The sequence below is a fragment of the Macaca mulatta genome, chromosome 10 (assembly GCF_049350105.2).
Source record: "Macaca mulatta isolate MMU2019108-1 chromosome 10, T2T-MMU8v2.0, whole genome shotgun sequence".
Taxonomy (NCBI): Eukaryota; Metazoa; Chordata; class Mammalia; order Primates; family Cercopithecidae; genus Macaca; species Macaca mulatta.
The window spans coordinates 57,870,755-57,942,843 of NC_133415.1; the positions used below are offsets into that span (position 1 = coordinate 57,870,755).

The 72,089-nt window shown below is 36.6% G+C and overlaps 1 protein-coding gene, 1 non-coding gene and 1 pseudogene across 3 annotated transcripts; 1 reads left to right on the plus strand and 2 right to left on the minus strand.

The window, feature by feature from the left end:
- Positions 1–3,728: 3,728 nt before the first annotated feature.
- LOC114670311 (POTE ankyrin domain family member G-like) lies at positions 3,729–34,232 on the minus strand. Of its 2 annotated transcripts, none has more exons than XM_077949099.1 (12): positions 33,989–34,232; positions 33,364–33,529; positions 28,849–28,963; positions 28,516–28,689; positions 25,567–25,673; positions 24,095–24,232; positions 21,537–21,607; positions 15,655–15,725; positions 14,228–14,272; positions 13,015–13,181; positions 5,632–5,755; positions 3,729–3,950 (listed from the first exon to the last, which is right to left on the minus strand). In XM_077949099.1, exons 1-12 carry the CDS (start codon positions 34,230–34,232, stop codon positions 3,729–3,731), a joined length of 1,644 nt encoding a protein of 547 aa, XP_077805225.1. The 2 variants fall into 2 exon arrangements, with proteins under 2 accessions (XP_077805225.1, XP_028683323.2); XM_028827490.2 differs by having other exon boundaries at positions 33,364–33,489; positions 33,838–34,232.
- Positions 22,727–22,834, minus strand: LOC114670633 (U6 spliceosomal RNA). Its single transcript, XR_003720335.1, has one exon. It is a non-coding gene; the product is annotated as a U6 spliceosomal RNA (small nuclear RNA).
- Positions 34,233–37,816: 3,584 nt separating the features above from the next.
- LOC144332240 (cyclin-dependent kinase 2-associated protein 2 pseudogene) lies at positions 37,817–38,612 on the plus strand (annotated as a pseudogene).
- The last annotated feature ends 33,477 nt before the right edge of the window (positions 38,613–72,089 follow it).

The following is a 72,089-nucleotide window of genomic DNA, read 5'->3' on the forward strand; positions in this document are numbered from 1 at the left end:
TCATGAATGATATTCTTAAGTATGTTTTCCAAGTTGGTTCCATTCTCCTCAGCTCTTTCAGGTACATTAATTCCTCACAGATTTGGTCATTTATATCATCCCATATTTCTCACAAGTTTTGTTCATTGATTTTCATTCTTTTTTTCCCCATTCTTGTCTGCCTGCTTTATTTCAGAAAGCCAGTTTTCAAACTCTGGGATTCTTTCCTCTGCTTCGTCTATTCTGCTGGGTGGTCTTGCACATGAAATGGAGTTGGTCTGACTTCAGCCCTCCTGAGTCTGTTTGCCTCTCCCAGGACCCCAGCTTGGCCACACCTGCTTACAGAGCAGTCTCGGGTGCCCACACACACTACAATAATTTTCATAATGCCATCACGCACAATCACCATATGACTGCATTATGAAAATTATTGTAGTATTGTTTACAGCTCTATCAGGTCTATTATGTTTTTCTTTATACTGGCTATTTTGTCTGTCATCTCCTACAGTGTTGTACAATGATTTTTAGCTTCCCTGTATTGGACAACGTACTTCTTTCACTCAGTGAACTTTGTTCCTACCCATATCCTGAACCCTGCTTGTATCATTTCAGACATCTCAGCCTCAGCCCAGTTCTGAACACTTGCTGGAGAGCTGATGCAGTCATTTGGAGGAAAGGAGGCATGCTGACTTTCTGAGTTCTCAGTGTCCTTGCACAGATCCTTTCTCATCTTTATGGGCTTATCCTTTTTCAATCATTGAGGTTGCTGACCTTTGGACAGGGTATTTTTCTTTTATTATATCTGATGACCTTGAGGATTTGACTGTGGTGTAAGGCGGACTCAGCCAACTAACTTTGTTTTTAGAGGATTTTAGGGGCCAACATGCAGCTCCCAATTCCTGGACTGTGTGCTTTAACTCTGGGGAACTCGTATTGGGCCCCAACTTTGTTCTCTGGCTCCTTGAGGTTTGAAGTCCACTGCACTGAGGGGATCCAAGTGCAGCAGCTGCAGCAAAATGCTAGCAGATGCAGAAGTCCCTGCTCACTGTGGGCGTTCAGCAGGTGGTGGAGGCACGACAGCTGGGGTGTGGGCCAGGGGGCCCCTGCTGACTATGTGTGCACTGGAGGCAGTGCTGGTTTGGGGTGGACTGCTGGCCAGTGCACGCCTGGGCGCCTTCTCTGAGCCCCCCGCCCCAAAGCAACAGTGGTCACTCAGGGTATAAGAAGGTCCCTTTTTCTCTGCACAGCATTACCTCAAGGGTGAGATGTTGGCGGGGTGGGGTTTTTGGTTCTGTGCCCACCACGGCTTCATCTTTAGTGGCAGTTGGTGTGGGTTGGGGTGTGTGCTGCACTCCCATGTGCTGTCAGGGCTAGTACAGAAAAACCCACCGTGTAAACACACACAGCAAAGGGATGTGAGAAGTTTCCATATAAAGAGCTGCAGTATGGAGAGGTGATGTGCAGGCTGGTTCATGGCTGTAGGGGCCACCTTGCTGCAGCTCTCCACTAATCAGGCACGGTCCACTGGTACAGAAGCTATAGTGTGTGCACCCAAGAGTGTCCTGTAAGCAGGTATGGCCTGGCTGGGGTCCTGGGAGAGGCAAGCTGACTAAGGGGTGTGAGGTCAGACCAGCCCCACCTGATGTGCAAAACTGCCCAGCAGAGATCAGGTCTCGGAGAACTCTCTCAAAAGTGAACCCCAGCACAGCACAACTGCTCTACACAAACATGGCCAGACTTCTTTTTTAAGCAACTCCCCTTTTTAAAGAAAGTAACTCTTAGATCTGATCTGTGCTGGGCAATCTTGCACATGAGACAGGGCTGGTCTGATCACAGCACTCCTTAAGTGCTGGGATAAAGTGTCTCATAAGAGCAAGTGGAGCCTAGAGAGATAGCTGTCCCTGCCCTGTGGGCTGCATGTCAGCTGACTTGTTGCTCTACAACTTTCCTTGTCTCCTGGAGGCTCCACCCCAGAGAGATGTAAGTTAGCAGTTACTTAATGTAATCACCCCAGGATGGAGGGTGTGTGCTGTGAGCCCAAGCCAGGGTTCCCTGTCTGGTGATGAGCAGTGGAGGGTGTGTTGTACCCATGGGAGATGGACTAGTGTATTCCTTGGGTCAACTGCAGCTTGTTGGAGGTGTCAATATGGCACTTAGGGTCTTTGCTGCCTTGATATTCTGAGGGAAGCAAGGGCAGTTCCACTGCAGAGGCAGTGGCACAGAGGATTTCAGTTGCTCCTGGAAGCTCAGTCCAGGGAATTGCCAAGTCGCTACAGGCTTGATAGTTCCAGTGGGGGGCTGGCTGGAGACCCAGGTCAGGAGGGCCTGCCCATCGAGGAGATAAGATATGGAAATGGACACCCACTTAACAGTCTGGCCACTTTTCTGTGGGGCTGCTGTAGTATGCTGGGGGTCCACTCCAGTCCCCAATTGCCTCCTATTTTCCAGTGCCTGAAAGTATCAGCAGTGAAGTCTGCAAAAAGGCAAAGATGATAGCCTGCCCCTTCCTCTGGGACCTCTGCACCCTCGGAGGTATGAACCGGTTGCCAATCTGTACACACCTGTAGGATGTGGCTGGAGGCAAGTTGAGAAGTCTTGCCTAGTCAGGAGGAACAGGAACAGGGACTTACTTATGAAAGAAGCCTGGTCACATTTTTGTAGAGTGCCTATGCTGTGCTGGGGGTTCACTTCAGCCCCTGGTCACCTCAGACACTCTGAAACGTGAAGGGTCAAATGGCTAAGTCGTCCAAACAGCAAAGATGACAGTCTGGTCCTTCCCCTGGGAGCTCTGACTCAGGGAGGCCTGAAACCTCTGTCAGCCAGAGAACAGCAGTGAAGGTGGCTGGAGACCCTGGTTGAAAGGCTCCACCCAGTGATTAGAAATGTGTTCGGGGACTGACTTAAACAAGAGTCTGGCCATGCTTTTGCAGGGTGGCTGTGCTGCACTGAGACACCACTTCAGCCCCTGGTCAGCGTGGGCTATCCAAAGCCCATGGGCCAGAACAGCTAGGTGCCCAAACATCAAAGGTGGTGGCCCTCCCCTCTCTCTGGGAACTCTGTCCCAGGAAGGTTTCAAATCTCTGTTGGCCAGGTAACACTAGTGGGGGTAGCTGGAGGCCTTAGGTGGGAGGTCTTGTCCAGTGAGGGGGAACAGGATCAGGGCCTGCTTACAGAAGCAGTCTGGCCATGATTTGGTAAAGCAGCTGTGCCGTGCCGCAGGATCTCTTCTGCACCTGGTGGGTTTGTAGTCTCCAAAGCCCACACACTAGAATGACTAAGTTGCCTGAACAGGAAAGATGGGGGCTTGCCCCATCTTGTCTCTCAGAATTTATCCTCTGTGATACAGCTTAATGTTTAGGCTGTTAATTTTACTGTCAGCATTAGAGTTGTTCAGAAAGAATCTCACTGTTATCTTTTAGGTTAGATATATGAGAATTCATTTTCTCCTGTAAATAAACTTGTTCATGTTTGTTCTCTGGAAAGAAGTCTCTTTCATCTATCTGACTTTGATCACAGTCAGGTAGAGCAGCAGTCAGTCTAAAACGACATGATAGGATTTCCATTTCCAGTGTTTCCTAGCTGTGTCTTACATCCTGCAGTTCAGAACTGAGCATTCTCAGTGGTCAAAATGCTAAGCTGTCCACTCTACTGAAATACTGATTTTTGCTAATGCTTTCTCATTCAATTTTACAGCCTTTAGAAGTTTATCATTTTTCTCAGTTGTCAAAATGCTAAGCTGTCCACTGTACTTAAATATTGATTTTTGTTATTGTTTCCTCCCTCAATTTTACAGCCTTTAGAAGTTTATCATTCTTTGCTTTCACACTTTCAATTTCCTCCAAAAGTTTCCTTTCCCTTAGCTGGCTCTGCTGTTTTATTTTGTCTACTTCCAGTTTCAGCATGGCAATTTCTTCCTGCAACATGCAATTTTCATGCAAGAGATCTTTTTCTTGCTTATGGCTAAGAGACACCTAAGTAAAGAAAGGGAACTTTTAGTTAGCACTCAAGAGAATGACATATCATGATTTCTTCTGAAATTAAAGAATGACATTTATATTTGTATAATGAAAGAATTTCCATAGTGGATATCTAACTGGAAAAATGTTGGACAAAACTTCAAATCTAAAACAGTGTAAATTCCAAAAAGTTGAAATATTTATTTAAAGACCATGAAAAATAAATCCCTAGAGGATTTTTAAGAATTTCAGAATTGGAAAAGCCTTTCTCTGAATTATAAAAACAACCAGATGCATAAAATATAAGATTAATATGCTTGAGTATATTTTTTAAATTGGGTTTATACTCTGATATCTAACCTATCAACCACACCCTTGTAAGAGCCTTAGCTATGCATATATTTGGACAGAAGCCATTTCTTAAAGTTCTTTAAGTTCCTTTTTCTGAAGAATGTTTTATCAATATACTGCTTTTCTAATATTTTTACAGTCAGTTATAAGAATTGCATTTATTCATAACTGTTTAAGCATTGTGTCCTTCCACAATGTACACATCGGCATCTAAACATTGCACTTCTACAAACAACACTGAACTCATTTAAGATCACGATTCTTAAAAGGAGAGGTCAAAAAATATATGCAGCCAGGAGCAGTGGCTCACACCTGTAATCCCAGCACTTTGGGAGGCTGAGGTGGGCGGAGATCATGAGGTCAGGAGTTTGAGACCAGTCTGGCCAACATAGTGAAACCCTGTCTCTAGTAAAAATACAAAAAATTAGCTGGGTGTGGTGGTGTGCACCTGTAAACCCAGCTACTCAGGAGGCTGAGGCAGGAGAATCGTGTGAACTTGGGAGGCAGAGGTTGCATTGAGCTGAGATCGTGCCATTGCACTCCAGCATGGGCAACTTCATAAAATCACTGTTACTTTTGTGGTGTAAATGTGTTAATACAACAGAAGCCTTATATTTCAAAATACAAATGGTAAATAAGATACAACTTACAATGTTTTTCTAGAAATTGTGAGATTATTTGCCATTGCAATAACTTTTCTTTCCTCTTTATAATGTTTGAAATAGTAATAAGTGTGAAATAAGGAAAATACACTGAAATATTTCTCTGGGAACAAAATGCTTATCAATAAATTATCACTCAATGTATATCATGGCACGCCATTGTATTCAAAACTCTTTGCATTGAAATGAGAAACTTCTTGGAGCAAACTGTTACTCTCCTCAAAAGTAAGGATAATGACATCCACAATGTGGCCTCTGACCCAGCTATATATTTCCTACTTTCCTATTAGTGAAAATAACAAACTGATTTCTCTATCAATATTTTTAAAAGATGAACTAATGTCCAAAAACTAGAAAATCTGTTGTCAGTAGCAAAACTTATTTTTGATATTGGAAAAATCATCAATTCTTATGAAAAATATGAAATGCTTCTCCTTTGGATTGAGGCCATTGTGAGGATCACTACTTGACTGTTGCAGTCAAATGTAGCTGAATTAAGAACATGGTTTTATCCTGTATGTACAGGATATGATAAAGGATATATGGAGTGTCTGTGTATATATATACACACATATGTGTGTATATATATGTTTTAAAAATCCTTTATCCTTTCCAAAATACATAAAGTTATTTTTTAAACAAATACATATATTAAAACATTTGAAAATGACTAAAGAAAATACCTCAGAATTCATTTCCTTTTCAGCCACTTCCATCTGCTCTTGTTTATTAGTCAGAATCTCTTCTTGTGACATTCCAGCGATCTGTTCTTCCAAAACTTGCTTCTGGGTATCATTTTGTTCATCACTAGAAGAAATTTTGATTTTCATGAAATACTGGAGGTATCCCTAAAATGATCTACAGGGCAAGATGGTGCCATCACATGTCATTCACACAATGTATATCTGCACATTAATCCAAGACAAGGCAAAAGGATCTCACATCCGTTAACCCAGCTCTCCCCAACCATGTTGGCACCAGGGACTGGTTTTGTGGAAGGTGATTTTTCTGTGGACCTGAGTTGAGGGATGGTTGCAGGATGATTCAAGCACATAACATTCATTGTGCACATTATTTCTATTATTACTTATATATAATGAAATAATTATATAACTCACCATAATGTAGAATCACTGGGAGCCTTAGCTTGTTTTCCTGCAACTAGATGGTCCCATCTGGGGGTGACAGGAGATGGTGACAGATCATAAAGGATTAGATTCTCATAAGGAGTGAACAACCTAGATCCCCTGTGTAAGCAGCTTACAAGAGGGTTTGAGTCACACTCCTATGACAATCTAATGCCACCACCGATTTGACAGGAAGAGGAGCTCAGGCAGTAATGTGAGTGACAGAGAGTGGCTTTAAACAGATGAAGCTTTGCTTGCTCACCTGCCACTAGCCTCCTGCTGTGTGGCCCAGGTCCCAACAGGCCAGGGTGCATGGTACTGGGTGCATGGCCTGGGGATTGGGAAGCCAGCCCTGTGTTAACCCATACTTTTTATCTTTATTTTTTGGAAACACTTTCCACTTATATTCTTGATTCCTCTGTATTTTATAGACAACTTAGAAATTCCTTTTGGAACAAGACAGGGTCTAATATTGTGTTTTTAACATACAACTTTGAATTAATTTTATCTGTGTATGCAACAGAGATGTGAAATAAACTAATCCTTAATCACTTTCAATTTTACTTTTATTTCATGCATATTAAGAATAAAACTGGGAAGTCCTAGGCAGAGCAACTGGGCAAGAGAAATAAAGGACATCCAAATTGGAAAAAAGAAAATCACACTATCTCTTCATCAATTATATGATCTTATCCCTAGAAAACCCTAAAGACTCCTACAAAACACTCTTAGACTTGATAAATAAATTCAGTAAAGTCTCAGAGACTACAAAATGTACAAATACCAATGAGTAGTACCACTATACACCACCTACAGCCAAGCTGTGCATCACAACAAGAACCCAGTCCCTTTGACAATGGCTGCAAAAGAGTAAAATACCTAGGAAAATACTTAACGAAGCAGGTGAGTCAGCTATAAAAGGATAACTGGAAAACACCACTGAAGAAAATCAGAGATGACACAAATAAATGAACATACATCCTATGCTCCTGGACTGAAAGCATTAATATTGTGAAAATGACCATAGTGCCCAAAGCAGTCTACAGATCCAATACAGTTTCTATCCAAGTACCAATGTCATTCTTCACAGAGTTATTTTAAAAAGCTGCCATTCATGTAGAACCACAAAAGAGCCCGAATAGCAATGCACACACAGAACAAAAGGAACAAACATGTTGGCATCACATGACCTGAAAACTGCAATTATTTTTAATGAGGTAAAAATGTATAAGAATATCACTGTTACTGTACAGAGAAGACAGTGAACAAGAAAAGAAAAGGAATTTAAAAAGAGAATATCACTACCATATACATATATTAACTGACAGACTAAAATCTCCTACTGGAGATTATGTTAAGACTTGAGCAAAAGCTTCTAGAAATACTAAAAACAGAAACAAGACAAACAATTTTAAGGAATAAATTTTACAGAGAAATATGTATTTTAAAAAAAGAAAACAGATCTTCCTGAGAGCTATTATTAACCAATTCATCTTGACCAAAATTTTAAAATGAGGTGTAAAATTCTGCAATATAAAATAGATTCATTTTGATCATAGTTAATTGAAGGCAACTTTTAAACCAAAAATGTTCAGTTAAAGTTGAGTCTAACTTAGGAAAGAAATGACCTGTACCAATGGTAACAAGAAGCCACCCAGAGCCAGTTTGAAAACTAGTTAACCAATCAATGACCACTGGTCTTGCTCACCAACCACTACAGATGTATAGGAAGCAAAAAAATTCCAACTCTGTCTTTTTATTTCAAATACCAAAGGTTCATAATCCCTTGAAAAGAATTTGTAAGTCCATTAAATGTGCCACCCCAATTTTTAAAAAAATAAAAAGTGAGTGGCTGGGTGCAGTGGCTCACGCCTGTAATCCTAGCACTTTGAAGGGCCGAAGTGGGTGGATCACCTGAGTAAAGAGTGTGAGGCCAGCCTGTCCAACATGGTGAAACCCTGTCTCTACTAAAAATACAGAAATTAGCCAGGCGTGGTGTCATGCCCCTGTAATCCCAGCTCCTCATGAGGCTAAGGCAGGAGAAATACATGAACCCAGGAGGCGGAGGGTGCAGTGAACTGAGACCCCACCACTGCACTCCAGCCTGGGCGACAGAGTGAGACTCCATCTCAAAAATCAAATCAAATCAAATACTAGTAAAGTTTGCAAGTCCTCTGACTCAGTTTACCATAATTACAATTATGATTACTAGTAAAAGAATAAATAATGAATAACCACAATATTGGGCTTTTCACCCTAAATAAAAAAAATAGTATAAAGAATGTAGCTTATTATAAAGAGCCAAAACAATTTTTTAAATGCATATAATTAGCAGGCAAAACTATTAGAGTGAACCACGTCAAACTTTTTAAAAGTGAGAATCAATCAAACAATATACCCAGGATAAACTCCATTCACTCATTTAATAAGGATTTATTAGGTAGCTACATCCAGTATGCTAGGCCTTTTTCTAGGCAGTGTGGATTATGGTAGTGAAAAATAAAATCCCAATGCATGAGAGTGAGGTAAACACACAATAATAATGGACACAGAAGACAAAATATACAGTACATTAGAGGAGAAAAACTAAAGCAGGAAAATGAAATGTTTACGTGTTTGATGGGGAGGGTGGTGGGAAAGTTGAGATGGTCAGAAAAGTCTCTGCTGACAAAGGGGATTTTTTTTTTCTAATACAAAAAAACCTTTTATTTGTATATCAAAGACTCTAAGAAATGATGACATAAGGTTAACAGTGTTGATGTCAAGATACAAATGGGTTTGAAGTTAGAGATGATAAGTCACTTTGTTTCATTGAACCTTCCCTTGGTTGCATTAGAGAGCCTCCCTGGTACACTCCGAATCTTAAGCATGATGCGTCCAGGTAGTACATGGTTCTTCCTCAGAAAGTGGTTGTTCCATAATGTGTTTCTTTTCACCCTTTTTCTACTTCTTAGTAGAAAGGAGGTTTTATTTTTTTTAAATTATTATTATTATACTTTAAGTTCTAGGGCACATGTGCATAACGTGCAGGTTTGTTACATATGTATACTTGTGCCATGTTGCTGTGCTGCACCCATCAACTCATCAGCACCCATCAACTCGTCATTTACATCAGGTATAACTCCCAATGCAATCCCTCCCCCCTCCCCCCTCCCCATGATAGGCCCCGGTGTGTGATGTTCCCCTTCCGAGTTTGTGTCCTTTGTAGGGACATGGATGCAGCTGGAAACCATCATTCTTAGCAAACTATCACAAGAACAGAAAACCAAACACCGCATGTTCTCACTCATAGGTGGGAACTGAACAATGAGATCACTTGGACTCGGGAAAGGAGGTTTTAAATAAAGAACTGAAGGAATGGAAAGAGTAAGCTAGGAGGATATCTGGGGAAAAAGCATTCCAGACACAGGGAACTGCCAAGTACAGAGGTGTGCTTGGAGTCTTTAAGCACTAGGGGTAGATAAGGGATGGCAAGAATTTCAGTGAGGCTGAAGCAGAGCAAGGGAGATAATTAGGAGGAACTTTGACACATACTCAGAGTGAAATGGGAGGCAATCAGAAGGGCTGGGGCACAGGACTGACACAATTTGACTTATATTTTAAGTACATCCACTGAGTTAAGAATTGATGAAAAGGGAAGTTTTTAAAAGCCAGAACTATCAATTGTCAGTCTATGACACTCATGTAGACTGCAGATGAGGGTGGCTCAGATGTAGAAGATATGACTGGCTTCTGGACATATTCTTCAGGTAGACCTGACAAGATTTACTGAGAGATTAGATGTGAGGTGTCAGAGAGAGAGAGAGATGAGTCAAGAATGACACTGAGATTTTTGGCAGAGCAACTGGAAGAGTTGCCCTTACACAAAGTAGGAACGACTACATGAGGTGTAGATTTCAGGAAGGCCATCAGTAGCCCAATTTTGGGTCTGACAAGTGTGTGATACCCAATAGCTAACCAAATAGAGATGTCAAGTAGGCAGGCTGATATGGAAATCTGGAATTAGGGAGAGAGATCTGAGCGAGAGACATACATTTTGAAATCGCTAGCATATACATAGTAGAAAAAGTCACGAGGGGCTGGGTGCAGTGGCTCATGCCTGTAATCTCAACACTTTGTGAGGCCAAGGCAGACAGATCACCTGAAGTCAGGAGTTTGAGACCAGGCTGGACAACATGGGGAAATGCTGTCTCTACTAAAAATACAAAAATTAGCTGAGCATGGTGGCACGAACCTGTAATGCCAGCTACTCAGGAGGCTGAAGCAGGAGAATCGCTTGAACCCAGGAGGCAGAGGTTGCAGTGAGCCGAGATCACACCACTGAACTCTAGCCTGGGTGACAGAGTGAAACTCTGTCTCAAAAAAAGAAAAAGTAATGAGAGAGAAGATTGAGGACTGAGCCCTGGGAAAAAAATAATGTCAAAATGGAGAAAGATGACGAGGAGCAAGCAAAACAGATCATGATGAATGGACTAGAAAGGCAGGAGGAAAAGCCTAAGGGAGTGAGGTCCTGAAAGCCAAGTTGAAGACGCTGTTAGAGAGGAGATGTCCTCCATTGGCTCAAATACTGTTGACAGACTAAATAAAATGAAGTGTTAGAGAAATGCCTAGATTTATTACAGAAAAAAATTAGTGATAATCTTGAGGAAAAACAATGTTGGAGGAGTGCTGAAACTGAAGACTTACTGGTGTGAGATTAAGAGTGAATGAAAAGAAAATTGAGTTCATGAGTGTAGACAGTTCTTTTAAGGACACCATACTTAGAAGTCATGACTGAGAATGTTGTCATTTTCTTCCACAGTCATGGAAAAGTAATAGACAATTAGTTTTAAATTTTATATAACAGGTGTAGTCTTCAAATTTTACATAACAATTATATATTTTAAAGATTATAAAATTATACACATGTGGCATTAAAAATGCCAGACTGAGGTGTTAAATTCTTAAAACTATAGAACTAAAAGTTGCCTTGAACATTTCTAGATTCCATAAACTGAATATCACTTTGTTCATGCTTACACGTAAAGACCAAGAAACACTAAACGTTTCAAGGAGAGTATTTCTTGCTTGATAAAAATCAGCCAGTTCTAGAACAGTTGATACTCATCAAATATACAAAGTAATTGATCACAGTAAACTACTGAGTTCTATCAACAGGAATAAAGTGGTAGAAATGCTGAAAATAATCTTATTTTATAAATGAAATTTTAAAAATTATATGAAGTCACTGTGGAAAACTATGGTGTGGTGAATACTGAAATATATCCTTTTCTCAAAGGAAGGATAATGTCACACATGCAGGACACTTTTATGAGTAAGAGTTACTGCATTCGCAGCACCTTCCTTTTAGCACAAGGTCAGCACATTAGCACCTGTGGGCCAAATCCAGCCCACTGCCTGTTTTTGTAAGTCAAGTATCTTGGAATGCAGCCATGCTTATTCACTCTACAGTCCACAGAGTCAATTAGCTGGGTGTGATGCTGCACATCTGTGGTCCCAGCTAGTAGAGAGGCTGAGGTGAGAGGATCACTAGAACCTAGAAAGTTGAGGCTGCAGTGAGCCATGATCATACAACTGCACTCCAGCCTGGGCAACAGAGACCTTGTCTCAAATACTCAAATATATATATATATATATATACACACACACACACATATATATATATATAGAGAGAGAGAGAGAGAGAGTTTGCAAACCCTAAAATATTTACTAACTGGTTCTTTGCAGAAAAATCTGGCCAACTCCTGGTTTAGTAGATGAAAGATCCTTTGATATATTTTAATAAAAGTTTTACCCAATATACTGAAACATTTACATTAAATATAGATCCCTATGTACAATCCCTTGGCAATATTCAGATTGAAGATCCAATATTTCAGCACTCAGGCACTGACAACAAAAATTTAATAACTAGCAATCAAGGTAGAGTGTAAATGTAGCATGTAGCTTCCATTTGCAACACAGCAGATATTACAAGAATTCTAACAAAATTATCTTAAGATGTGTTATCTAAAACTAAAGGCTTTAAATACATTTTAATTGTGAAATAATCAGTTTACTCTATATCTAACCTCATTTGTAAAAAAAATGGTTGCATGCTACATTATTTTCTGGGAATGAAAATTGAGTTATTTCCTATTGGTAAGGATTTACTTTTGATAATGATAATTTCCTACTGAAAAGGATTCACCTTTTTGATATAATGATGCTGTAATAAATGTCCTTATACATAAGTATATATGTAACAAATCTATATAAATATCCTTAACATACATATATATCCTTACTATGTTATATATGTGTGTGTGAATATGCTACTAAATTAATGTTTGAAATGTGTTCACCAACAGTGTGCGAAATGTCTTTTTCAATGAGACCATTTCCTTTGCAGCAACACAGATCAAGCTGGAGACCATTATCCTGAACAAACCAATGCAGGAACAGAAAATCAAATGCCACATATTCTTGCTCATTAGTGGGAACTAAACAATGAGAACTCATGGACACAAAGAGGAGAGTAACAGACACCAGGGTCTACTTGAGAGTGGAGCGTGGCAGGAGGGAGATGACCAAAAAACTGCCTTTTGGGTCTTTTGCTTATTATGTGGCTGATGAAATAATCTGTAGCCCAAACCTCCATGATACAGTTTACCTATGTAACAAACCTGCACATGTACCCCTGAAGCTAAAATAAAAGTTAACTAAAAAGAAAAGAAAATGCCTTTCCCCTCAAATTTGCCAATACTGGTTATTTCTCAAATAAATTTATGACTAGAAAAAATGGTAACTCGTTTTTTGCTGATTATCATTTTTCTGATTACCAGGTGAGGCTGAATATCCTAGCAAAAGTACAAAATTTGTTAATCATGAATATTAGCCAAATTAGGATTAGTTTGACAGCACATGGTTTTCTCCTGTTAAATGTTGCCATAGGCTTACCTGTGATACTCTTCATTCTCAGTGTCAGGAAATTGCTGACTTTCCGGTGTTCTGCTCTTGCTTTGTGGATTTAATCCATCATCACCATTGCCAGCAGTGGCATCATTAGTCAGGTTTTCTGGTAATCTCACATGATTACTTCCGTGCTTCTTCATTACTTCTTCAACCTTGAGTGGAAGTTTGATATTAAGGATGGTTATCACTTTATTGAATAAAAAGAACCTTTTTAATTGATTTTATCAATTGACTTAGTGTATCATTATTTTAGTCATTAAAAATATTTCATGCTTAAGTTTGATCATATATACATAACTATTACCATATAATTTTAAGATGCAATTATCATATCATTAGTGTATCATTGAAATATTTGTAAAGTTTGCTTTATTTCTGTTTGACTGAATAAAATAGAATTTTCCAAAATTCAAAAAGGGCCCTCCTTCATTTTGTGCTTTTATTCCCAACCACTCTTCAGAATCTTATATATGTATTTACCCCATTTGACTCATGGGAACACACAAATAAAAAGACAAAGACGCAAAATGTGTCCTCTTCTGTCTTTACCACCTAGATCTTACATTAAGCAGTTAGATTTAGAGGATGAGACACTGTGGGGCTTCAGGAATAGAAAGGAAGATTGCCCTTTTCTGCACTGAGATTTTCTTCTCCCCCACTGCCTTTGACCATTCTTTTTTCATTTGGTTCCTGGGTTATCAAAAACATGATGGTTCTCACTGAAACATGGGAACCAAAGTTTGCCACAACACAAGGAGCAGAGTGAAACTGCTGAGGTAGGAGCATGGAATCCCAGAAAATGAGATGCTCCCCAAATTTCACATTCAATAGTCATACAATTTTCTAGCTGGAAGATACACAGAATAAGAAATTATCTTCTTTAGCCACATTATCTATTGATAATCAGACTAAAACCAAAAAAGATAAAATGATTGATCCAAAGCTCCTAAAGTGGCATGACCTAGCATTTTACAGCACCATTCAGGATTATTTGAGAATAATGAAAGAGTATCTCTAGGGTTTGTATCTCTTTAAACCTCAATGTACAGAATTCGTTCTGAGTTAAATATTAAATTTTTCACTGATGATTTATGCTACTTACATGATAGGATCATGTATGCCTACACTTAGTACACTTTGTTAAACAACATAATGTAAAAATTGAATTCAACAGAAACATTTGAATATAAAGGTATACCTCTCTATCACAATCCTTGTTTATTTCTTGTTCTTGAGATATTTCCTGTAAATGCAAAAATAGAAGGTTAATTTGCTTGTTGTATTTCTGTGATGTCTCCTCTCTTGGAATGCATGTTTTTAAAATAATTTTATTTTAAGCAATCAAGTATGGACAAAGAAAAATTAGAAAATAACTAAAATTAAAATTTAACTGTCAAAATAGTTAAATAAATAAATAATTAATTAAAATTAAAAATTAAATTTTTAATCTACATTCAGCTACTGCCACATCACTGGCTTCTGACTAACATGTGAAAAATATTTCACCTTAATCAAAGGGAGAAGAAAAACATGAACCAGCAAACTTAACTTTGTCACCATTTGTTTGGACTAAACTTAATTTGTTCTGTGTTAAATCTACCAAAAATGCATCAGCAGATGATTTGTAGTGTTGCAAAATCTTCCTCACTTGAAAAGAGTTTACCTCACCAAACCCTAACCAGTGAGCCTCTACAGATTACTAACTGGATTGTAGGCACGCTTTCAATTATTAGGAGCTGAAATCAACACCAAACAGAAAGAAATGTAAATTCTTAAATGTTAATTGAAATTACATGTTGTAATATGATAGTGTTATGTATCTAGATGATCTCCTTAAGTCCAGTTCTAATATATTCTAATGTGTACTAATTACAGTGGATAAAAATTTTAATAATCTGTACTGATTTTCTGCGACTGAAGTAAGTTCGAATGTTATTGTGTTTCTGTACTAATACCAAAGGTCCCACTCTGCAAGATATGATTCTTGTAATAGGCATTTGGGTTGCTTTTATGACCTGGTTCCCTCCCTGAAGAGAAATGCTGAGGTCAGTGAAAGACCACAAGGCAGAATATATCTTTAACCTTGCTATCAGTGACTGCAATATAAAACTGCAGATTTTCAAGCGCTGGCCATGATTACTCTTTAACCATGAATCCAGGTCAGGGACCATCAGTGTTGCATTGTTCATAATTCCATTGCTTAATAATATAATCCAATAATTGATGTTACTTTCTTTATCATGTTAGGGTGTTGTAAGAATAAAAGAACAAAGTTCTGGAATTTCTTTTGCCTCTATTCCAAAAGGAAAGATTACCTATAAGCTAATCAAAAAGGTAGATAAGAATATTTCAAATAAGAATATTGTAAAATAAGAGTACTTTAAATTTTATAGCGGTTATGTTTTTAAGTTAAATTTCAAATGCTAAATTAGAATCTATTGATTCTTCTGTTAATGAGATTGCGAATTTATTAAATTTTAAGATTCTATTAAAAAGTTCTTAGAAAAAAGAATCTATTGATTCTCAAAACCTAGTCTGAAAGGTAATTTCCTTTGAACTATCTAATATTACTAAAGCAAAGAAAATAACATTAAATCAAAAATTTAAATTTAAAATTCTCCATGCCTCTGGCTGGCTATTTTCACTGCCTTTAAGCCTTTGTGACTCTTCCTCTGATGTCAGCTTTAAGTCTTGTTCTGTTGAGAAATCCATATATTCAGTTAAAATGAACCACTTAGAACAGTTAAAAACTATTGCCTTTATAAAAATAGATTTAAGACAACATTTTATTTTATCTTATAAATTGAGTGTTTAGTGTTTCATGAAATAGTTACTTAGGAAATCGTTCTCTAAGACTTCAGCAAACCACTTGGGGAGACACCTGATAAGATTCACTCACAAATTCATCCACCCAACATAAATGAACAAAACCACCAGAAACACAACTTTAAAATACAGTAGAAACATATAAGGTAACACAGTGTGTTGTTCTCCACTTCTTAATCATGAAGCAGAAAATGTAATGAGAAGGAAATTTAGTTTTAAAGAGAAACAAGTTTTCCTGCACTTAGCTACTCTGACTCTAAGGATAGTAACAGGCAGGGCCCAGGTAAGGTCATGTTGACCCTGTCTGAGAAGCCAGAGCCCACAGGTATGGGTCCAGACATCCCAGAGCAAAGTTAAGAAAACAAACTCCTTTACCATCCTCCCTTCCCCGCAGCATTTACTCATAGCTATTTTTACAAATGCATATATTTTGCAAGTTTCTGTTTTCCTTCAATGTAGTTGCAAAGTCACAAGCTATGCTGAGGTTGCAAAACTGTCACTATATGATTAACCACCTTTGTTCTGCTTCTGTAAGCTTGCCTTTATAAGCCAAGCTCTGCCTTTGTTCAGGACTCAGTTGTTGGAAGCAAATCTGCTGAGCTGCTGTGCACCTAAATAAAATCCTCCTGTTTCACCCACTGGGTCTCTCCTACCTCCTGTTTTCTGCAACAATAGTACCTTATAAATGATTTGCAAAATTACTACTAATGCCTTTATTAGTGTACAATGTCTTCCTAATATCTAAAATGTTTCCCTCCACTATTCTGACAAATTTATTTTCTTTTCTTTTTTTTCTTCTTTTTTTTTTGTTTTGAGCCAGGGTCTTTCTCTGTCACCAGGCTGGAGTGCAGTGGCACAATCTCAGCTCACTGCAACCTCTGACTCCCTGGTTCAAGTGATTCTCCTGTCTCAGTCTCCCAAGAAGCTGGGATTACAGGCATTCACCATCATGCCCAGCTAGTTTTCATTTTTTTAGTAGAGATGGTGTTTCACGATTGGCCAGGATGATCCTGATCTTTTGACCTTATGATCCACCTCTTTAGGCCCCCAAAAATGCTGGGATTCCAGGTGTCAGCCACCACAACAAGCCTTATTTTCATCTTTTAAGAGCAATGCTGTGTGAAGTCTTCCTTGATTCTGCATGTCTTTCCCTAGATAAAAAGGTACCTCCTTCCTTGAGGCTGCCTTCGTACTTCACTGATTTTTCTACTGCATCTTTACCACCTGAACTGTACATTATTCCCCCACATGTCTGTCCCCTCTGCTCCAAGACTGCAGGGGACAGTCTTGCACATCATATTTGTAAAAACAGTCTTTATTTTACTCAGAAATTTCTTATTGAGTCCTGCTACATACATGCTAGGCATTAGGGTTTAAAAACAATGAAAATAAAGCATATCACAGATGGCTTTTCTAGAACACATGCCCAAGCAGAGACTGAAATATTGAGGCTAGCCAGATTAAAAGCGGTAGAGGGCAGGAAAGGGTAACAGCATTCCACACAGCAGCAAGAGCAGGAGTGAGGCCTGAAAGAGTGAACGAGTGAGTAGGACATTACCAGCAGCTCAGTAATGCCAGAGAAAGGACGCACAGGGAAAAGGGCTAAAGATGAAGAGTGGGGCAGAAGTCAGATTATGAAAGCCTTATGTGTAATTTTAAGATGATTGGACATTAATGTTCAAGAGTGATCCCTGGTCCTATCTGCATTTAGATAAAGATCATTTTAATGCCAAAACCAATATTCCTAGTGAGCTGTTATTCCTTAAGACAAGGTGACAGATAGTTCATGTGGACACAGCTGAGATGTTACTATGTAGCAAATTCTCAATAATTCTCATGAACACTTGGAAAGTCAATTCTGTAATAAGTCAAAGAAATTACAATAAATCACTTAATATTTGGTTTGGGAAGGTGCTTTCTAAAGTTATAGTGCATATGAATATAACTCATAGTTGTGGATTCAGAGCTGTGACAATAAAGCAATGAAACCATGATGTGTTTGAGTCAGTGATCTTTAGATTTCTACCTAGTCTTCCTACCCAGTCTGTAAATCCTAAGTATAATCCTGGTACTCACTCTCAAGTTTACATTAATTACTAGCCTATACAAAAAACACTCTTTCTCTTGCTTCTTTTTGTTATTTATATGTTGCTTTGCTTAAAGAAAGAACACAAAAATGCCCTGCTAAAGGGATTCTGTTTGGTTGCAGGCATCAAGAGGGGAAAAACAGAAAGCATATTTTGCAGAAAATGGTATTTTAGAAGTCAGAACTATGACATGAAGTCAAGCAGGGCACTCTAGGACTGAATTTGCTGTGCTTCTTTGATACACTCCTTGCTCTCTTTCTTTTCTGGCAGCCATGACTCACACAGGTCATGGAGACTATCATTCCCTAAGAGGAACATAACTCTGATATTCATCTTTATCTACTAGGATCATGTGTCCCAATTCTGTGTTCTGTGGATGCTGACTTTCGGTCACTGATGGTGATACACATGGACATTTTCATCAACTTTCAGATTCTTGGGTCTTTGACAAGTCTTGTTACTGAGAGTCAAACTAGTAGGATGTGAGTTATAAATGCTGGTTATCCAATTACCTACTCAAAATATCCTACATGAATATTCCATTAAACATGCATAGGAAAAAAATGGTCATTCCTGCTGACCTGCAGCTCTTTGCTCTTCTGTATTCACCAGAAAATTTCCTACTCCTTCCTCATGTCCAGGTTAAATACTAGTGTACGACCTGGAAACCTGTAAATCATCTGACATTTCTCTCGGTCCCCCAAGCCTTTCTCATTCAATTATCACTAAATCATATTAATTATACCTCTCTTCTGCCTCTGCTTTATATTCCCACTGCCACTGGGAACATAAACTTTACAAAATGGCTCTTATTTAAAAGAAAACCGCCAGCTATTAATGTTAGCTCTTACATGAAATAAAAAGTAAGCAAAACAAATAAAAAAGGCATAACACCATAAAAACAAAGGCCAACATATTAAAATGAGTAACTGAGATTCCTAACTTTATTTCACCACGGATAGGTGAAAACCTTATAATACATTGATACTAGTCCAAGGATGTGTGACAAGCAAACTATAGCTGACTACTGCAAAAGTTTCCTTTGTCTCCTGGTTTCTTTACAAGGTTATATTCCATCAATCCCAGCAAACTATAGGCCACAGTCCAAATCCAATCTGCCTCATGGCTTTGTAAATAAAGTTTTATAGGAGCTCAGTCAGGCCTGTTTGCTTACAAAGAATCATGGTGGCTTTCACACTACAACAGCAGACAACAGCAGGGGTAAGTAGATATGACGGAGACCACATAGTCTCAAATATTTCTCACCTGGTCCTTTACAGAAAAAGCTTGCTAACCCATTTTACACCATAACCAGAATGCCTTAATACTCAAATTTAATCTTGTGACTCCCCTGCTCCCATGTCTCCAATGAGCCCCTGCAGCAAACATTGTCGGCTCCCTACCAATAACCATTCCTTATTCTTTCTTGCAGAAGAAACACAAGTCTATTGGGATATTTATTATCCCAATCTCCCTCCTCAGCCTCAGAAAGAGAAACATTAATTCTAAGCTAATCACATATTTGCATTCCCAGTACCTGGTTTGGGAATGAGCAGGTAGTGTAACACAGCCAATGAAATATTACAGGAAGCCCCTTGTGTGCTTCTAAGTTTTCTGCCTGTTTAGAAGAAACAGGTGAAGAAAAGAAGCCCTTGAGATGTTGTGTTGTGAGAACAAGATGTTTGGAGCTGTTGCAGATTAGCCAACTGTGAAAGGAGACATGAATAAAACACTGTCAACAGCACAGAAAGAGGGACAAGAGGGATCCCTAGGATATCACTTAACAAACAAAACAACTCTGGTTCCTACTGTTTTCGCCACTGCTCATCAGTATTTGCAGTCCAAAGCATTCTACCTGGTAAACTTCTCATGGCCCACAGGATAAGACCTGCTCATTTCTGTAGTATTAAAAAGTCTGTCATAAACTTGCCTTAGCTAAGTATTCACCTCATTCCCAACCTCTGGTATCTCACACTTTTGGTGCTAGCAAAAGTGAACTGCTCAGAAACCCTGCAAAGTTCACTCAAGCATCTTGTCTTTTGCACTTGCTGCTCTTCCTGCCAAACAGGCAATCTCCTTAGATGTTCCTTCTGGCCAACACACAATCTTGTTGCATGTTCCTTCTGCCAAACATTATTCTTCTGCTTCTTTACCTAGAAAAATTCTTTTCACTCTGCATGCTTCCCTTGAATCATACCTACTTTTTTTTTTCAAAACTTTCATTCCTCATCACATATGTCTGGCACATAATCAATATATAATAAATTATAATTATAAGATTCCAGTGGGCATCTAGCACACAGTAAGCACTGAATGAAGTAGTAAAATTTTAAAAAATGACAATGATAATAACAAGCTCCTGTCTGTATTTTTAATTGTTTGTGTTTCATAGCGTTAGACAAGTGGTTAGTATCTAAAAGACATTTGATAGTTATTTGTTAAGTGGACAAGTGAAAACATAAATAGAAATGTTTTCTTTGTAAATTCTGTTGAAAAAGCACAGAAATGAAATGGAGACAGCTCTATTATGAACACCTTAAGGATCAAAACTACATCTATTTCATCTTTGTCTCCTGAAACTAATAAAACCTAACTTACAAAAGCTCTTTGATAAATAGGTGGCTAAATTAAAGTTGTTCTCACACTGTTTCGGTTATACAATGTATTAGGTGTCCACAACCAGGTAGCATACTAGCATTTTTGTTATTGTGAAACATTTTTCTACTTTTATTATAATATCCTGAGCCTAGAGTTGGGCAATTTGTATATTTATTTTGACAATCTTTTGGCAAATGGTAGCACAGCATCTTGTTCTAACAAAATTACTGTTATCATGACAATTAACCAATTAACCTTGTTCCAACAAAGTAAATGTGTCTCTTTCCAACTTCAAATGAGGAGGAATGAAGTCAGTAATAGTGAGACCTTGTGGGGACAAGCATATGTAACATGACTTGTGCTTCAGCGTTCTTTTGTGATCAAAAATTCCTTACTGTTACTTTTTTATCTATGGTAGGACCACCCAGAGCAGGGGTCCACAACTCCCAGTCTACAGACTTGTACCAGTCCATGGATTATTAGGAACCGCACCACACAGGAGGAGGGGAGCAGCAGGCAAGCCAGGGAGGCTTCACCTGTACTTACAGCCAGCCCCATGGCTTGTACTACCACCTGAATTCTGCCTCCAGTCAGATCAGTGATAGCATTAGATACTCATTGGAGCATGAACCCTGTTGTGAACTGCCCATCTGAGGAATGTAGGTTGTGTGTTTCATATGAGAATCTAATGCCTGATGATCTGTCACTGTCTCACATTGCTCTGCCCCCAGATGAGACCATCTGGTTGCAGAAAAATAAGCTCAGAGCTTCCACGGATTCTACATGATGGTAAGTTGTATAATTATTTCATTATATATTACAATGTAATCATAATATAAATAAAGTAGCACAATAAATGTAACATGATTGAATCATCCTGAAACCATCCCCACCTTCCCCCAGCCCATGGAAAGATTGTCTTCCACAAAACCGGTCTCTGGTGCCAGAGAGGTTGGGGACAACTGATCTAATGGAATTCACTATCACAAGTCTTACCTGGATTGCTGTTTTCAGAAGAGATTGTTAGCATCTGTTTTTCTTTGTAGTCAGAAAGTAATTGGCAAATTCTATATATAAAAATGTAATAAACCAAATTACTATTTCAATACTGATATAAAAAACTTAGCAAATGTAAAATTATTAGAGTATTTCAAACAATATCATAATATCAGAACTTAACAGTATTATCCCATCCACTTATGAGTACATTCTATAAACTTCTCTTGAAGCTTCTAATTAAAGAAGGAAAAAATGTAAGGTGAAATGCTCACAAATCGAGAGCAGTATGATCCAGCAAATTAGCTTGCATTAGCATGACATAATAGAAAGCGTTCCAACTCTGCTTAAGTCCTGGCTCCATAATGAACAGCTATTTGTTCTTGGACAACTTGCTTCTCTTAGGCTCAATGTCTTCTTCTACAAAGTGAGGGCTTTGCTGCCTTATTTCACTAGGCTGTTATAATGATTTAACAAGATAACATTTTTTAAATGCTCAGAGAAATAGTAAAGCAATGGAATAATCTGTTCCTAAACTTCATGACTGAAATTATCTCGGAATCCCAAATAAAACCCAGTGTGTATTTTGTTCATAGATTCTAATATGCAAATGTTGTAGTTTTCAGAAAATGTTATTAAGTCCTAATTCTACTTCTTAGTTGTTCTGCTCCTTATGGCTTATAATTCAGGACATCCCAACTATGTCATAGTTTGTAACTAAATTTACTCATAAATATCTCATTAAAGTAGCTAATGTGATTGTCCACTATTACAGAGTTGACCAATCACACCAAGGGCAGAAGAACCAATAGATGTTAAGACCTGGCTTGAACCAATGATCCTTCTCTACTGACTCCAACTCTGAGCCAGCAGATGTTTGTTAAGATAATGCTTTATATTGATGTTCAATTGCAGCTGACATGGAGACCAAAACTCTACCTTTATTTTTTTTTTAGTTTCCATGAAGAAGTTGCAAGTTGACATTCTCTAATTTTTGACATACATACTAACAACATATTTTGCACTGAACATGTTATTCAGCTCCAAGTCATCTCATAGACCATCTTACATGACTATTTTTTTAGTGCAAATCACAATTTCATTATTTTGGTGGCACCCATGTTGCTTTGATTCACACTGTTTCCTTAGAGCTAGTCAGCAAATAATCAAATAACCTTCCAGTGACTGCCCAAAATATAGAACACTTCAAAAATTTGTGCTGCTTCCTTACTGCAGAAGCCATGCTAATTTTCTCTGTATTGTTCCCATTTTAGGATATGTGCTGCTGAAGCAAGCACAAAGCCCTACTTTTACACATGATTGGTGATGAGTCATGGACAGGGCTTGGCTCTGTTAAGTCCAACTAACCTACTTGAGACTCAGAATTCTCTTCAATGGCTTCCTGTGAGGTAGAATTTAAAAATATTTTAAAATCTTGAGCTACAGATGAAAGTAGCTTGGACGATTTTCATTATCGTGTAAAACAAATCACTCAAGGGGCCCACCACAACTGGGAGCCACTGCTCAGGGAAGATTCATATGGAACTTTCTACTGCCTAAGGTTCTCTACAGGATATACAGGTGCCTCACAGTACAGATCTGGTAGCAAAGAAGAAACAAACACTGATCTCTTTCTGCCATATTATTTGAACCCCTCTGACCCTTTAGAACAAGCCCAATTAATATCTGCCAGAGAAAAGACCAACAACGGCCTCAAAGGATCTCGTACCATGAAGATCTCAGCTAACTCTTGGCTAAGACGCGGGTTCCACATTAGGTTCTGAATATGGGGGGAAGGGTCAATTTGCTCACTTTGTCTGCGGATAAAGGCAGGATGCTCAGCGGCCAGAGCAGGGTGCTGGTGCTTTGGGAACAATGGCTGAGCAAATAAGCATGGGTATGGGAACATACAAACGTTGTAACTTCAAAGTCACTGTATGACTTGCCATGAAGACTTGAGGACTCTGAATCAGTAAGGGCATCTTTGTGTCAAAGATCAACCATTACCAGGCAGCAGGACCATTTGAGTGGCAACAATGCAGCAACAGGAGCAAGTGAAACATCAGAATGACTGGAATGTCCTTTTTTTCCCTCCTCCTTCTGACTTGATAAAAGGGACTGTCTTCCTTGGATTTAGTGAATCCCTTCAGTTATTGAAAAACTCAAGGAGTATGTAGGAGATAATACCCAGAAGACAGTCCAAGGCTTTCTGTTAAACTGGACATTTCAAGACCCAAATAACTAATCAGAAAAATCAAAGATATGACACTATTCTTTAATCCCATGCATAGGTGTTATACTTGGATGAAATGAACGGTGTTGGGATCTCTAAGTATCAAGGTCTAAAAGTCCTGAGATAAAGAATCCTGCACCCATTGGTACCTCTAACTTGTCTTGCTTTTTGTCTGATTTCTGGCTGATGAAGGGGACTAACTGACTGCCACTCTAAAACTACCTGAACCACACTATGACATGTCACCTCATATGTAAGATGCGATTGTTATAATTACTTTAATCCTCAATTTAGCATTAACTAGCCTTTTAATGTAAACACTTACACATTATGATGACTAGAAACAGCATAGTCTCTGGCCGTCTGTCCAGATAGATCTTTAGAAGAGACATCAATATTTTGCTCAAGTAGAAGGCTGACTATACTTGCTGATCCACAACGTACAGCAAGTATGAGAGCATTTCTAAAATGACAGAGAAAATTTCTCCATTAGGAACTGTAATAAACTTATTTTAAAAGCTAATTTGATATACTTTATCAACTTAACATCTTGCCTGTCCATGCAGAATTAAAGATTTACATGCACTAAAACACATAAGCGTCTTGGGTGCTTAAGTGTTCATCTTTGTAAAATACCAACAAGGTTTAAAGGAAGGGACAACAAGGAAACCTCTTATCTCAGTGGGGTATTGCGTAGTAGAAGACATTAATTTAAAGTCCTTTAATGGGCAAGAAACAATGCTAGTGTCACTTATCTGAAGTGGACAAAGGTTTAAGTGAAGATTTCCTTACAGCTTCCCTAGACTGATATGCTGTAATAGAAAATCAGCTAGGGGGTAAGATAAATAAGGGCTCTCTGCTTGCTGAAAGCAGTAATATTAATAATAATGGTAAGAATAGTAGTCATAGGAGTTTCAGTTAATGATGCCAATAAGCATGTGCTAGGCACTGAATTAAAAGCCATATATATCTTCCTTACTTATGCACAGCCAACTTTGAAGGATGTATTCTCCTACTTTTCATATATGACAACATGTGTGGTGGTAAATAAGATTCCCAAGGTCACACACCTAGCAAGTAAGAAAGCTAGGGATTAAACCCAGTCTTGTGTGAATCCAAAGCCTAGCTCTTTTCTCTTTATCACCCACCTACGGCTTGCCTTCATTAAAGGAAAAGTGTATCCACTTAAAACTATCTTCACTCCCTCTCTCCATACCAATTAAAAATAAAAACATCAAAATACACTGGAAATAAAAAAGGAAAAAAGCTGTGAACCCATAGTGTGTGGGAATAGCAATTAATTGTCATGTAGGGATAAGCTAACATTAATATTCTTCAAACAAGGCAACTTAAAGTAGAGTCATTGAAAAGACAAAAGGATTCTCAACTCCTATTTATGTTCCATACAGCATATTTATCAGAAAAGCATAGAAGACACAGAGGTTAAAAACTACTAGAAAGGGTTAAGAAGTTCAATACTGAGTCATAAAGTAAACTAAAAGTTAAAGTTTACATTTCATAAAATTAATATGAAATCCCTTTAGCTAACATAATATCAGGTAACCAAAATGTCATACAACAAATAACATCAGTCAATACAATAAGAGAAGATGAATCCTACTAAAACTGTTCTTCATGTTGCCAGTCCAAATAATTGTTTTTCTGCTTAACTGATTTGTGTTGATACTGATCACTATGTCCCAATAAGTATAATTTAATCTTATTAATTTATTATTTATGACTTGAGTGACTGCTATCAATCTAGAACAACACAGAGATTAAAAGAAATAACTATACCTTCCACATCTGTCACGTGCATTTAAATTAGCTTTTTTCTTGATTAAAAATTTCACCACTAGCTGTTTTTGTCCACGTACGCCAAGCAAAAGTGGTGTGAGGCCATGCTATAAAACAATATAAAATAAAAACAATATGTAATTCAAACAATTATGTATTTCTCAGCTGAACTGGAAACTTTATATAAGATCCCATGGACTTACACTCATAGAAAGTAAATCAAATGTAGCTGCTTCCATCTCACTCTTCTGTGCTTTCCCACATGCTGCTGCTTCCCTTGGAAACACCCCTTCGCTGCCTGACCACATCAACTCTGATCATCTCAAAAACTCACGTTCAACATTTACTGCTTCCAAGACTCTTTGCTTCTAACCCAGCATTTGGCATGGCACTTTTGGATGATGATTTTTTTTCCATTTAAACAAAGAGCTTCTTGAGGGCAGGGGATGTATCTTTTATCTCTATATTATCCAACCCTAAGACAAAATTCTTGTGTATAAAGCAAGAATTTGAATGTAAAATATTTCTTTAGTTTCACATGTTTTACCAAAAGTTCAAGCTCCAATGTGCAATAAAAATTGCTATTAATACTCCTACTGCCCATTTGAAGAATTTTTCCATTCATTCATTTAAAATCTATTTGTATTTACTTTTTCCAGATTGTTAACTAAATCATCAGTTCATAGGATTACTGAAACTAACAGAATTCCCGTCTGTATTCTTAATAACTCCATGGTTTTTAGTGTTTAAACCTGCCATCTTGATTATGTCAAAGCTCTGCAAACATAAGAGACATAATGGATAGTCCACAATACAGCTTCAATTGATTAAAAAAAAGGTTTAGAATTTGCTACAATTCTAATTGAGAAAACTCTGCTCTTAACAATGACTTACTGACCTAAGCACTTGAATAACTGAACAAAGAGACACAAAATCCTGAGAGGGCCGTTCTCTACTTAATGAAAGACTACTCACTGCAAATTTCTAAAGACCTTCTGAATGGCAGGGAATAACTTAAGGTATAAAGGAAAAGGTATTATTCCGTAAGCTGATAGTGCCAATAATATTCATTTTAATGTCTCATCCACATATAAAAGTCAGACTTGGCCAGGAATGGTGGCTCACACCTGTAATCCTAGCATTTTGGGAGGCTGAGGTGGGTGATTCACTTGAGCCCAGGAGTTCAAGGTCAGCCTGAAAAACATGGCATTAACCTCATCTCTACTAAAAAACAAAAAAAAACAAAAAACAAAAACAAAAAAAAACACTGAGATTGGAGAACCACCTGAGCTTGGGGAGGTCAAGGCTGTGGTAAGCTGTGATCACACCACTGCACTACAGCCTGGGGAACAGATTGAGACCCCATCTCAAGAACAAACCAAAAAAAAAGTTAGATTAATGTTATTGGAAAGGAAAGATTGAAAGGAATTAGCACATGTGCAACTCCAACTCTTCTGGAAATATCTTAAGTTTCTGAGACGTAAGAATTTACATATTACACTTATGTATTCATGGTTCTTAAGCAGAAGTGTATCCAGATTTTGAGAAATTTGTTGTTGTTGTTGTTGTTGTTGTTGTTAGAGACAGGGTCTCATTATGTTGACCAGGCTAGACTCGAACTCCTGAGCTCAAGCAATCCTCCCACCTCAGACTCCCCAGCAGCTGGGACTACAGCCCTGCAACACCACGCCTGGCTTCAAGGAAACATTTTTAAATGTACATATTAGACTTACTCTATCAAAACCTTCAGGGGAAAGCCTAGACTTGTGGATTATTTAAAAATTTTCCTGAGGTAACTGGAATGCACAACTCTAGCTGGAATCTAGTACAATAGATGATTACTTCAGTCTCAGCGCTCATCCACATAACCAATTCCCTTTATCATTTGAGGATTTGGCCAAAAAGAGGAAAGAGTAGGAGAGAGACTCATTTGCTGAAAACATCACATAATTTTCCCCGGTAAGAGTAGAACAAGGTCTAGTAAACTCAAAATCCAACCTGATCTTGCTCCTTATAAGCCCCTTATCACCCACCTTCCCATCAAGATATTCTAGAGTTGAAAGCAGAGTTGAGACTCCAATTGGCCATTTTTACCAGAATAGGACACTAAGTCAGTTAATTACTTGTCGTTCCCTCTGCTCAAGTGTTTCCCACTACATTACCACCTATTCACTGCCTATCTGGATCCTCAGAGGCTTCCTGAAATTGATCTCTAAGCAGTTTACAACCCACTAACTCCCTCTCCCAAACTGAAAACTGTCATTCTCTAAAATTGAAAAGAACCTTGTCTCACCATACAAAGGAAACAAATGAATGATCAACAGCAACACACACACACAGAAAACCTCTTCATGGTCTTTCCCTCCATTACCCAATTTCCAAATTGGCCTTGATATTTCTGATTGCTGTCTTTTTCCCTTTCTGCTTCTGCCTCATGTGCAATCAGAAATATCTTAAGACTTGTCACTGAGAAAAAGACTTGTCACTGAGAAATCCATCACCTCATATCTATTACTGTTTTTTTTTGGTTTTTTTTGTTTTTTTTGGAACTTGCCAAAGGGGCAGGATTACTATTCACTGAACTCTGTTTGAGTTTTCTTGGAGTTTTAATGTAAAACCTATTTCCAGGGCAAATTTTGTCATTTTACATTTATTAGGGGAATAAAAAGCTGGCATAAAAAAAAAACAAAGTATTACCTTATACAAATTCAGTGTTTTTTTAAAAAAACATAAACCACAAGAGCATTAAAAAAAAAAAAAACTGTACCCTCGAATGCTTCTTTAAAAGTAACAATATTTAAAATAAAGTCTTAGATAATTAACTCATTTCAAACTATTTTCATTCAGGTTATGCTTGAGCTTCCAAATATGGAAAACTGGCCCTTACCCAGGTCAACGTTAAAATGAATGCATTTCAGTATTTTGAAGATGAAATTGGTAGACCCATACCTTGTTTTTTGATTCAATATCAGCACCGTATAAGAGCAGTGCTTTCGCCATTAATTTATCTTCATTGTAGATAGCATAGTGTAGAGCAGTATTTCCATACTCATCTGGAATATTTGGATCAGTGCCATGTTCCAGCAACATTAATGCACATTCATCTTCTTGGCATTGTACAGCCTGTCAGTATTAGACCAAAAATAAATTATAAGTCCTGAGAATTAAAACTAACATTCCACAGCTTTCACCAACTAGTTCCATTTAAATGAGAAAACTCATTTTTATGCTATGTATTGAAATCAAAGCCATCTCATGCTGATAGAGTTGACTACTGCATACCTTGATCAGAGCTGTCCTCTTTTTGTTGTCAAGGACATCAAGTTGACATCGTCTGTCCAGCAGGAGTTTTACTATTTCTGAATTCCCATTGGCAGAGGCCAGATGTAGAGCAGTCCTATGAGAGTGAGAAGACTTTTTAGGAAATTGTAGTGCACTATCTACAGCTACATCAATGATTCATGCAATAGCAAACACAGAATAGCCTGCTATTACTCTGCCTTCAAAACAAACTTAATTTCCCTTTGAAGAAAGCACACTACTTATTACCTCATGACTCACTGTATGAATGAAAGAGCAGCCTATTTGAATAGGAAGAGCAGAGCCCTTGAATGGCATTCAACGTGGGCTGGAATCCTACTTGAAGCTCTGATGCTTCCCAGCTGTTGCTTACCTATTTTGGCTCTCAATTTCCTCATCAATAAAATGGGAATGAAAAGAGTCGATTTCTCAGAGGAAACCACAGTAATGCTTAAATAAGACTCTACACGAAAGATATAGAATAGTTCCTAACACAAATAACAGCTCAGTAATTGTAAGATATTATAATTTTTACTAATACCACTAAAGACAACATTTGAATTCAATGAGATGATACAATTATACCTACACTTTCAGGTATGTTTTAAAGATTACAGGTAACGATGTATTTTAGTGATTCTAAGATGATCATTGTCTCTATGTTTCACCATTTCTCACACTGAAATACCACTTATAATTCATGATTTACTATAACTATAATTGGCAGCATTTAAATAATTCTCTTATTGAGACATACAATAATGGGGCATCATACAATCACTGGTGCCTTACATTAAGTAGAATATGTTACAATATAACACGTCTGGGGCGGTTCCAGTCAGATGACTAGCATTTAGATAAATTTTAGTTCTTAAAAGAAGTATGGAATAAGAGGGCTGAGGTGAAAACACAAACAAATTTCTAAAATAATCTATTTCTTACTTTGGTTTTCAAAAACTTTAAGCCAAAGAAAGCTTGAAATTCAAATGAATGGCATGGGCTCATTTTTATCAATACTTAGATTTATACAATGTATGTACATTAGATATTTCCAATCATTCATATTAGGATTTAAGACTGTTATAATTCTTATCCTTTTAAAATGAATTTATGAAACTATTTGTGGAGCTTTTTTTCAACGTTTACTTTCAGGGGTACAGGTGCAGGATGTGCAGGTTTGTTACACAGGTAAAAACGTGTCAAGGGGGTTGGTTGTACAAATTATTTCACTACCCAGGTGTTAAGCCCAGTACCCATTAGTTCTATTTCCTGCTTCTTTCCCTCCTCCCACCATTCACCCTCTGATAGGCCCCAGTGTGTGTCGCTTTCCTCTAGATGTCCGTGCGTTCTCATCATTTAGCTCCCACCTATAAGTGAGACCGTGCGGTATTTGGTTTTCTGTTCCTGTATTAGTTTGCTAAGGATAATGGCCTTCAACACCATCCATGTCCCTGCAAAGGACATGCTCTCGTTCTTTCTTTTATGACTGCATAGTATTCCATGCTGTTTGTGTGCCACATTTTAGTTCTTAAAAGTACTAAAACAGTCTTTACCCAAGACTTATACATTTTCAGAAGGGTAGTTGAGGGTTATCTTTTACTATTGTCTACCTTCAGAAATGCTTTTGTTTGAAAGGAGGGAAGAAAAGTTTCAATTGAGATTACCTCCTAATGCCCCAATTTTAAATCTCTCAACTTGCTGAGGCCCAGCAGGTAAATATGAAGTTTTCAAAGACGGAAGGATCCTGAGAGATGGTAGAATATGCCTTCCACATAATAGGTGTCTGGCTTATGTTTGATGACTAAACGGATTGAAAGAATGCATAAACACAGCTTGGGAGTTCAATATTTTTAAAGAATGCTCCTGTTGAGTAGAGCAATACATTTACAATAGTAATGGTCATTTATATTTGCTATTTTAGTTTTCATAAATATATAACTAAAATAAAATAATTAATTCATACCTTTTACACATGTTTATATATATAATGAAAAGATAATTTTATAATAAAATGTATATACAATAAAATCTACAGGAACAGGTAAACAGAAACCCTCTACTTCTCAACAGGGTAAAAGTTCACAGAAGATAGCTATCCACAGGAATAAAAATAAATAATAAAATGTGAGACATTATTTGTATCTATGCAAGTAGCATATTTCTTCTCTTTCCAAGGATTATTTCACTACTAGTGAAATTTAACTAAAACTTTTCAGATATTCATTGCAGAAATCACAGATAAGAGAAAGGGAAGAACTTCACATACAAATCCCCAGAAATAAGTTTGATTATGTTTTCTACACGTTTTCAGGTAACACAAGAGCAGATTCTGTTTGTGTAGGTGTATAACAAACTGATTTTTTCCTCACTTGATATAGCAAAGCACATCTTTGCACAACATATCTCTGTATCTACTGACACCTTCAATGGTTACATGTTATTCCATCCTATGGATGCACTGAAATTTTTTCATAAAATCTTTATGTGAGCTCTTCTCAATACACTGCTATTTTAAGCAATACTAAGAAAAACATATGTGTCTATTTCATATAGATATTTCAGTATAATAGAGTTGATAGGTAAAAGGCATACACATTTTTAACATGTGGTTCTTATCATCGAAGTGTGTTAGAAAAGTTGCAGCAGCTTAAACTTTCAGCAACTACATAAATACCACTGTTCTTCACCCTCACAAACTTGGTGGATAGAAGACAGTATTTCATTCCTTTATTTATTTATTTTTATTATTAATTTATTTATTTATTTTTGAGATGAAGTCTCATTCCATGATCCAGGCGGGAGTGTAGTGGTGCAATCTCAGTTCACTGCAACCTCCACCTCCCTGGTTCAAGCAATTCTCCTGCCTCAGCCTCCTGAGTAGCTGGGATTGCAGGTGCATTCCACCATGCCTGGCTAATTTTTTGTATTTTTTAGTAGAGACGGGGTTTCACCATGCTGGCCAGGCTAGTCTCAAATTCTTGACCTCGTTATCCACCTGCCTTGGCCTCCCAAAGTGCTGGGATTACAGGCGTGAGCCACCGCGGCCGGCCTTTCATTCCTCTTCTAACTTCAATAGAAAACAGTATTTCATTCCTCTTCTAACTTAAATTCCTTCTCTTACCAGGAACACTACGTTTCCTATGTGCACAGGTCACTGGTAGATATGCAAAAAAGTACCTTGCCCAATCTTAAATTGAGCTTATTTTATTATATCTGCATATATATGCTTGGTTCAGTGGCTCAGGCTTGTAATCTCAGCACTTTGGGAGGCTGAGGCGGGTAGATCACAAGGATAGGAGTTCAAGACCAACCTGGCCAAGATGGTGAAATTCTGCCTCTATTGAAAATACAAAAAATTAGCCGGGTGTGGTGGCGGGCACCTGTAATCCTAGCTACTCAATAGGCTGAGGCAGAGAATTGCTCGAACCCGGGAGGCGGAGGTTGTAGTGAGCTGATATTGCGCCACTGAACTCCAGCCTGGGCAACAGAGTGAGATTCTGTCCCAGAAAAATAAATAAATAAATAAATAGTTGCATATATAAATAGGCTTTTGTGTTTTCTTCTGGTATTTTTCTCCTTTTGTATATTTAAAAATTTTAATCTATACTCCAGGAACTTACTTTTGTGACATAAAAATCTAGCTAGTTTTCTCCAAACAGCATGCATTTCATTTATTAATGATTAATCTTGCTTTATCAATATGAAACATCACCATTATCAAGTGCTAAATTCTTACATATATTTGGGTATTTCTGGATTTCCTATTCTGTTCTATTCATTGATATTTTTTCAGTTGTTAGTAAACAATTTGTGGAAATAACACATTCACATTTTGATATCTGGAAAAGCAAGTCTTTTTCCATTCTGTTACAAAAAATTAACTTATTACAGCAATAAAATACAGGATGTGCAGTGTAAAAATGCTAAAACTTTGCTATTTTTATTTGGCTTACGTAAAAGTGATAAACACAGAAAAAGCTCACATCTTAAGAAAAACGAATCTTCCTATTCAAGGACACAAACCATCTTCCCATTTCAGTTTCCTTGTAAGGTTCCTCAGTAAAGGACATATTTACATAGGGTACATTGATATCAAATCCATATTGGATTTTATTTGAAAAATATTTAGCCCAGAAGTTGATATATTATGGGACTTAGTTCTCAATATACACCTTTCTATAATGTATAGAACATTGTTTTAAAATGTGTACATTAAAAATAATCTGCTGCATCGACTTGATTTTGCGAGTTAAGTCACTTTCATACAGTCTATTAGTGTTCTATAAGGGAAATTATAATCGGATAGGAAATCAGCTAAAGTTTTGTTTCTGTGTTGCTGTTCATAAAGGGCCTGTGCCCTGACCTCTCTGAGGTTTCCACACCCAGGGTGGTGTGGGGCCTGCGGAGGAACAGAAAGCCAGGACCCCCATCCCTCCAGGGGCGTATGCCCCCATCATCCCCCCACGTCCCGCCTCCTCCCAGCCCAGGCCCGGTTACCTCTTTTGTTTGTCCGTCTTGTTCACGTCAGTGTCCCTGAGCATGACGATGAGATCCTTTCTGGGGACTTTACCCCACCAGGCAGCTCTGTGGAGCTTGTCCAGATCTTCTCCACGGACGTGGTACCTGGGCTCCATGAAGGCGCTGTCGTTGTAGTCTTCCCAAGCTTCCACGTTGCTCTCCCCGCGCCCCTTGCAGCTGGGGACGTGGTACCTGGGCTCCATGAAGGCGCTGTCATCGTAGTCTTCCCAAGCTTCCACGTTGCTCTCCCCGCGCCCCTTGCAGCTGGGGACTTGGTACCTGGGCTCCATGAAGGCACTGTCGTGGTAGTCTTCCGAAGCTTCCACGTTGCTCTCCCCGCGCCCCTTGCAGCAGGGGACGTGGTACCTGGGCTCCATGAAGGCGCTGTCGTCGTAGTCTTCCCAAGCTTCCACGTTGCTCTCCCCGCGCCCCTTGCAGCTGGGGACGTGGTACCTGGGCTCCATAAAGGCGCTGTCGTCGTAGTCTTCCCAAGCTTCCACGTTGCTCTCCCCGCGCCCCTTGCAGCGGGGGAAGCAGTGGCAGCACCACTTGGCCATCTTGCTCCTAAGTGTCTTCATAGCAGAGGCATGGTGGTCCCCAGAAGTGCCCACGTTGCTCTTGCCGCTCCTCCTGCAGCAGGGGAAGCAGTGGCAGCACCACTTGGCCATCTTGCTTCTAAGTGTCTTCATAGCGGAGTCGTCCTGGTCTCCAGAAGCACCCACGTTGCTCTTGCCGCTCGCCCTGCAGCAGGGGAAGCAGTGGTGGCACCACTTGCCCATCTTGCTCCTGAGACCAAATGGCTTCTTCACAGCGGAGGCAGCGGGTATTGAAGAAACCTCAGCCACCATCTGCTTTGAACAGCCAGGGGAGGCCGGTAGTCGCGAGCACATCGCGTCTACCAACCAGTTTCACCAACTAGCAGGAAATTCTGGGTTTCCGATCTGTTTGAAGAGAAAGGTCAATCCCAGCCAAAACCTGCCAACCCCAGCAGGGGAGCCCGACCCACTCCACCCCGGAAAACCCACACCCAGCCGGGGAAAGCCCACGCCCCCCCCCAGGAAGGGCCAACCCCCGCCCGGCCCCGCCCCGCCCAAAGGAAACACCCAACCCAGCCAAGGGAATGCCAAGGCCAGCAGCGAAAAGGTCAAGCCCAGCAAAGGAACGCGATGGAGGAAACGTCAATCCAAGCGAGAAACACCCGGCAAAGCGATTAACGCCAAGCCAAGCGAGGAACGCCAAGCCAAGCCAGGAACGCAGAGCCAGGCCTAGCCGTTACAGGCTAGCCAAGCCGTTACGCGGGTGCGCGTGCGGTGTGCGCGCCTCAGGCGGCGTCATTGCACGTGGCACAGACAGTGGCCAATGTGTGCAACCTGCGCACAAGTCTTGGTGCCACGAATATCAGTGACAGCCTTGCGTTCCCGGCAAACTTCGTGGGAATTGGCCCAGCCTTCAGGCTATGGAGGAGAGGCCTCTGGTTGGAAAAAGCCTCTTGAAGCAGGACAGGGGCTAGAGCGCCTGGAACTGGAGGATGCTGACAGGCTCCTCTGAGGAAAGCCCGCAAGACACTCGTGGCGGTGCTGTTGCCGGTGGCCACGGCTGCCGCTCAGAGCTCGGGCTTCTTTCTTATATTTGTTTTGGTTTTATTTTGCTACTATTTTCTACTATCTTGATGTGATAGCTGAAATTTTATTTGAGAAATTTCTACTTTTCCGTCATACACATTTAGTGAAACACATTTTCCTGCCAGCACTGGCTTTACCTGTGTTGAATCAAGTGTGATATGTCGTATTTTTATTCAGTTTAATATATTTAATAGTTTCCCTTGAGACGTTTCCCTTAGGAGTGTGCTTGCTGTTTAGCACTATTCACAATAGCAAAGACATGGAATCAATCCAAATGTCCATCAATGATAGACTGGATGAAGAAAATGCGGTACACATACAACATGGAATACTATGCAGCCATAAAAAAAGAATGAGATCATGTCCTTTGCAGGGACATGGATGGAACAGGAAGCCATTATCCTCAGGAAACTAATGCAGAAACAGAAAGCGAAACACCTAATGTTCTCACTTATAAGTAGGACCTGAACAATGAGAACACATGGACACAGGGAAGGAAACAACACACAATGGGGCCCCTGGATGGGGGCGGGAGAGGGAGAGCATCAGGAAAAATAGTTAATGCATGCTGGGTTTAATGCCAAGGCAATGGGTTGATATGTATAGCAAACCACCATGGCACAAATTTACCTGTGTAACAAACCTGCACATCCTGCACATGTACCCCAGAACTTAAAATAAAATAAATAAAAATGTAAAAAAGAAAAAAACCAACAAAACTAAAATGTTTGCTGTTTATCTTTCAAGTATTTAAGATTTTGCTGTTATCTTACTTTTTTATTTTGAATTGGATGCCATTTTGGCTGGAGGATACATTCTACATGATTTCAGTTCTTTTAAAACTCTTAATGTTTGTTAAAATGCAGGACACAGACCATCTTGGTTTATGTTCTGTGGGTACCTAAATGTTCTGCTGTATTCTGATGCTAGGGGGTGGAGGAGCAGGGGTTTTTGTTGTTTCGTTTTGTTTTGTTTTTTTGAGGCAGAGTGTCGCTCATTTTGCCCAGGGTGGAATGCAATGGCCTGATCTCGGCTCACTGTAACCTTCGCCTCCCGGGTTCAAGCGATTCTCCTGCCTAAACCTCCCCAGTAGCTGGGATTACAAGCACCCGCCACCACACCCGGCTAATTCTAGTATTTTTAGTAGAGGCAGGGTTTTGCCATATTGGCCAGGCTGGTCTCCAACTCCTGACCTCAGGTGATGCACCCGCCTTGGCCTCCCAAAGTGGTGGGATTACAGGCGTGAGCCTCCGCACCCAGCCAAGGGTGGAGTACTTTATAAATGCCAGTGAGTGGCAGCCGCCAACATCAGTAGCTGCTGACACTGCTAGCGACTGGGGCGGACAGCGGCCAGAGCCGGAACCCAGGCTTCCTGCCACCTGTGCGTGCGGCGCACACCTGGAAGCTGTCCTCCCACAGCCTACACCTGGGGGCACAGCAAAGCTGGGACTCATGTTTGAAGGAAGGAAAAAAATCGAACGAGTAACCCAGCACTGTTCTTTCCAGATCCATCCCGCTGGCCCTCTTGTTTCCCACGTTTTTGAAAACTGGCTACTCTGACCTCAGATCCCTAAATCGCAGCCACTGAGACCTGGCTCTCAGAAGCCAAAGCCCTGGCACTTTCCAGGCTGAGCAGGAGGTGGTGAAGGCAGACTGGAGGCTGGTCCAAGACAGCTGAGGGCTGACCATAGGGGGTCGTGCAGAGGCCACCACTGGGGCCGCTACACGTGACATGGGATTTGGGCCATTGGGTAGAAGGTGTGGAGATGGGGCACTGCCAGCGGAGCCAGGGAGGAAACAGAACACTCTCCAAATTGTCTTCCAGGGTTTCCATGAGCATTTTATTAACTCAGAATCTGTCAGGAATAATACTAGGGAGTTACCTTTCCCTGAAGATGGCTCTTGTCAGAGTAGTGAGATAGGTGTGGGGGGGGTGGGGGGGAGGAAGAGGAATGTGAGGCTCAGTTTACACATATTAAGATCAGCAATGGTGTGCCGCTGGCAGGAGCAGAGCGAGCCTGGAGATTTGGGTGGCTGCAGTTGGTAAGTGGTTGCAATCCAGAGAGTGGGACTGAGATCCTCTCTTGTCATGTTAGCATCCCGTTTCCTGGGCGCGGCTCTGACATCCTGCAGGTGGTCATTTCACTCATGGAGGCTTTGTCTCTCTTCCATCACCCCAGACTCAGCTTCACACTCCAGGGCTGCACACCACCAGCCACCGTCATGTTAACCCCTTCCCAGGTCAATGTGTCCCTCACCTGGAGCCCAATCTGCTGGACAGCCTTGGACCGTCCATTTTCGGGGTGGTGGGCAACCTGGTGGCCATCGTGCTGCTGTGCAATTCGCGCGAGGAGCAGAAGGAGACCGCCTTCTACACACTGGTATGCGGCTGGCCACCAACGACCTGTTGTTCACTTTGCTGGTGAGCCAGGTGACCATCGCCATGTACATGAAGGGCGGGTGACCTGGGGCCAGCCCCTGTGCCAGTACAGCATCTTCATCCTGCTCTTCTTCAGCCAGCCCGGCCTCAGCATCATCTGCACCCTGATATCTATACAGGTAATTTGTGTTCGACATTCTCAGAGGAGTTTCATAAGCTTTATGTTTTATCTGGGTTATAAACAGAGTCCTCAAATGCGTAAAAAAGAAATCATACCAGGATTGAATTTCAGCAGGAATAAGTTTATTTTACCTATTCAAAATTAAAATACTTTTGTTTTGTTTGATAATGTTTTTGTTAAAGATACATTTTTGAAAAAAAATTAGGTAAATATTTAATAATGTCCCCTTTTCTATCCCAAGAAGTAATTTCATAGTTTATTTAAATTTTTTTAACAAAAATGTAGCATAGATTTTTAAAAAAAATAATGCATATTTTAACTCAATAAATCCAAAATACTGTGGCAACATGTAATCAATGTAAAAATTACTAGAGATAGTTTGCATTCTTTTTTCTTATGAAATCTTTGAAATCCATTGTGTATTTTACATTTTAGTACGTCTCAACTCAAATGTGAAATTTTCATCGAGAATATCTGAACTGTATTTAGATTAATAAAAACGGCAGTTAAAAAATTTAACATAGATTTAGTTAGGGGTGTGCAGCCAGCTTGCAAATCAGATCTCGGCTGAGCGGCCAGGCAGCCAACCCCCGAGGAGCGGCCTGCTGGCTCCGCAGTGCCCAGAAGTTGAGGATGTTCTACAGATCCATCATGCCTGCCCCCAGCAGCACCCCCGGCTCCAGCACCCCTGGGCCGGGCACCCCGGTCCCTACAGGAAGCGTCCTGTCGCCGTCGGGTTCAGTGCCAGGAGCCGCTGTCCCTTTCAGACCGCTGTTTAACGACTTTGGACCGCCTTCCATGGGCTGCGTGCAGGCCACGAAACCACCTGGCGCCCAGGGCTGCCAGAGCACCCACACGGAACTGCTGTCGGTCACAGGGGAGATGGGCAAAGGGATCCGGACCACCTTCGCTGGCAGCAAGAGCACCACGGAGCGCCTGAAGAGAGGGATCATCCATCCCTAGTCAGAGTGCCTGGCGGAGACAGAGCGGAACCCACACACTTAACAGGAAGCTCCTAAGCCTCTGTGTCTGGACTTTTCCCGGCCACTCCAGAGCACCTGCTTCTCCCTGGCCCTCATCCCTAGTTGCACTAACCATCCTGGGCTTCCTGGGTCCTGTGTCCCTTGATGGTGCCCTCAGGAACCAAGGGGTGGCTCTCACTGCAGGTGGCAGCACTAACGATCCTCCCTTCCCCCCACCCCACTCCGCCAAAGCAACAAGAGTTAGCAGCGAGGTCCCCGTGAGTCCCACCCATGACCTGCCCACAGTGTTGCCCACTGGAACTTTCTGTGGGCCCCACCACTCAGCCCTTCCCAGCACTTCTCCCACGTGCCCCCAGCCTCCTTCTCCCTCAGCACGGGCTCAGGCCTCAGGCCTGACACTTCCCTGCCTTGTGTCTTTTGCTAAATATGACCTTTCTACATTAATAAAAGATGATTTGGAGTTGTGCTCTCTAAAAAAAGTTTAATATAAAAGAGAAATAAAAGAAAATTTAGCAAAGGAATATATCGATGAATATTTAAATATTTAGATGACATTACTACCAGACATAATAAGATCATCAGATATTTCATTTACTTATGATTAATATGTTTGTATTTATTTTTTTATTTTATTTACGTATTTATTTTTAGTATACTTTAAGTTCTAGGGTACATGTGCACAACGTGCAGGTTTGTTACATATGTATACATGTGCCCTTTTAGTTTGCTGCACCCATTAACTCCTCATTTACATTAGGTATTTCTCCTAATGCTATCCCTCCTCACACCCCCCACCCCATGACAGGCCCCTGTGTGTGATGTTCCCCGCCCTGTGTCCAAGTGTTGTCATTGTTTAATTCCCACCTGTGAGTGAGAACATGCAGTGTTTGGTTTTCTGACCTTGTGATAGTTTAAACGAACTAGCAAGTTCAGAAGTCACTTTATAAGAGAAATAATGAAAAATAAAGTATTACTGACATTGGTAACAGAATAAAAGTTAGAGTTAGACAAAGTATTAACAAATAAGCTTATTTATTTATAAGAGAAGGGAAAATATTAAAAAGGATTAAATGATGTCTTGTCAACATGAAGAAAAACTGTATTATATATAATTCATTTGTTAACTTATTATTGTGTTTCCTTGTATAATTTTCACTTGGTTTTGTCAGTTTTACTACTTGCTTCATTAGTTCAAAAACTACATCTTCATAGACCATTTCAGCTTTTGCTGTGTGGGCAGAATTATAAAACCCAGTTTCAAAATTTCAACTGAACGTTGTCAGCATTTTTCTTTGGGCTTTTTATTAAAAACAAAACAAAACAAAAAACCCCCAAGTAATTGTGTGTGTGTGTATTTTAGCATTATCATGAATGTAATAACAATAAAATCAAACAGAATCAAATGGATAAGCAATATGTTGGACTAGCATCTCAAGTATGAAAATGGCATTGCCAACAGTGATATGATTTTTTCAAAATGGTCAACTTTTTAAAGTATAATCTTATTTCAACCTAAAATCTTACTATCGGAAAGTGTAGTGTACATTAAAATGTTCTGAAATGCCTTTATTCACATATATTAAATGGTCGTACTCATTCAGTTATCTACAAATTGGTTTTTCACTTCTGTAATTGTCTTATAGAATGTTCAGAAGTTATGCAGAATGTGAGATAATTTTCTATTGAATATGATCATTTTATCATTGCAAGACATCAAACATCCCTGTTGCAAGACATTAAACACCCCTGTTTCCTACCAAATAAATGTACAATAGTGATAAATGTAAAGATGTTTTTCAAAAAAGACACATTTTTGAGTTATAAAACAAGGATTTTAAAACTTGAATTGTTACAGTGAATATGTCTTAATATAGGCTACGGTCACTTTAGATAAAAAAATTACCTCACATCTATTTTCAGTATTACTTAAAAGTATTTATGTAGTGGCAAAGAATTTTTTTTGTTTTTTGCCTAGAGGCAGATATTTTTCCACATGGCTATTTATGGTATGAAACTGTATTTAAATGCATGTACACATATAAAAGCTGCCACTGTGGCTGTAAACTATTAAAAGTTGTCAAGATTAAAAAATAAATAAAAAATAATTGTTTTTCTATGAAATGTCTTTATTCAAGTCCAAATTTAGAGGTTTAAAATGCTTGAAATGAATAAAAGTGAGTGTTTCACATATTTCAGTCGGAATGGCCTTTGTCCTAGTTTTATTAGTGAAGCAGCAGACTGCATTTTTTTCGCTCTCACACACCTTCAAAAGCTGGAGAGAAAAATTTGATAAAACTTCTAGGACATTATGTGATGAAACACATTAAACACTGAAGGAGAAATACCACCTCACTGTTTATAAAAAACATATAAGAAGGAACCCTGCATACATATATCTATCAGTTTTGTATTTTCAAAAAGTATTTGCCTTAAAATGAGCTTCATTAGAATATGTATTCTCCCACAAAGCCAAGGAAAGTACGTTAGACACAGGATCTGGAAGTCTACATGTGTGATGTAACTTCATTGAATACGTTTCACAAATAAGGCAGAAATGTATCCGTGTGACCCAAAATATTCTCTAAATTTTCTCAAAGCAATGTGGCCACATCTATTATCTTTTACCATGACTAGTGTTCATTCCAGGGGTTGGATATTACCTCGCCCATTTGCAGCCTCCTATCTCTGCGATTAATTATGGCTAACATTCTCAGCAGTCAAACATCTTGCAAGTGACAGCTTGAAAAGGTCTACCAGCATGATGTTCACTCTGCCACCTGACTAGCTTGTCTTTCATCTACACACTGCAGTATTTAGAAGAGCGCTTTAGTATTGTAAATTTGATCCAACATGTGTTCAACGAGATGAAATCTTCAATATTGCACTACCTGTGAATCGGGAGAATGTTAATTTGCTTCTGTAGTTTTAAGTGTATTCTCAGAGGTAGAGGAAGCCATATTATATCATTGGATTCAAGAAGTAAAGTAAATAGAAGAAAAAAAGATGTTATTCTAGTTTGGTTATGTTTATATCTTAAGTTTTCTTTTCCAGATATATGAGAACCTACTAAATACACTGAATAAAATGTGGTAGCCATGGGTTAAATATCATACTTTATGTTTTGCTAATTAATTCCAAGATACAGTAGAAAAATAAGCTCTCTTATATAATACAAAAATGATATGGGGGAAAGAAGTAAAAAATTAACTTAGAGACATCATTAATTAATTTCTTTTCTAAATGAAACACTAAATAATTTCTATTTGTTTTGACAAATAGATAATATATTTAGAATCAATGCTTTATTACTTGGAAAGTGGAGTAAAATTTTAAATGTATTTTTCAGATTGTATTATTACTATTTACTACAGATCACATACATTTGTCTTTTCTTCGTATTAGACATTAATTAATGGCAAACGTCCCTTCGAGGCCTATTTAATATGAGTAGTAAAATATCTGGAATTTCTGAAATAATAAAAGTGACCTAAATCACCATGTTTGGTAAATTCACAACATTCAAATGGCAGGAGGGGAGTAGTGGATGTAGGGAAGGGAATGCTCATGTTCTCATTATTCCCAAACGGATTCTTACAAGTCTTCTCACTCGGCACATGGATGCATCTCAGTAATACACAATGTCTTACTTAGACAGCCACAACTGTCTGCAGTTTTTAACAAGGTACAATTCAACATTATTATTCCTTGCCACCTCAATATCAGATATTTTCTCATGTCATCTTTTACTTCCGAAGAGCTGAATTATTGATTCATAAACTGAATCCATAGCTACATATCTGTGGATGTTTTTAAATTATGTGAAAATTTTGTATATGCTTTCTTCTGGGGAAAGTATCGAACCTGGTGATTGTAACAAAAACAATCACTCGTGTTAATATTTAAGTCTTAATTAATTCAGAAAACTTTGCACACACCTTAAGGTCAGATATTATTTTGTACCCTACATATAAAAACTTTTTTTTTTTTTTTTTTGAGATGGAGTCTCACTCTGTTGCCCAGGTTGGAGTGCAATGGAGTGATCTCTGCTCACTGCAAACTCCGCCTCCCATAACATTAATGATCACTGATCAAAGATCACTATAACAAATATAATAATAATGAAACATTTAAAAAATTGTGAGGATTACCAAAATGTGAAACCAAGACACAAAGTGAGCACAGGCTGTTTATTAAATGGTACCAATAGACTTGTTTCACCTGGGTTGTCACAAACATTTCATTAGTAAATAAAAAAAGGCCATATCTGTGAATAAAGAGAAGTGCAATAAAACATGTTTGTATTAATTTGGTTAACTTTATTCCAACTTAATGTAAACTAGTTTGTTTATTTATTTATTTATTGAGACGGAGTCTGGATCTTGCCCAGGCTGGAGTGCAGTGGCGCATCTCGGCTCACTGCAGGCTCTGCCTCTGGTGTTCACACCATTCTCCTGCCTCAGCCTCCTGAGTTGCTGGGACCACAGGCGCCCGCCACCACGCCCTGCTAATTGTTTGTAATTTTTAGTAGAGACAGGGTTTCACCGTGTTAGCCAGGATGGTCTTGATCTGATCTCGTGATCCTCCCACCTCGGCCTCCCAAAGTGCTGGGATTACAGGCGTGAGCCACCGCTCCTGGCCATAAACTAGTTTTAAAACAGTTTATAAAACTCTAAAATGAACCTGGCAAATTTACAGCAATAATAAAATGATTTAAATTAGAGAAGTATTTTTTAAAAAGGTTAAATAACAAATGTCTCATTGGAATTATTCAAGTTGTTTCAAGCTCAGCTCTGAGGTTCTTAGAAACTAAAGTAAAAAGTATGACCAGTTTCTGAAGTCAAGACAAAATCATACAATCTTTAACTTAGAAAATTATCTTCTGTGTTGTGTCCTAAGCATGAAACAAATGTAAGGACTTGCCCTGACACTCTGTAAGTCGTTCCACTCCCATACGCACTGCAGAAATGTTTCCTGGCAAGAACAGCAAGTCAGAAGCCTTTTCAGCACAATAAGGAGGGATATGCTACATATAAAAAAATAGATGAGGAGGGAAAATAGCACCTTAGAGAAGTGAGAAGTGTCAAAAGAGACATGCGTAAGGAGAGAAGTTGCAATTATAAAGAGCAAAATATGGAATGATGAAAAAAGACACTGCAAAAAAAGTTTTCCTCAGTACTTTGCAATACTCTTGCCACCTTCTGAAGAAAGCTGACTCCTCCTGGAAACAGGGTATTTGGACCCAGGCTTTGGAATGGAGTGACCATCTGCATCGAACTACCTTAAACTCAACTTTGTGAGCATAGGGTAAGAATAATTGGGTTACATAAAAGTCATTTTTAATCTAAAATGTCGTTCGTTAGTTTGACCAACTTTCTTTACCACTGGCCACTTGATTATATACACAGTATATAATGCATACAATGTATGAAGTATGTGTGTATGTGTTAATTGCCTATTTATGTTATCAGTAAGGTTTCCAGTCAGCAGTAGGCTATTAGTAGTTAATTTTGGGGGAATCAAAAGTTATGCATGTATTCTGAACTGTGTGGAGTGTCAATGCCCCTAATATCCGCATTATTCAAGGGTCAACTGTATATATCTTACTCAGCATAAAAGCCTTTATGAGGAAATGAAGACCCAAAGAGGCGGTTAAGAGTCCAACTCGTTATTTATTGAATTAAACATGAGTGGTTGTGAAATGTGGTGAGTCCAAGGGGCTTGGGTTACAGTAATTTATTGGTTAGAGAAGTGACTAGGAAGAAAAAGGTTAGTTTAACAAGATTTATTTGTGCAGATTTTCCTCAGCTTTACCGTCCAAGCATTAATGGCAAGAACGCTACTACTTTTGGTATAGAGAATATGTATTACACATGGTAATTTCATCTCTTGTTTTTTTAAAAAAAAACAGAGTTAAAATAAGAGTGATCTTGAACCTGCCTTGGGTTTTTTTGTTTGCTTGTTTTTTGTTGGTTTGTGGGTTTTTTTGGTTTTGTTTTTTTTGGGGGGGGGCTTTGTTTTTATTGAAAATAGTCAATATGCCAGAGTAGCATATTTTGTGGTGGAATCTTTTCAACTCCTTCACTGACTTAGCAAGATTCTTGTTCAAACTGGGTTCTACAAGGACAGAGAAAAGTCTGAGGTCAGGACTAGTCAAGAAGGACTCAAATACCTGACTAAAAGTTTACTCAAAGGAAAGTCTTTGTCACAGGTAGGTCAAGAGAAACTGTATTAGTAAAAATCCTCTCTATTCCTTTATTTCTTCCTAGATTAATCATTTATGTAGCAAGGATATGTTAGGAATACATTATTTTTCAACCATAAAAAGTATGTTACACTCAAGGCCATCATTAAGACACAAATTTAGATTTATAGTTTACAAGGACTGTGCAGTCTGTCTGTGTATATATTTTTTCTGTCTTTATATTAACAATATTAGATTTGGCTGAAAGTTTCATATTGTAGTTTTATAAACATTAAAGAATTTAAGCATTTTAAATGACAAGTATTGCAAATATATCCAAAGTGATGCAACTATTTAGATACTTCCCTCCTTACCCTCCAAATACATAGAAAGTATGATATATAATGTGATGTATTATAGTTTCTAAACCTGCTCCTATATGTGAAGAGGGAAATATAGTATCTTTATATGAAGAACTTCCATACTTTTTATCATATAGTAAATATCTGCTTTCCAAAAATATACCCTATGTCACCAGTAACCAGGTTTTGTTTTTGTTTTATTAATAGATTATATGTTCTAAGATTTCAGGACAGTAGTAGTCTCCACTTATCCATGGAGAATATGTTCCAAGACCCTCTGTGGATGCCTGAAACCATGGATAGTACTGAAAGCTAATATATACCTGTACTATGATTTTTCTTATACATACCTATGATAAAGTTTATAGATTAGCCACAGAAAGAGATTAACAACATTATTTAATATAAAATTTACCGATTATAACAATATATTCCAATAAAAGTTACGTGAATACGGTCCCTCTCTCTTAACATTTCTTTTTCTTTTTTTTATTTTTCTTTCTTTTTTGAAATGGAATCTTGCTCTGTCACCCAGGCTGGAGTGCACTGGTGCGATCTTGGCTCACTGCAACCTTCACCTCCTGGGTTCAGGTGAATCTCCTGCCTCAGACTCTTGAGTACCTGGGACTATAGGTGGGTGCCAACACGCATGGCTAATTTTTTGTACTTTTAGTAGAGATGCGGTTTCACCATGTTAGCCAGGATGGTCTCGATCTCCTGACCTCATGATCCGCCCGCCTTGGCCTCCCAAAGTGCTGGGAGTAAGTGGGTGTGAGCCACCATGCCCGGCCTCTCTTAACATTTTCTATTGTACTATAGATCTTAGCAACCTCAGGGTATATATATTTTTTTCTTTCCCTACTGAGAATTTTGACCTTTTCACTTTAAGGAAGCACTTTACAACTTCTCTTTGACATATCCAAATTGCTGCACATCACTGCTCTTGCACTTATTAAATAGAATAAGGGTGACTTGAACACAAGCACTGTGATACCAACAGTTGATCTGATAACCCAGCTAGCTCCTTAGTGATTCACCCACAGGAAGCGCAGACAGCATGCATTTGTGGGACAAAGGGATGATTCACATTCAGTTCCACCTGGGATGGGATAAAAATTTCATCGTGCTATTCAGAACTGTGTGCAATTCACAACTTAGAAACTGTTTATTCTTGGAATTTTCCATTGAATAATTTCAAACTGCAGTTGACGACTGGTAATTGAAAACTGTGGAAAGTGAAACTGGGATAAGGAGGGCTACTGTACTATTGTTTTTCTGTACATTTTCAATTCATTTTATTTCAGAAGTAATTCTATTGTAAATTTATTCCGATTTTGTTTTTGCTTTGGTAGAACACCTTAGGAAAACTGAGAATGGTGGTCAAAAGTATAATGGTTTTAGTTGGTTACTGGGACAGCCAAAAACAATCAACCACTTACTCCTAAAGATCCTTCTACTATATAAAGGTCCCCACAGTTCAAATCACAGATATTCAGTTTACAAAACTTTGGTTGACATTATGATTAAGAGTATAAAAAGTATAAAATACTATGTTAACATTTGAACACTAATGTTCCAACAGGCTATGAAAAGGAAATGGAACATTCATACAGACAGATAAATCTTAATTTTAGTCACTGAAAATTTATAGCTAATCAATTATCAATCATGTTGGAGACAATTATGAAAAGATATACTTAAAACACCTGTTTTTTTCTTTTCCATTGGTATAGAAGGCTCCATTTTTAAAATATTGAAATAAATCATTAATTTATATGGATTATGAATTATATGTATTTGCATTCCAAAAGTAATTTTAAAATTAGGTAACTTTCAAATTTTTAAAAAATTTTCTAATTTAAAATAGACATTAATTTCAGTTTTTCCAGCTTCTCTTTGGCATAAATAAGTTTTATACACTGTCATTTGACTCTTTTCTATGTACTAATTTATTATTATTTAATGTTTATTATATTTTAAGCTCATTACATTAGTGCATTTTTTATAAAGAATACTAGACTAAGTAACTAGTATATTTGCTTATAAACCCAATATAAACTAAAATACTTTTCAGAAAATATGATCAACTTTACACACTAATTTTGAGATTTCAGTTGTAGCCTGAAATTAAGTTTCATAAAAACTTTAAAAGTATTTTTTAGGGCCAGGCATGGTGGTTCATGCTTGTAATTGCAGCACTTACGGCGGCAAAGTTGGGAGGATCCCTTGAGCCCAGTAGTTGAAGACCAGCTTGGGCAACATAAGAAGACTTTGTTTTTAGAAAAATTAAAATAAAATAACAAAAAATTAGCCAGATGTGGTGGCACACGCCTGTAGTCCCAGCTACTCAGGAGGCTGAAGGAGGAGGATTGCTCGAGCCCAGAAGGTCTAGGCTGCAGTCAACCATAATAACATCACTGCACTCCAGTCTAGGCAATAGAGCAAGACTTTGTCTCAGGAAAAAACGTCTGTTTTCCTTTACTGATCCATGTAACATAATTGTTATTAAAATGTAAAACAATGTGTGTTATATTAAAATGACATCTTATTTACAACATATTGTTCATGTGTTATAATGACAGAAAACTCTAAAAATGCCCTGCCGAAAAATAAAAGCAGAAGTATAGAAATACTTTATTTTGTTGACCAGAAAAACTTCAAATAATTTTTTATTTCTAAGCAAGAATGTCAGTATTAAAAAGGGTACTTGCTTTAGACTTTAACATTAAAAAAAAAAAACAGCAAAACTTTATAGGATAAAGTTAATTTCTGAAGTGAGATCGTCTGAGTTCAAGTCTTATCTGTGTCAATTATTGTGTGAACTTAAATAAATTATTATGCTATTTGTGCCTCAATTACTCATTGAAAAAATTAGTATAGCAAATGTTCTTACATAGAGGTTTTGTGAAATAAGATGATGATTTGTACAGCTCAAGACATACATTAAATGCCTATAAATGTTTCTTAACATGATATTTACATCTTAAGTCATTCAAATAGCTAGAAAATGTATCTACCCAATAGGTATTTTTTTAATGACCAACTTAATATTAATAATATATTGATATTAAGAAAGAACATAGAAAAAATATGAGTGTGAAACCCTGTTTGAAATATAATAAGAACTGGTAGTGTTAAGTGATACTTTATAATATCTATGTAGCTATATTCCTAATTTTCTAACCATCATCAGGGTACGTATCTATATTCTGTCTCCTAGATTGCAAAAATTTTAAATAGAAGAAAAGAAATGATAGAGAAAAATAAATTTTTAATTGATTGATAGGGAGGATGAAGAGTAATCAATAAGTTGTAACTTGCTTGGCTTAGTATTGTTCAGTCTCTGTTTTTGTTTCAAGAAAGATCCTTCAAGATGAAGAACACATTTTGGACACACAATGTTATTCTATAATAAGAAAATTAAAGGAACTGTAGACACATGCTAAAAAGTGTATCCTTTATGTATCTTTCAAAATTTTTTGTTGCCATGCCTAGAAGATTTAGATTCCAGGATTTATCTTTTCTTGAGCATTTATTCAGTAATAGCTGTAGGAAATATGCAATGGTTTGTTTTGTTATAAACACTTTTTTTTAGAAATTTATGAAAATCAGTTTAATATGAATAACTGAGACAATAAAACCCATATACCATAATTTATATTATGCTAAATCTTAAAAATCTTTCTTCTCTTTTATTGTACTTCCTATATGTGCTTCAAATGAAAAATGAAGCTTTATATGTAAATCAGAAATGGCTTTGATTATAAGTAATGGAAAATCCCAACAGATGGCCAAAAAGCAATTTAAAGGAAATTCATTTGTGTCACATAATAAAATAACTAGAGCAAAGCCATTTTCTCTGAAACATTCTTAGCATTTTTCTCATTGTAACAAGATGTCTGTCATCACTTCAGTCTTTAAAGTCTAGGCAATATCAGGAAAGAAGCTTTGCCAACCACTTTTATCAAGGAAAAAATAATGTTCTCAAAGGTTTCCAAGAGACCTTTGCTTACTTCTCACATGATGAGTTCTAATTTACAGGAATCCTGAGATATTGAGAATTGGCATTTTCAAATTGATATGTACATACAAAAAGAAGAAGGAGGATAAATTAATAATTCATCAAACATTGTCTAAACAAGGATATTCTGTACGTTTTCAAAATTCATAGATTTAGCTAGTAGCACATTAAGAAAAAAAAAAGCATGTGTCTTGGAACTTCAATATAACTATTTTGTTAGTCTGCTAATATAATAATTTGCCTCAAGTTACACTACTGGAATCAACAGAAAGTGGTTGGTGTATTGAAAAATAAAATCTTACAAATTAAAAAAAATGCAGAAAAAATTTAACATGGTTGCTTAACTTTATTTTCTTGACATTAATATAGATGATTTATTAAGTATTAAAATTATACTACCCTGAATTGTAGTAGATAAAAGAACCTGAAAAAAACTAGTGAAAATCAATGATTTTGCCCAATACGTGATGCTTTTATTTTCTTGTAGCATTACTTTTTAGTTTATTATCATTTCAAAACATCCTTAAGCTTTTTCATAACTGTTTTGTTAGCATAGAATGATATTGATTGCTCTATATTTCCAAAGAGTGTAGCTTTCTATAACTATACCTAAAGTGACAGAAAATATTGATCCAAAATATAGAATATATATCTAAAATCAAGAAGAATGCATTCAATTGAGTATTCAAATATTTGATATTACTACATTTTAAAATGTGCTATTCTTCAATAATGCAGATATGTTCACATGTACATAAATCTCATAAATGACTCTTGATTCATGATCTTTCATAAGTAAATGTTGATGAAAGTGATTACCTCTTTTCTACTCCTGATGTTACCTTGCTTTTTGGCAGAATCTCACTGCCTGAGAATCCTGGCTTCTACTTTGTCCTCACTCATGATGTAATAGTTGATATATAAACATTTACCTAATTGGTGAATTTTCAATAAGATACTGACCGTGAGTAGTTCAATCTTGCCTTGGATGTTGTTTTCATTTTCTTTCCTCCCACTACAGGACCTTATTTCCGAGGCAACATGCACTATGCTTTGTTTCTTCATGCCTTAAGTTTGATACATTTATACCACAGTATAACTATATGCCATTGTCAATTTCATCACAGTTCTTTGATCTTCAATAACTAAATCCTGTGATAATTTTAACTCTTTAAAAAGCAAAGCTAGAGGCATTACAATAAATGATTTTAAAATATGTTACAAAACTATAGTAATCAAAATAGCATGATACTGGCATAAAAACCGACATATCAGCCAACAGAACAGGATAGACAACCCAGAAATAAATCCATGCATTTGAGGTCAACTAATTTTCCTCAAACAAAGGCAAGAGCACACAATAGGAAAAACATAGTCTCTTCAATAAATGGTGTTGGAAAAACTGAATGTCTACATGCAGAGGATTAAAAGTATACCATTATCTTACTCTATACAAAAAAATTAAGTCAAACAGGAATAAAAACTTAAATGTAGAACCTGAAACAGTAAAACTGCTGGATGAAAACATAGGGAAAAAAGCTTTATGACACTAGACCAAGTAATGACTTTTTTCTTTCACTATGTCCCCAAAACCACAGGTAACCAAATTAAAAAAAAAAAAGGATAAAGGAGATTGCATCAAACTGAGAAGCTTCTGTACATCAAAAAGTTCAATTGACATAATAGACAATCCACAGATTCCCCTTCTAGAAAAGCATTTGCAAAATATGCATCTAAGAAGGAGGTAATACCCAAAGTATAAAAGGAACTCAACTCAATAGCAAAAAAAAAAAAAAAAAGAAAAAAGAAAAGAAATAATCAAATTAAGTTCTAGCAAGCAAAATGGAAAAATGTCCCCTTCTAGGAAAATAGCATCATTACATTCTACTCCTGACCAGATATATTAGGCCAATTTTGAATTGCTGTAAAGAAAAACTTGAGACTGGCCAATTTATTAAAAAAGAAGAAAAAGAGGCTTAATTGGCTCAAAGCTCTGCAGGCTAAACAGGAAGCACAGTGTCAGCATCTACTTCTGGAAAAGTCCTCTAATGATGGGAGAGGGAAATGGGAAAGCCAGCACGTCACATAGTGAGAGTCGGAACAAGGAAGAGAGGGAGGAGGTGCCACACAATTTCAAACCACCAGATCTCACAAGAACTCACTTTCTCCCTGACAACACCAAGGGAGATGGTGTTAAACCATGAGAAACTGCCCCATGATCCAATCACCTCCCATCAAGCCACCTCCAAAACTGGATATTCCATTCCAACATAAGATTTGGAGGGCAAAAATATCCAAACCATAGCATACCATATTATGAATATCCTACACATTAATATAAATTAATAAAATCATATTTTAAATTTGTATAATTATTATATTATAGATGACTTACAATATTACACAATGATTTCTCTATTAATGATAATTCAGAATTTTTCTGCATTTTTATTACTAAAAACACAGTAGAATAGCCAGCTATATTGTTATGCATTAAATTATGTCCCCTCAAAGTTTATGTGTTGGAGTTCTTACCCTCACTACCTCAAGATGTGACTGTAGTTGGAGAAAGAGCTTTTCAAAGAGTAATTAAGTTAAATGAAGTCATTCGAGTGAGTTCTAATTTAATGACTGGTGTCCTGATACAAACGAAAGATTAGGACACAGTTGTGTACACAGGGCAGACCACGTAAAATGAGAGCCATCTACCAGCCAAGGACAGAAGTCTCAAAAAGAAACCAGCTCTGCTGACATCTTGATCTTGTAGCCTCCTGAACTGTGAGAAAATAAAAGGCCATTCTTTTTATTTTTTATTCATTTTTTAATTATTTATTATTTTATTTTGAGACGTTGTCTTGCTCTGTCACCCAGCTGGAGTGCAGTGGCGTGATCTCGGCTCACTGCAGCTCTGCCTCCCAGGTTCAGGAAATTCTTCTGCCTCAGCCTCCCTGAGTAGCTAGGACTACAGGCACACGCCACCACGCCCAGCTAATTTTTCTGTATTTTTAGTAGAGATGGAATTTCAACATATTGGCCAGCATGGTCTTGATCTCCTGACCTCATGATCTGCCCACCTTGGCCTCCCAAAGTGCTGGGATTACACGCGTGAGACACCACTATCGGCTAAAAGACCATTCTTTAAGCCACTCAGTCTGTGATATTTGTTATGGCAGCCCTAGCAACTTATGTACCTGAATCCTGTTTTTTAACAAGACGCATTTATTATTTTGCTATATGGATATTTCTACACAGATGAGCTTTAATAGTGGAGTTGTTGGGTTAGTATGTTTATAGACTTTTATTTAAATAGACACTGGCAGATTTCTTTCTATAATGTTTGTAACAATATGTACTATAAATGTTTATTTGCCAAGGCTTTCTCTTCTTAAGATTTCTACTAGTTTAATTATTAAAAGTTGATATATACATCTATGAATATATACATTTATGCATATATATAATACACACACATATACATATATGTCAATTTTATTTCCCAATAACTACTAGCAAATTTGACACTTTTTATGTTTGCTAGCCATTTAGGTTTGCTTGTTTCAGCCAATTTTTTTCATATCATTTTCACAATTTTTTTTTTGGCTAGCAGTAATTTTGCTTGTTGGTTGTGTATTTTTCCAACCTTTAATTTTAATGTTTTTAGTCTTTAAGTTTTCTGGGAGTAACTTATAAATTTCACATAGCTGCAATGTATTTGGATTCCCTAAGCTGATATTCTCTCACTTTATTTTTTATTATAAATAAAACAATTTCATGAGACAATTTTACAAAGTCTAAACTTTTATCTCTCCCCTCTCCTATGACTTTACCCACTCATTACCCTCTCTCTCTTTCTCTCCCTTTCGCTATTGTTTTCTCCTCAAATGATGAAACAATATGAGTACCTAAATATCTGCATGATAGTAAATACCAAGATGTTATTACAAAAAGATCTCACAGTTTTGGCTTATGTGTGGTAATCTGTTTCCACACTGGCCCAGGCTAATAGGAAAGCTCTGTTCTATTTGGTTATGCAGGGACCTTGGTCCCTATTTTCTTGTTGCTGTGTTATCCCCTAGGACATTGATCTCATTTTTACTCTAATTTCTGCATTCAAGGTAAAAGGTACTCACTGCCGCAAACACACTGCAGACCATAGAAAGGGAGCAAAGAAGAACTCATGAGCAAGCAGCTTTTCTTTAATTTCCAGATACTCTGAAAAGTGACCACATCAGATATGCTTACGTCGAATTAAACTGAAATCTAATCACATAAACACCCATGACTGAAACAGAGGCTGAGAAATCTACATTTTAGATATGTTTTATCTACAGATGTACTAATTTGCATTTGCTGGGGTGCTGTAAAATCTCTGAGTGAATTATCTTTCTTATGCTCCCTGAATTGAGCATTCTGCCCATTTGCAATTCCAGAAAATGGTCGTTGTTCGTTTGAATATTGTGTTCCCAAAGCAGTATCATTTTCTGGGAAATCTGAAATATGTTGACCTGTATCATTTTGGATTCTATTTTGAATTACCTCTGTTTTATATATTGCAGCTGTTTAATCACTTGGTGCTTTATTATGAATGACTTCTTCATATCTTTCTTTTTACTAATTATCTGTAGATTAACCTAACTTTCTACTTTATATAGCCATTTCATTTTAATCTCAATGGCTAATCTACTCAACATAAATATATACGGATATAAAATTATGTTATTAAAGTTCTATTTTTCTTATTTCTAAATGTTTCAATGCTTTTGTTTATAATGTGGCCCACATAATGGATTTTTTATGTATGCATATATATTTATTTTTAAACCTGTCTAAACTACTTTAATTTGAAATGTGTTGCTGTGAATAATTTGGCTGTGGATTGTGTTGGCAGTCTTATTTACTGAGGATAAGCTTTTCCTGTGTTCTGACTTGGGATGATTTATTTATCTTTAGAGCACTATTATCCGTGCTGAGTGAGGTTTGACATGAATTTTGCGGTTGTGCTGTGGAAGGGAGCTTCACTTGCTCCAGAGTGTGAGAGTCAAATGGGTCCAACTCTTGCTCACTTGCCTGTGGAGCCTCACACCCCTCTGGGTTGGCACTTGCTTCTGTTATCGCAGGTTCCAAGTGCAGGCTTGTCTGGCTTAGCCCTGCCAGCTTCATTGATTCCCACCCTTGCCCTACACTTCACAGGCTGAGCATAGGACCTCTGAACCACTGAGTATTCCATGGGTCAACCTATCACCTGGGACACCCAAGTACCCCACCTGGTTAACAAAGGTCAAGCATAAACTCACTGTCACTGCTGCAGTTGGCTGTCACCTGCAAGTGCTACCTACAGGCCTGGAAGTCAGCCTGCACAGTCCATCACATCTGTTGACAGAAGTGCACAGTGCCTGGGAAAAAGACAAGCTTCTTACTACCTCTGCTCCCTGCTACTACCATCACCCACATCATCCCAGCTACACAGGAGGCTGTGAGCCCACTCACCTGCCCAGTACTCGACTACTACAACTGGTATTTGAGAATGCCGTGGCCCTAAGGCTATTTATCATCAAGAAAACCACACTGAATATTCGCCACTGAAGCACCCCAGAGGCGAAGCCAAATGACCTCCATCAACATACGTCCTAATCACAGCCTGAAAAAAAAAGTCCTGCCCCAATGAAAGTAAATTGAAAAATAAGAAGTGACTGCTTCTTCAGGTGTGAAGAAATCAGTGTAATAATACTAGAACTATGAAAAAGCAAAATGTTATGACATCTTCAAAAGAAACACAGTAATTCTCTAGCAATGGATCCTAAAAAAAAAAATGAATTTTTGAAATGATAGGAGACATTGTCTCTATATTCTACGTTTATTTTTGTTTCAGTTCTACTAGGTGAACCAGAGATATTATCAGTTCATACACATATTCTAGGTTGAAGCTACTGAATCAAAGATATAATGTGAGTGTAAATTGCTAAGTTTGCTTAAACATAGGGTTTTGCCACAAACGTTTAGTTGAGTTTCTTTCTTTTTTTCTTTTTTTTCCCCTCTTGTCCCTATCCAAACTTTTAAAGCAAGGAACTAGACAGTAAGAAAATACACACACACACACACACACACACACACACAAACAAAGAAACAAACAAAAAATACCCCATTGTACTCTCTCTGTGGTAGTTGTAAACATACGTTTGGCCTTTTGGTGGCATTTATTTTTAAGCTTCATCTTTCTTATCTAGGATCACGGCCTCATCTGATGAATTTCTGTAAGCATGAAGCCTTAGGTTTTCTATTATTGGTACAGGAATAGGCATGTTTACTCACACTTAACACTATGTTTTTAAATAATTTTTAAATTGAACTTCAATATGCTCCTTATTTTTTAATTCAGTCTTGGGCACTTCACCCTTGTGAATGGGAAGGTTCTTATGAAAGAGGCTTCACTCTGCACTCAGCTTTCTTGTCCTTCTATCTCTGCTTTGTGGGGACACAGTACCCTTTCCCTACAAAGAACGCACCAACCAAGCATCTTGGGATCAGACAGCAGCCCTGACCAGACAACCAAACATGCCAGTGCCTTGACTTTGACCTTTGCAGCCTCCAGAACTGTAAGAAAACTAATTTCTGCTTTTTATAAATGATCCGGTCTCAGATATTTTGTTGTAACAGCACAAACAGGACACCTCTGTAATCTCTCTGTATCCGTAGAGACTGTATGGTCTGCTTTCTCTGAATGGCTGCATCTTATGCTAATGTTCTCCACTGAGGCTTTCTTGTGGAAGAAAAATTAAGGACTAGCCTTGTTCACATAGGAGTAATAATTAAATAATATTATTAGAGGGTAGATACTGAGCCACAGGCTGGTACTTTCACTAGATTAGCCATTCTTGTGTGGATTTCCATGCAATGGAGGTTTAGCCCCATTGCTTTCTTTTTTGAGGGGAGGAAATCAGGACCAAAAGTTGTAAAACTTTTACAAAAGAGGCCTCAGTGGAGAGCACCAGCATAATAAGTAAATCCTGTCTTTTTTTTTTTTTTTCAGAATAGGGACAAAAGCAGAAATCAGGTTATCTTTACAAACAAGTTACAATATATGTTAATCAAATATTTTTGTGGATTTTTTATTCCTTTGTTTGTAAAATGAGCCAAAAAGGACTTTAAAAGTACCTTTTTCCTTTCAGTTTCTCTGAATCATAGTAACTTGAGTTTTTGTGGTAGATTAGTTTTGTGCGGCCATCCTATGTAGGTAATTTAATATCAAACCTATTTAGTAACACAGTATAATTTTCAGACCAATAACTACAGTGTTATTTATGTAGGCTTAATATGAAAAATGGTTGTGTTTTGAATTATGACCTAGAAAAATTAAGCTACAATCTAATGGTTTTCACTGACATTTAATTCCACAATAACTGATTACAGTATTATTTTTCCATTGTATATTTGAGCCCAATATAACTTTATAGTGTTATAAATAATTTAGCTCTCTTTCTTAGTGTTTACATTGGTATATCAATATTCTATAGTATTCATGCATTGCACTTATATTTTTTAATAATATATCTCATTTTACATTTTAATCACCTTCTTATATTCTTTAAAATTCAACTAGCATATTAATTTAACTTTATTGGCATAATTTATCTACATTATTTTCTCTTTAATTTGTAGAGGTGGAAAGAAACATTTAATGTATTCATGTTACAAATTGATGTTCAACAAATCTATGCTTATAGAAACAAAATAGAAAACTAATTCCTAAAAATTATGGCAGTAGTTTAATTTCATCTTAAAGTGAAATTTTAAAAATAATATTCTTGATGTTTTAATAATTTGTCACTGATTTTTACTGAACTCTGGTTTAATTTCAATTACACATGTAAAGTTTATACATTTAATGAACAACTTCATCTTATTTTGAAAAAAATCTGTCATAAAATTTCTAGGTAATTTCCATGAAAACATATTTACCTAAATTGTGAATTAAGAATACAATTTATAAGGTTAAAAACTAAAATGACTACTCTTAAATTAATGCAGCAATTATTAGATGGTCCAACAACATCCTGATAACATATGTAACAAATTTTGTTTTATCTTCAACTGTTGTTGCTTAAAGCAAATACTTTTAAAAAATATTTTGATATTATAATTAATTTAAATATTTTTGTTGTTTTTAAATATCTCCTTGTTTGCTATAGTAGTAAACACTGTACTGTTCTTTATGTCTATCTAAGAATGCCCTGATTTAGTTTATTTGTAACACTGAGATATATAATTTAGAATGAAAATGTGTTTACTATTCAGTTGTTCCAAAATATTTATTTAATAATAGAAAATGGTGTAATAGTTAATATATATTCAATATATATTTACTTTGGGAAAACTGAAAAGGTTTGTATATATATTATAAAATATGTATTAATAAGTTGTAAAGTTATCAGTAATAAAATTAATAAAGTAAATGAAAAGAATATATATTGATAACTCAATGTTATATATGAGAAAAACCTGTTTTAGGTGTCAATGTAAAAAATAAAAAGAAAAATTAAATAATTCATGTTCTCTGATACCAGTGTTGTAAGGCTCATTAAACATGGGCAAATACAAAATCCATAACCACTTGAAAAAAAAGCCAATAAATAATACCTCAAATTGACAATTAAAATAAAAAGATTCTCTAAAATCCTTGTAAACATGTCTTATACTGGTAACATATAGAGTGGGAAATACTGTAAAAATGGACAACTGATAAACTATTTACTTTTTTGTTTGTTTATTTTTTTGAGATGAAGTCTTGCTCTGTCACCCAGACTGGAGTGCAGTGGCGCAATCTCGCTTCACTGCAACCACTACCTCCTGGGTTCAAGTGATTCTCCTGCCTCAGCCTCCTGAGTAGCTGGGATTACAGGCAGGTGCCACCATGCCCGGCTAATTTTTGTATTTTTAGTAGAGACGGTGTTTCACCATGTTGGTCAGGCTGGTCTCGACTCGAACTCCTGACCTCATGATCTGTCCTCCTCGGCCTCCCTAAGTGCTGGGATTATAGGCATGAGCCACTGAGCCTGGCCAACATTTTTAATAGTAAGCAAAAATATACTTACTAATGATTTATTTGGAGAAAAGGAAAACAGAATATGATAATAGGTTAGAGATACAGACTAACTTATTAATATATATTGTGGCTGATAGAAATAAAAACAAGAGGAAATAAAAAAATCATGGATTTATAGAAGACATTGATGATATATATACTTTCAGAAAATTTAACACAATAATACTAAAACTATTAATATTTATCTTTTATTTTTAGCTGGAGATTATATGTACAAACTCTAAGTGTGTTTTTACATATCCTGATCAGATGCAAAAAAAAGTTCAAATTAAACCCTCTTCATACTAGCATGAAAAAAATTCATTTCAGAATTTTAGAACATAGGTTCAGTTTGGGGGGAAAAAAACAACAACAAGTAAGCAAGAACTAAGAGAATAAAACAGTAATAAACATCAACAGGTCTTTCCAATCCTAGGCTATCTGAACTATAAAAGTTGAGCCAAAAAAATAAAAACATATTTTAGTACTTGTATTTAGAGATTAAGGGCCTATATTAACCAAAAATTTATGTATATATTAATTGAGGCTCTGATAAACAAAATACTATTCAGATGATTCTTCTTAAATATCTCAGAAAAATACTGCAAATGCCAGAAATATTGAGAGGTTGAGATTGGCATGATGGAAGCCCATTGTAATAATTTCAGGTGTCAAAAGTGAAACTTATTATTAGGGTTTAAGTAAAACAAATATGATGATAATGCAGTTTGAAATTTAGAATATATTGTTTATGTACCTTAAACTACTTGGGAAGCATTACATGACAGCTGTCTTCTTAATATCCTCACAGAAATTAGTTCTTCTATTTCAGGAAACTATCCCAGTGATCCCAATATGGCTCCCTATATAAATATGTAAATCTATTTCAGAATCACCCGCAGACTGTGTATTATAGATGTCTGTGATTCAAAGTACTTGCGTGCTAAAATGTATATCTCTACACAATGATAATATGCAAATGGATTTAACTTTATATGATTAAAGCAATTAAAACTAATGATGCAATAAAAGACAGGTAGATAGACACATATGCAAAATTTATTCACAGTAGTAAGCATTCTGCAGTTAAATTTTTCTCAATAAAGTTAACACTTTTCATTAAAGAACTCGTGCGATTTACTAATTTAAATATCTATGTGATAAAATAAACTTTTGCTTGTAATAAAGTTGATTTTTACCATTTATCACTAGTCATTGACTAAGAAAATTCTTGCCTGCAATGAATGAAAGCAAAATTGTGGAAAAAATTAACAATGTCACAATTACCATTTTTGAATAATGGTTGAAGATATTATTGTGTATAATCATTTGTGTAAATTATTACTACAATAAGCATAAATGCTCTGTTGTAAGTATAATTTTAAATTATTTAAATAAAAAATATAACTTATGCAACAATACATGAAATCTTTCATTAATTAATAATTCCTATTTAGGTGGAAAAAGAAATATCCTCTAGGTTAGTGTTTTTATGGCTTTTTGTTGCAGTTGATCAGTATACATATTGCTAATCGTTCCTTTGTAGATTACATATTATGTATGTCAATAAAATGTGTAGAATACATATTGTAGATGTCAAAATTTATATGTCATTTAGAAATGACTATATCTGATTATACCTATGTATAAATTTCAGTTAAACTTTTGCTTCCTGGTTAGGTTAGTTCTACATAAAATCCTTCACTTTGCAAACTTATAAGACCATTTAAAATCAACATTCTGACATTTTATTTTAACGCTGCTCTGTGGTCATTTTAAAATGACATTTTAACATAGCAACCGCAAACATAATATTGCTTAAATAAAATTATTTAAAGATCTTTATTGTGGTCTATTTCCCATTTTTATCTTAAAATACACTTTAGTGATGAGTGTTATAAAACTACATTTTATGCATTTAAAAATAATATAGAGTAATTGTTAGGATATTAAATTAATACTGTGTGTTTTATTTAAATAATATAATCAGTTACATTCAGGAAATAAAATTCATAAATAAAAATGTATCAGAAGAAAATCGTGATTCCCAATGGATGCGATTGCCATTTATGATAGCTAAATTCAGTTGTAATTAATGCTTAACATTGTCAATGGTGAGATTTGAGAAAAATAAAAGTACAAGTGGTGTAATGGCACAGACATTTTGTGAAGAATTATATTAATTTTTAGGTAAATAAGCTCGTATTTCTTCATAGGCATGATAGAAGATAACATCACTATATCAATAATAGAAAGAAATAGTCCCCAGATTGTAGGTTTGAGAGGTTTTAAACCACTTAAAAATGGGAGAGGGCATTTTGATATAATTTAGTATAAGTTGAGTTATCCTATTAATTTTCCCAAATCCAATTATTTCATTGGTTTTTAAAACTATAAAGAACAAATAGATATCTTTTGTTTAATCAAATATGCTCCTATAAATATAAGTATTTTATAATATGATTGATATTTCATATAATAATATCAATTATCAGTTAAATAGCAATGTATTCAAATTTCCACTAAAATTTGAATTCTAATACAATTAGAAAAAAATACACAAAAAAGATAAAATAATCCTGTACAAACATACTTACTGGAACATTATCTAAATGTTTCACCTTAAAGAATACATCTATTTTCATCAAAAGATTAAACAACTCATGTAAAATATGTCCCTTATGGATGTTTGAATCATTTTACAGTACGTGTTCTTTAATTGTATTTCTCAATGTTAATTATTTTAATAGGAGAAGGAAAGACATAATACATCACAAAGTTAGCATATACTTATATTTTTATCTTTTTTATTGAGGTTTCCAATGTTAATATAGCTTTAAGATGATAAGCTTTCATCAAGAACCAATGCAGCTATTATTATTTTAAAAATATTTTTCTCATTAACAAGTACTATATGTATTTTACTTATTGAAAAGACTATCAAAAGTAGAGAAGTATAAATAAAATAATAGTAGTAATCTGTTTCCCAAATAGCCATTATTGCTTTTCTCCATATTTCCTTTAATGCTTTATTTTTTTATGTATGTTTAATTGTTAATTTATATCAAAATGCAATGTTAATACAATTTGCCCCCTCACAAAAAGGATATATTCCATAAACATCAAATATTTTCATATTGATCTCTTGGTTTTATATGGTTTTATTAAATTTCTAGACTTTTATTTCAAGATGTATTTTTTTGGGAAAAAATGGTGCCTTCCTAACAGATAATTTGATGCAAAATATTTTAGTAAGAGTAACATTCTGACACTTTCAAGACTGTCCCCTATTTTTATATGATTTCTTTCTAAATTACATGCACATGAATTCTTAGATACTCGCTATATAAAGATACAAAATATGGTACATACATGAGCTCTGAGCTACTTCACTATTTCTTCATCAATGGCAAATGCACAATACCTTAATGTAGAGAAGAAAGAACAGGAGATTTCTTAGTATTCATGGCACAAGTATACATATGTAACAAACCTGCACGTTATGCACATGTACCCTAGAACTCAAAGTATAATAATAATAAAAAAAGAAGTAATTAATTCAGTGTCCTATCTTGATCAGGTTGCTTTTTCAGCAGCTACTAAAATATCTTTTATAGAAAAATTTTATATTAGATGTATCATAACACCATAACCTCTTCTTTACTTAGGCCTATGCAAATTTTAATGAAACTGCTTAGATAATGCAACATATCCTACATTTCATACGTTTTAGAATTTTGGATGGAACCTCAAATAATTTCAACCCATTTGTCTTATTATGTACTACACTATCCACTCTCTGTGTTCAGTCGATATACTTAATTTAGTTCCACATCAATGTGATGGATTATAAATATTTAAATTTAACAGAGGTAAACTCACCTTTCTGAAGATTTATGGGGTGCAAATATAATTAGATAAAAGACAAATAGATTAGATAGATAGAGAGGAGAGAGAAAAAGAGAGAGATGCAAATAGCTCAAATGAAAATAAACCAAATAATGCTGGATTACTCACATTAAAACTAAGTAAAATCAACATATATAAAATATCATTCTTAGGGATGAAGATATAGTTTAGGTAATCCTGATAATCATACTTGAAGTTTGGAGGGTAATAGAGTAGGAAACAAATTTAAAACTAAGATGTTGAGTAGACTATTCTGTAGACAGCAGGCACACATGCTTAATTCAAAAGATTACAGATTTTGGAGCTAAAATAAATCAGACATATAGTTTCTTTTCAAAGTGTTACACATTTATTTATAAATGTATGATGATTTGGTTTGGGGCATATTAATTATGACTGAATTAAAAGAAACAAGCACAGTGCTAAGCATGTAGTCAGTGAAGTATTTCTTTGGGTTTCCTTCATTACTGATTCTTGGTAGTGAGCGCCATTTCCTTGGCATACAATAATTTTCTTTTTCCTTATTCTTGAAGGGTATTTTTAATTCATGTAGATGATGATGCTCATAGGGGTATTCTTTTGATATATCAAATAGCTCATTCCACTGTCATCTTTGTGGCAGTAGAAAACTCACAGGTGACTTTTATTACTGCTCTCTGAATGTAACATTTCTTTCACTTTAGTAACTCTTAAGATTTTCATTTTGAATGTGGTCCCTGTTATTTAGATTTGGTAAAATTTATATTCTTCCGGACTACATTATGATCCTCATATTTGTCAATTAAGTTCTTCACCACTTCTGGAAAATGCTGGTCAATACTCTCTTCAAAGATTGCTCAGGTCCCATTTTCTGTCTCCAGTTTTCTGGACACTAATAAACAACTATGAGACCTCTCTCTCTGTTTCTGACCTTATTTTACATATTACCTTTTTTTTCTCCAGATTATACTCTAGATTTCTCTGGACATATTTTCTGGTTCAACAGTTTTGTTTTCTTCACAAAAACAGATTGAATTTTACAATATACTGATCTTTCAAAGACATTATTCTGCTTGTCTATTTTCAGTTCCCACTGCAATCCCCATCAGTTCTTCCTCCCTCACACGGCCATTCCACCTTCTATGTTCTTTGTATCTTCTAGCAAAGACCAGATAATGTCTTCTTTCAGAGTGTTTTTATGTCACTATCTGTTCCAAAATATATAGTTTTATGGGACTTGAGGTGTATATTCTACTTAATTTCATGATCCTCAGAGGGCCTAGCAGAATGCTTTATTTGATAGCAGATTGCTTACCCTGGCCATTTTGTTGTGTTTTGTTTTAACTTTGAGAATAAAAGTGTTTTGAATTGAGAAGAGTTTCAATATTTTTTGTTGGCATGCATGCAAAATTTAATCACAGAAGTTTGGATAAAATATAATTAAATGTTTACTTACAAATGTTACACTTTATAAAGTACAGAAAGTTGTGCTAAAATTTGGAAATAGTAAACAAATAAACTTGGAAATAGTGCATAAATAAATATCAGCTAAAAATTAGTGGTAAGGTACTAAAAGTAAAATGCATTTAAAAATGCATATTCCATTCTCAGCTTAGCTGTAAAACTGAGAATGAGGTATTTTTTACTGATAAAATTTAATGGTAAGGTAAGAAAAGGGAAATGATTTAAAAATTTTTAACTGATAAAATTTCCTGTACAGCCAAAAGCAAGGATTTGGTTATATATATAAATGATACCTCTATTTTAAAAAACATCAATAGTTTACAATATCCTCCAAGTTTAATCCTCCATATTTATTTATTTATTTTTAACTTCTTTGTAGTGCTCTGGGGTACAGATAGGTTTGGGAAATAAGTTAAATGTGATTTCTTTTTCCATTGTTTAGATTTCCTTTGCAGATTTTATTTCACAGTAAAATGCAGGTATAATGTTTTCACATTTGCCTGCATTATTTTAATATGTATATTTTACTTTTTAATACAAATATAGTATTTATTAAATCACCCAGAAAATGCTTATATTTACATATATTTGCATATATTTACAGCACAAAATATATTTAATATAGCTTCAGTTTTTGGCAACATGTGATGCAATATTTATTTGAAAAAAAGTCAGACACAAAAACATTGTCATAGAATGTGCAGAAATAGTCACAAATGAACATTACATAAACAGCAAATCATGATCATAGTTTATGATGAAATGTTTTTCAACAATTTCTGATTCATTTTCTTTCATACCAAAGATTTCAGTCACCCCAGGAATATTATGGAGATGTGAAGATATTTGGAAGGAATATTTTTATATTGTGATATTGGTGGAATTGTATTAATATTATGGTAATAGCAATGGGCTGAGGAAGACTTGTAAATGAGAAAATCAGAAAATTTTAGGTAATAAAATATATGTTAAAGTTTCTGAAATTTTAAATAGCCTATAGAGGTCAGCATTGCTTTCTCTTCTGGAATTAACAAGCCAAGACAGGAATAAAAGTTAATCTGTTGAATCATAAATACTTCTGTTTCTATACCACATTGTAGAAAAGCCACATCCACATATGCAACTAAACAAGAGACCACTTACTAGTAATGCAAGGATTTTAGCCCACATTTAATATCCGTATAACTCTCTTCTCCAATCATCTCTGCAAATGCCCACAACCACTGCACTCCCAAAAATAACAGTGAAAACATTATCTATTGATACTAACCACATGGTCAGTTCCAAACTATCTACAAGATTAGGAACAAGGACAGAAGAAAAGCTGTGAGAAACATTCCCGCGAGCATCATTTCGGGTATATATCAGGTCTTTCAAATAGAACACCAAGAAAGTCAACTCCATGTCAACTACTACAGGAGTTGAAGAGATTTCTCATTGTCAGTAGAGGGAAATAAAAAATCTCTCTGGGATATTGTTAGAATGTCTTTGTCAGTGGCCCTGAAGCACTCATCAAATGTTTCATGCTTGTTATTGTTTTTTTGCATGTATTATATGAACTGATGTCATCTTAAAAAGCTTCCTTCCAATTTGTGGCCACGTTAAATAAAATTCTGTATGGAATCCTCTATCTCTTATTACATGCTTCTGTTAGACACTTTACCTATTCTGATGGCTTCAACTATCAGCCCATATCAGATGAATCATAACTGATCTCCAGTCCTATCCTTTCTCTGATAAAGCAATTTTACATAGCAACTGGTTGCTGAGCATCTACTTCTGTGCGTGGCAGACACTAAATAACGAACACATTCCAAACAATATACATTATTTTTGCTCTATTTTCTTGCTGTGTGCTTTATTTCAGCTAATAGTGTCACTATCTTTACTAAAACTCAAATCTCTAATATCTATTTTTTCTTTTTTTTTGGAGATGGAGTCTCGCTCTGTTGCCCAGGCTGGAGTGCAGTGGTGTGATCTCAGCTTGCTGCAACCTCCACCTCCCGGGTTCAAGTGATTCTCCTGCCTCAGCCTCCTGAGTAGCTGGGATTTCAGGAACACACCACCACAACCGGCTAATTTTGTATTTTTAGTAGACACAGAGTTTCACCATGTGGGTCAGGCTGGTCTGGAACTCCTGACCTCATCATCCACATGCCTCAGCCTCCCAAAGTGCTGGGATAACAGATGTGAGCCTAACTTTTTATTAATCATATATATAGTGCCATATAGCAAAGCAATTTATCATCACAATTTTCAAATAGCTCCTTATTTTGTCCTCTGTCTAGTTATCCATTTCCTTCAGATTATTTGTAATATCATGGCCCTGGCTTCCCATGGAGTTTGTAGAATTAGTGTTTTCGCTGGTCTATCTGTCTCAGATTTCTATCATCTCTGATCTCCTTAAAAGGTGCACTTGATTTAGCTTCTTAAAATTATTAACACCTGCTAACAAAATTCTGTCTTTTGTAAAAATCAGAAACACATATATCTGGGGCCAAAGTCTAGGCCAGTATAAATAATGTAATATTTTTCTAGATAAGCGCCATTTGTGCTTACATATTCTATACCTATGTGCAGTAAACAATATTACATAACCATCTACTCTTTAAAATGAAACAAGATGTTGTCATTTTCTTGTATTAACATTCCCTTACCCTTAGAGCAGATATGATCAGAAAATACCTGTAAAAGAACATTATTTTACAAGAATGTAAAGAATGTTATGAGAGAAAACCACTGACTTTCTGAGAGGCACACTGACAGACCTAACTTAAAACGATAGATAAAGAAAATTTATTCCTTGGGTGATCACATTTTCTCCATCTGCTGCATTATATTACAAACCTGCTTAATTTGCTTTTCAAATGCTAGCTAACAGCTGGCCTAAAGGTTTTCGTATTTCCTTTTTGTGGCCCAAAATTTGTATGTTGCCTTTTAAATGGAATTATCTGTTTGAAATAATAAAAATAAAATCACACAATGCTAAGCTATATTAATAATTATGTGCATTATATTGTAAATAGGTGTTAATTTTATATGATTTATCTAGATTAATAAAATAAAAAACCGAGCATATTGTTGTACTTCCATGCAGGCTTTAAATAAACCAGACCAAAAAATATGTAATTGCCGTATCACGTGTGTACATATCTTAAATGTGCCATGATCAAAGTTAATATTATTAATATGTCAAACTTCATAAAGATTTGATAAAAACTTTGTATGAATTCAGAACTTTTTAAAGATTTTTTTCTTCGACAAGAAGATATACAATAAAATAATTCAATGTGTTTTAAAATATGTCTTTGCCTTTTAAAAAACTCTGATCTTAGGCAAAAATGTTAAAAGTGTTTTTCAGATTATATATAAAATGTTCATGTGTTATGAATTATAGACAGTTTTTAGAAATGCCTCTTTTAGAAATCCCTTTCGTAGATTTTCTAACATATATAAAGTTAATAATAATTTCATGAAGTATGCTAGTGATTTGTAAGCTGAGCAGATGTTATGATTCTAGGACCTTCCAAAGCTACTTCAGTGAGACATACAGTAGTCAAATATCCCCAATATTAATAATTGCTATAACAGATGCTCATATTATGTACCAATAATTTTTATAGCATTTTATAGTAGTTATCACATTTTCTTAAAAATAGTACGTTGGAATATGCATTTGTTAAATACAAAAATAGATGATATAAATTTCACTTCCTGGAAGTTCTAAAAACATCTGTGGTATTGGAAGCCACGTTTGCTTGAATTTCGAGTTTTGAACACTTCACTTACTGAATCACTGGCCCTGAAAATGGACTTCTGGGCTCACACCATGTGATGCCAGAAGCTATTGCCCCAGCCCTGGGGACTTTGTTTATCTAGACTTGAGAAAGAGGATCTGCCATGCAGAGGCAATAAAGGTTCAGTTGACATACAGACTAAGGTGGAGTACAGAAACCTCCTGTTGGGACATGCTTAGATAAGGTTAAACACAGTTTCTCTATTCGTGTCTCATATAGTATAGATATGTCATTTTCATCCTGAAGTTTCAGCTGCCCTGCATTATTCTTGTTCACAAAGCTGAGCTGGGGTGGTCGCTCTCTTCTAGCAATGCCATTACGATTAAATGAACAGTATTCTGTTTTTCAGAGTTGAGACTTCACATATAGAGATTCAACGATTTAAATAAAATTGTTTTTCTCCAATGCTTTCTGTGTAAGGGCTTCTACCAGTTACTTATGAATTCAGGAATAGATTTTTGTATCTCCCTGGGCTACAATCTTAACCTGCATTTGTGGAGTTTTTTAATCAAATGTTTCTCTCTGCTCCCTTTTGCATTTCCCAGTTCTAGCATTTCAGAGAAGAGATTTAGCCTCAGTTGACAGGCTTTAGAAGTCACTATCTGTAAGTCTTACACTGACACAAGATCTTAGCTCAGCTTTCGTAGAATTCTTTTCTGCTCAATTGTTATGACAGATAAGGATAGCAATTGGAAGCCTTGCTAAGAAGCTAGGACCGGTACAGAGCTGCTATGTAGGCATTTAAAGCATCTAGGTCATCAGGGCATCTGGATTGCATGAATAAGTCACAGAGCTAGTGGCTTCCATGGGCAGAGAAAAAATAAAAACATACTAAGATCAGAAGCTGCATACACACCAGGTGGAAGGAGTCATTTCTCATCACTGAGGTAACACTAATGTTAGCCCGGACTTAGGTGAGATAATTCTGTCTACTCCAAATTTTACTTGTCCTGTTTAGGTAGTTAATGGTCTCAAGACCTGAGATTGTAGGTGTAGGAAAATATGTCACAAGTTAAGTCACTAAAATCATACAGGAGTCAGCCCAAACATCGTATCTTTCAGAAAAAAATTATCTTGTTCTAACAGAGTAGGTTATGTTCCTTTATTATTTGCTTTCATGTCACACTGTGTGTATTATTACTATCTCAATTCTCCCTTATTTATTTGTCTGGTATCTGACATTCAATAAAACACATCAGTAAACATGTATAATATGAAGGCATAAATGATTATAGTGGTATCTTAATGTCAAGGAAGGAATAGTTGAAAAAATGAAAAGAATGGATAAAAATGTTTTATGTTGCAAAAAAGCTTGTAGGTTTTGTTAATTAGGAGGCTTTTGCTAACCTTAGTGAAATAATTTTAATGAAGAAAAACACAACCTAAATTTAAGTAGTAAAGAAGAGGTGATAAGCTGGAAAAATGAGCATAGACTACTGTTTCCAGAGACACAAATATAAAGAAAAGAAGAAAGTTATGTGATAATTAGGGAAAGATATTTGGTGGATCAAAGAACAAGTTCAGAGAAAGAGAAATGTTAATGAAATAAGCATACTAGGAATTTTATTAATTTTCTGTGTAATACAACAGGGACTATGACACCAAATGCAGGTGGTAGTTGTAATTAGCTTTTACCTGAGGTCAGATTCTCTGGAAGCAAGAAGCTAGGATAAGGATTTATGCACAAGTGATTCATTAAGGAAATGTTGTTAGAGAAACAGTACAAGGAGTAAAAAAAGCAAGACAGGAGAAAAGTCCAACAAGATTGTGATTTCAAGTGAAGTTGCAGCCTCATCCTAATTCTGCAAGAAACTCAAAAATGAAAATTACACAGCAGAATATCTCTTACCTCTGGAAAGGTGACTGGACTGTCACACTTCTGTAAGTCACTGGCTAGAGGCTACCCTGAGAAGGCATAAAATCCCAGGAGAGAGCACTTTGAGTAGTCCATGGTTTCAGGGGCCCACGTTAAGAGTAAAGCTTCTGTGGGACAAGAGCATAAAAAGGAAAGGGAATCTGAGAGGAACTTCTGTGCACAAAACTGACAGTAACAGTTACAGCTTTGGATAGAAGTGGGCTGACATTTTTTTCCTTTGATACAGAAAAAAAAAATAGAGCTTGACATATTAAGTTTCTTAGAATGCAAGAACTTAATGCAGTTATTTTCAGATGGCTTCTGTTTTCTCATGGAGGTAGGATGTGACTTCATCTGCTATAGCAAGGGTGGCTTTAGTATTTTAGGAAGATTGGAGGAAAGGCTCAACCCATTGTAGAATATATAAGAAGCATTCCTCCTAATACATACACACACACACACACACACAGAGAGAGAGAGAGAGAGAGAGAGAGAGAGAGATTCTTTACTAAAATTGCAAAACCCAGAGCTTGCAATAGAAAATTCCTAAACAAGACTTTATCAACACAATAAGGCTGGATCCCCTTCAGAGGGATAGCATACTGAATGCAACTAAAAGAAAAATCCATATGTATCTAGAGTTCTAAGCTGTTTACTTTTATTAAAAATGTAACTATTACATGGATAACACATCTTTTTGTCATAATGTCTATTGCAATTTTCTCTTGCTTACGTATCTTTTGAGGAGGCCAAATTATAATCAAAAGGGCTTAAAGTGGTCAGAGGGTTTTGCAGATGGGTTTATAATACTTGAAGAATTTAGTTGGCTATTGCTAATGATTATGGCTGAGATTTGCCTTTTGTTCTTCTTTCACGAGTAACCAATCCTTCCCAAATTTCAGGATATCACTCCTTATGACATTTATTAATACATTCAATTACGTTTCACTTAAGTTTAGCCTAGCAGGTGACATTCTGCCTCTTTCAGATGACTTTGAATAACTGTGTTTCTACTCACTAATGTTGGTTTTTGAAGTTTAATTTTCATGGCAATAATTTCAAGAAGAGACTTGTAAAGGGAAACACTAGCATAACAAAAAAGAATTGATTAAGTTTCTAGTTGCAAAAATTGGAGAAAGAACACAAAATTTGATATCTCACCACCTATTTACATTTGTAAACTATTTCGCAGAAATGATTAATAGTATTCTTAGTATAAAAATTAAAGGCAATGTCATTTGATGAGTGTAGCCAAAATTAATTCAGGGTTGGAATTGTTTTTGTGAGAAATGTAAAGAACAGACTGAAAAATGTGCATGGATAATAAACTGACCAAACTTAAAAACTTCACTCAGGAGTGTGCCTGGAGACATGATTGAGCAAGTTTTGGATGTTGGACAGGGCAAGGGAAATAAGTATGCCTGGAATAAGTCATCTAAAATGTGAAAAACTAGCCCAATAGGCAAATTCATGACTCCAGGAAAATAAAAATTGATATTGAACAAAATAATGTTTATGGTGCTAGAATTTGAAGTACAGGTGAAGTTTTTATGAAAGAACAGGTGGGATGAGGTTGATGAATAGGGAATAATGATGAGAGAGAAGGATATTAGAACTCAAGATTTCAGAGTTGTTAAAAGCAGGACTAGGCCTGTGTGTTACGAGTAATTGTCTGAATGAACTAAAGAGGAAAATGATTGTTTCCCTAAAAGTCGATGTTAAACTATGCATATATGAATACCATGGTATACTACTCAGCTATAAAAAGTAAAATATTTCTGATATGTGCAACAACCTGGATAAATCTCTACAAAATTATACTGAGTAAAAAATGTCACTAACATAAGATTACATACTGTATAGTTCCATTTATATGACAGTCTTGAAACGACATAATTATAGAAACAGAAAAGAGAGCACTTGTCATCAGAGGTTAAAGGCAAGAATGATGAATGGGGAGGCTGGAAAGGATGTGGACCTGGCTATAATGCAAATGAAACGTTATTGCTTGCAGATAATTAAATGTAGTTGAAAAAATGGTTTTCAACACCCATGGGTCAACTAGAAGCATACTAACCACTTTCTTGGTCTTTCTACTTGATAAGAAAAAATACAGCTAAAGGAACATCCTTCACTCATGGATGCTGCAAAAAAATTCATACTATGCTAAGAGAGCAAGAGGACAGCAAAAAAATAATAATACTAATTGACGGTGGTTGGTGATGAAATGAAGGAATTGTTTTAATGTAAGGAGGGCCAGACATCAGAGAAGAGTTTGAGACATAAGTCAGTTATGGAAATTTCATTTCATGATGGGGATGACACGTGGTGAAAGAGGAAGGATGTATGATGCTGTGCTGCCTGTATAAAAGAGTCTTATGGGCATTTCATCGACATCTGATTACATCAGCCCTAGTCCCCACAGAAATTTCCATCTCTGCAATGATGAAGAAAACTGACTGATAGAGACAAGTGAGAATTACAGTAAAAACAGTGTTATAATTAGAGAATACTAACAGGTTTCTTATGATGTAAAATGAGTCATCAAACTGCAAGGAAATTAGAGGACTGATATGTACATTACAGGGCCTTCTGCTGAAAAGTATAGATTTATTTTCTTTATCATGGATGCATATACTCTTTGAGATTTGGCATGGGAATACCTCTGAAATTTTTCTTTTCTTTTCTTTTCTTTTTGAGACGGAGTCTCGCTCTGTCCCCAGGCTGGAGTGCAGTGGCGCAATCTCGGCTCACTACAAGCTCCGCCTCCCGGGTTCACGCCATTCTCCTGCCTCAGCCTCCCGAGTAGCTGGGAACTACAGGAGCCTGCCACGCCTGGCTAATTTTTTTTTTTTTTAATAAAATAAAAAAGACGGAGTTTCACTGTGTTAG

Excerpts from the sequence above, each read along its gene's own strand:
- LOC114670311 (XM_028827490.2), bottom strand. The coding sequence starts at position 34,232 with ATGGTGGCTGAGGTTTCTTCAATACCCGCTGCCTCCGCTGTGAAGAAG. Across the intron at positions 21,608-24,094 it reads GTTTCTAGTCATCATAATGT|AATTTGCCAATTACTTTCTG; the intron begins GTAAGTGTTTAC and ends TTTTATATATAG. Across the intron at positions 13,182-14,227 it reads ACAAGGATTGTGATAGAGAG|GTTGAAGAAGTAATGAAGAA; the intron begins GTATACCTTTAT and ends CTTCCACTCAAG.